We start from the raw sequence: 71,274 nt of genomic DNA on the forward strand, positions 1-71,274 counted from the left end.
GCAGAAGCTCTTATCCAGAGCGACTTACAGTAGTTAGGAAATACATTTTCTTACTTTTTATACTGAGCGGGCAGTATTTAATGGATGAGATTGAGGTCTGAATGCCATTTCAAATTATAGTAATACATTCGACTTATCACTAAAGTAAATATTAGGCTACTTATTCATATAGCATGCATGACTTTTCAAACGCAAACTCTACTAACATAGAGCCTACTAACATAGAGCCTACTAACATAGAACATACTAACATTCAGCCTACTAACATAGAGTCTACTAACATAGAACCTACTAACATAGAACCTACTAACATAAGAGTCTACTAACATAGAGTCTACTAACATAGAGCCTACTAACATAGAGTCTACTAACATAGAGCTTACTAACATTCAGCCTAATAACAAAGTCAACTAACATAGAGACTACTAACATAGAGTCAACTCACATAGAACCTGCTAACATAGAGTCTACTAACATAGAGCCTACTAACATAGAGCTTACTAACATTCAGCCTACTAACATAGAGCTTACTAACATTCAGCCTACTAACATAGAGCAAACAATCATAGAGTTAACTAACATAGAGTCTACTAACATAAAGCTGACTAACACAGAACCGACTAACATAGAGTCTACTGTATTAAATATACTGTATGAAATACCTCAAATTGAAACAACTTACCCTGGAAATATATGGCAAGACGAGCCTTTTCAGTAAAGCTGTTAGGGCCAATAGTAAGATTGGTTTCACACTGATAATCTGTTTTGCTAGTGCCCATCTGATCCTTAGAAGACCACGTATGATCACAAAATCTGTCATCATTACAGTTTTTGGAGTGTTCTGTTTCAAGCCTCTCAAGGTGCGAGAGAAGCATCTCAACGGTGTCATAATCTCCGTGGTAAACGTTTGTCAGTGTGCATTTCACCTTAAAAGGTTGACCAGAGACAGGGTTCTCTGGCACTGTGGACAGGACAGGCACCGGGAAAGCTAGAGGAGTAGAGATCATGATAGATATCAGTTAAGGAGCATAGAGAATAGAGTATTTTAGCAGGTAGAGAAGAGAGTATCTGAGCCGATATGTAATCATTAAGGGGTAGAGAAGCTGACTTTGAAACCCATTGACCGACATAAATGATCCCAGGTCAGTAAACTTACAGGGGTAGAGAAGCTGACTTTGAAACCCATTGACCGACATAAATGATCCCAGGTCAGTAAACTTACAGGGGTAGAGAAGCTGACTTTGAAACCCATTGACCTACATAAATGATCCCAGGTCAGTAAACTTACAGGGGTAGAGAAGCTGACTTTGAAACCCATTGACCGACATAAATGATCCCAGGTCAGTAAACTTACAGGGGTAGAGAAGCTGACTTTGAAACCCATTGACCTACATAAATGATCCCAGGTCAGTAAACTTACAGTAAACTCTGAGCTGGATTGTTTCCTTCTTCTGTTTCCTACATTTTTCTGCTGTGCAGGTATACTTTCCCTCGTGATTCGGGTGTACAGCTGCAATATGGAGATAACTTCTGTTTTTTGTGGTATTCTGAGTGACATCGCTCTCGTCTAGTATCATCCAGTGTGGTTTGCCTTGGGTGCAGGTTGTCTCACAGATCAACGTCACAGCATCTCCCACCTTGACAACGGGGTTGGCTGGGCTAACAGTGATCTCTTTAGCACAGAGTGCAGGATCTAAATAAAAGTTATAACCGGCAACAGTAAATGACATGGTGTTTTGAATATGGAGTTTTTTTTTTTTTTTTACAGTCTTATAGATATCTTTGTTTTACAAAAATCTTAAATTAGTTACTTCAAACTTTTTTCAACTGTCAACAATAAATATTACATTATTGTTAATACATGTATTTAAGAAAAAGTAGAATGGAGGATGGGTACCTCTAAGAGCCAGCAGAAGGTAGCAGAGTAAACAGTGATAGGATTGCAGGTACTCCATTGTCCTCTTCAGTAGTCTCCTGTGACTGTAGTCTGCAAGAGCTCCAGTGGAACTGACGACTGAGATGAGGGGGAATTCACGTCAGTTCATACACTCTACAGCAGGCCAGGCAGTTCTTGGCCCCACTGCAGGGCACTATTCAGCAGACTCCTTCCTGTCTTCCCAGGCCTGCCAACATCCTCACACACAAACCCAGGAACATTGACATTGGGACATGTTTTAATCTGTAGACACACACTGATATAACATACAGAATAACAATGGCTGTGTTTTTGTTAAAATGTTTTGCAATTTTGTAAAAAAAAATAAAGTTAAATGAAAGCTCTTATCTAGAAATTATAATCTTTCAGATGGCACAGATGAGCATATTTCATAATCTAAGTATAAAAATATTGAAATAATATTTAGAATTTGTCTGGCCTAATTTTAATTAACAGGAAAAGGAGTAACGCAAATGATCTGTTTGGCTTGTTTCATGTTCAGACAAAACAACTAAAACACTCTTTTGAGATCTGAGGTAAATTAGTAGATTTAATATATGAGTCTATCATGACATTACTTCCACAACCTAATCAACAGGGAAACAGCCTCACTGAGAAGGAAAGTGATGGGCAGGTTAAAACAAGAGGCTGGAGATCCCCTCTATCAAACCGGATTATTAAAAATATATGTTTATTTAACCTTTATTTAACTAGGCAAGTCAGTTGGGGCGGCAGGGTAGCCTAGTGGTTAGAGCGTTGGACTCGTAACCGGAAGGTTGCAAGTTCAAATCCCCGAGCTGACAAGGTACAAATCTGTCATTCCATCCCCTGAACAGGCCCACTGTTCCTAGGCTGTCATTGAAAATAATAATTTGTTCTTAACTGACTTGTCTAGTTAAATAAATTAAGAACTTTACAATGACAGCCTACCCAGGCCAAACCTAGACACTGCTGGGCCAATTGTGCTCCGCCCTATGGGATACAGCTTGGATTCAAACCAGGGACTGGAGTGAAGCCCTTTGCACTGAGATGCAGACTCATGATGTACGTCCAGCAAGGAAGAGATGGGGGGTAAATATGGCTTTCTATATCCGGTGGGGGTTCTATCAGGGTGTGACTATTCCATAAAAGAGTCTCCTGGGTAGGTAATAATTACTCTATACCAAGGTCGGGAGGAAGTGTTTAACAAAGGAACATTCTACCATAAAGTCATTCCTGTGATAGGCTTGTTGAATAAATAAAGTGTTACCTAATTTTACAGCCCCGCCCCGTTTCATAAACAGTCAATTGTGCGGAAACTCGAACATAACCTCTGACACCTCTCAGTGAAGAACAGATATTTTTGTTTTGTAATAAACTTCTCTTTAAACCAGTGGAGCAGAAATATGAGTTATGATATGAGAAATATGAGAAATATTGTTTTATTAAAATGTCCTTCCTCCTTCAACATCAGCATGTTTCTGTTAATTTTTGTTTTATCAACAGGAAACAGCTATTGTTTTTACTTTCTACTCAACACAGTCAGTTTTTTCCCACTGCTTTTTGTGATATTGTCTCATTGCGGCAACTCTTCAATGGGCTCGGGAGAGGGGAGCGTCAAGTCATGCATCCTCCGAAACATGACCCGCCAAGCCATGCTTCTTAACACCCGCTCGCTTGACTCGGATGCCAGCCGCACCAACGTGTCGGAGGAAACACCTTTCTACTGACAACTGAAGTCAGCCTGCAGGATCCCGGCCCGCCACAAGGAGTCGCTAGAGCGCGTTGAACCAAGGGAAAACTCTCCCTTCACCTGGACGACGCAGGGCCAATTGTGCATCACCCTATGGGACTCCCGGTCACAGCCGGTTCTGACAAAGCCTGGGATTGAACCCCAGACTGTAGTGAGGGCACAACACTGCGATGCAGTGTCTTAGACTGCTGCGCCACTCGGAAGGCCCCACCAAGTTTAGTTTTAACCTCTTATCATTGAAAGCCTCCTGTTCCCAAAGATTGGTTCTGGAGGTAGGGCTGCCATAACCCTACCCACAGGATAACTGCTAGAGAAAGAGTCAACTGGTGGATGAGAATAGGGCTGCCATAACCCTACCCACAGGATAACTGCTAGAGAAAGAGTCAACTGGTGGATGAGAATAGGGCTGCCATAACCCTACCCACAGGATAACTGCTAGAGAAAGAGTCAACTGGTGGATGAGAATAGGGCTGCCATAACCCTACCCACAGGATAACTGCTAGAGAAAGAGTCAACTGGTGGATGAGAATAGGGCTGCCATAACCCTACCCACAGGATAACTGCTAGAGAAAGAGTCAACTGGTGGATGAGAATAGGGCTGCCATAACCCTACCCACAGGATAACTGCTAGAGAAAGAGTCAACTGGTGGATGAGAATAGGGCTGTCACGGTGCGTGACATCACGACATGTACAAGAGTCACAAAGCTAAATGAGGTTACGATAACGTCGCCATAGGATGTCAGTTGAGAAAAAAATCCCTTTCGGTAACTGCCTTGGAAGATGGTCTGTTGTTCTGTTATTCCACAAGATACAGTAGGTTTTATTCAGGGAAAGACAGTTTATTTCCTACCGATGTCATTGTTCAAGTGTTCACATATTTGACTTTCAGCTCTTCCTTTTGACACTCGACCCTCAATGAGCGTTTCTAACAACAAGCCATCATTACCAGCCCATTAGTGAGGGGAACTGGCCACAGATGATATAAAATCAAGAGACTTCCTGCAAAAAGACCATTAGTAACGGTCTTGGAAGTGCTTCCCTGTGGATAACGTGAATAATCGTATCGGGACACTAGAACTTTGTTCCTCAAGCTAGGAAAAACATATCCCCTCAGATTAATAAAGTCAAATAAGCAACTATTAAAAAATATTTTATTATTATAGGAAAACAAAAAAAACAAATCAAAGAGAACATACTTATTCAGGTGAAAGCAATAGAAAATATCTTAGTTACAACAACAGAGCATAAACTAGAAAATATTTCTCAGTGGAAAGAAAATAGTTGGTTCTGGGACAGGTTGTTCAATTACTTGGTTCAAATATTCATCTTCACCACCGAGTAATTTGGTACAACGTATCAAATATAATCTAAATCTCACCAATAAATATTCTATAAAGGCACAATGTCTGACTGGCAATACCAGTTATGTAATATACATTTTTTGATTGACTGTTTCAATCAATTCAGATTATACTGCTAAATTATGCCAACACTTATTCTGGAATAATCTAGAATAGTTTACTTCATTAAGACACACAAGCATTTTGAAAAAAAAAAGCATCATAACAGTAAGAATCTGATAAATTACAGCGATCCCTCTCCTCACAGAATTATTGGAATTTCCGTGTGAAAAATATCATATTCAACATCTCTTCTCTGTAACCCCCCTGTCCAACTTGTCCTATAAAAATAGAACTACCACTTAACAATTATTTCAAAATATTTCCAATATAGTCATCTAATAATATTATTCATTAAGCAAATACTACACTATAACACACACACACACACACACACACACACACACACACACACACACAGAGAGAGAGAGCGAGACAAACCTAACGCAGCATCCCAAATTACGATTATTTCTGTCTTCATGTCTGCCATTCCTCGAGGTGAGCTGGTTGAAAATGTAAAACCAGAGAATTAGTGCAAGACATTTCAGCCAAATATGCAGGGAATGGGGGTATTGAAATAATATTTTTAAAATATGTATACATGAGCATTGAACAGCAGAAAAGGAACTCAGTTTTGTCATTTTACCAATGCATGGATCAGTGGTGAAATCCTGGAATTTAGACTCAGATTCAATTTCATGTAGCAACAAACACTTTAAATTGAATAGCAAAAGGAATTTCTTTTTTTCAAGGTAACGATTTCATTTCATTTTCAAAAAAGAAAAGACAAAACAAGAAAAACGTGAAATAGACACATCACATTATAAAATCAATGTTGTACATCTTCCCTATAAAGCAAATGTTGGGTCTGAAATAAAAACCACCCACAACAAACTGTTGTCCTCAACCCAGACCGTCACTCTGTAATTACTTCCTGATTCCTCAACCCAGACCGTCACTCTGTAATTACAGCAGCTGGCAGTTGTGAAATGATCAGAAATATGACAGAGGACCAGAAAGAGAGGACATCTCAGTTAAAACTAAACAGTGCAGTTGGGCTGAATATTAAATGTTGGTTTGGATCTGTCAGCATAGAAATCTCTATACAGAGCATATGACCTCTGGAAGATATCACCTCTAGGACCTAGAGTTCACCTGTGAAGTCTAAAAACCCCACAGAGCACCTGGGTGTGTCTTCATTACCATCACCCCTCAGCTTCAGAGCCACAGCTTCTCCAGAGCTCCATAAAGACGGAGAGGAGCCCAGCCCAGCGAGCCTGCTCCTACCTAGCCAGACGTCTCCTGTAGCTGCCAGTTCAGTCCATGCATCCTCCCTGCTCTATGCTCTCCTCTACTGCCACAGGCAGGACCAGGTGGGAGATACGGCTCCACAGTCCACTCAGCTTGTCCAGGTCCATCCGATTATAGGAACCAGGCTTGTCTGAGCTGTTACTTTCCACAAAGGTGTCCGTAATATAATCCTGGACCCTCTCCTCCACCTCATTCAGACTGAGCTCCTTCCCTAACTCCTCCTCAGGCAGCAGCACAGTGAAGAGCAGGAACACCTCTTTGTAGGCTGCATTCTCGTGGTCACAGTAGCGGTAGAATATGATCGTGGAACCCGGGGGCAGCTCCTCAAAGCGGTGGATGACGGCTACGGGCTGGTCCCCCTCGAAGGCTTCCCCCAGCTGGGTGTCGATGTCCAGCTTGACCTGGTCGCTGTCCTGGTCAGCCTTGCTGGCCCCGTCGATGTGGATGGAGGAGGCGTTGAGGGCAGAGGAGAAGGCGGAGGCCAGATGCAGGGCAAGGCAGTGCAGCGTCTTCTCCCCCCTGCGGCCTGCTGTCAGCATCAGGCTGACTGGCTCCGTGGGCCGGGCCGTCTGGAGGTGCCTCTCCAGGTGGATCCTGCTCCTCCTCCACAGCTCAGAGCGCTGCCCGGGGAACAGGGACTCCAGAGCAGATAACTGAGAAACAAACTTCCCCTCTCTCACAGGCCAGGCTGGATGATCTCCACCCCCTGAAGGCCTGAAGGGCAGTGAGAAGTGCTGGTAGGCCAGGAGACCCAGAACACCAGAGACAAGCAGCACCAGAGCCTGACACAGTTTCCACATGTACCCTGCAGGGATGAGAAGATGACCATGTTTAATTCCAGAAACAAATGCAAATATAAAGAATATTAAAATGCCTCCTACTTTAGGACAATTCAAGGAGAGATTTTTAACAATATATACATTTTTTTTAACTTACCCCCAAAAGCTTTCCCAGGAATTGCCTTGATAACAGCTGATTTCTTAATATCTTAAAATAGAAAAATATTAATATTGAAATAATACTGAAATAATCTCAAACACTACTTCCTCAATAAAACTGCACCAGTATACATAACGGTACCTTGTTTTCTGAGTTTGGTAGTTTGTTTTCGAGTAGGAATATTGTTCACCCGACAGCTCGATGTGTAGGACTCTTCAGAGGTGGGGTAACCTCTCATGCTATAATGGTTAGCGCTGGGCAATCCTACACAGAGGACAATGTTAAAATACATAACACTTTAGATTGACTAGGAAAACTACATTAGCTCTGTCATCTTACCAGTTTTTTTGTCTTTCCTCTCCATATTCTCCTTGTACTCTGCCATGCTGCTCGTCTTGTAAATCAAAACCTCTGGTCGGTTTTCCAGGGGTCTGAGTTGGGTTGCAGGCTTGGTACCAGACGCAGCTCTTCTTGACATTTCCACTGAAAACAAAACACATGAAAAGCCCTTTAGAGAAAAATCTCAGTTTGATATTCTCAGATCTTTAGAGATCATTAAGATTACAGGTTAAAATTAGGTCCTACTTCTCTTGGTTTTAAACAGATCTGTTTTCAGCTCCTCGGTTGTATGAATGGAACTGCGACTCAGTAGGTACAACCTGGGATCTACAATCTCTTGGGAGCCAACACCGACCGTCTTCGGTACGTTCACATTCATGTGCCCCATCAAAGTTGTATCAAAGGGACCTGTTACAGGATGGGTAAGCCACATGACAACCATCAAGCCTAGAATGCACCATTAAAGCTGCAATATGTCACCTTTTGGGCATACCAACAAAAATCACATAGAAATGTGAGTTATAGATCTGTCTTCCCCAATGAAAGCATTTCTATGCTTCCCGTTATTACGTTTTTGTGTGTGTGTGTGTGTGTCTTTTACTTTGGGGTTTGTACACCAGCTTCAAATAGCTGAATATACAATATTTGTGGTTATTGAAATTATATTTCATAGCAGTTTAGATTATACAATGATTCTCTACACTATAACTGCTTTTTTTGTCACAAACTGAAATTAGGCAAACTAGTTTTTTCAACCAGGAAATGGCGGAGCGTTTTTTGCATACTGCACCTTTAAGTGGGCTAAGGAAAAATAGCATCAAGAATCAGTTATGTTTCCTATTTGTGAATTTGGTCGGGTTGGGGTGAACGGTAATGTGGTCCTCCTAAACTCACGTTTATGCTGTGTGACATTGTGATGGGAGGAGTCTTCCTCGGCACTCATCTCCTGTTCCTCGTTCTGCTCCGAGTCCAGATCTTCATCCCCAGTGGTCTCCTGGACATCCATCTCATCCTCATCACAACTGCCATCCCCTGCCACTCCAATCTCTGACTTATTCTTCTTGCCAGGGGACTCTTGAGTTGGGAAAGAAAAGCAGTAGATAAACAAGTACTACAATCTCAATCATCTGTTAAACCTCCGCAAGCCTTTACGACTAGTAGCCTATTGACTTTTACCATCGTCCTCCATGGAGCCATTGACAGGTGAGGATGGGATCTTGTTCTCTTCCCTCTTCCTCTTCAGCGGACCTCTGGGTGCCAACTCTAAAGTAACTGCTGGCAAGGGCGAGAAAAGGAGTTTAGTGAGTGACAATAACGTCAGCTAAAAGTTGTATCCAAGCTGGATATATCGGACTGCCGACTTCCAAATGATTGACTGGTTAACCATTAACTTAGCTAGTTAACTCATAACTAATTAAATTGGAAAGGCTAAGTTTGTAATGAATGAGTAACGTTAGCTCCGGTTAGGCTATTTAATGAGGACCATGTTCATTATTTTAATGACTGCTAATAAAGAGATAGCTAAGTTAACTAGCTAACTAACATGTCAAAACATCGTGTTAACTAGCAAATGTTTGTTTTCATGCATTTTTACGATATAGCCCATTTTTACTTTGTGGGTGTGTTATCTAGTTTGCGGAAACAGCTAGAGGAAACGGAAGACTGGCTAGCTAGTTCGGTTATGTAGATTGGATTAGGGTAGCAGCCTGGCTGACAAACCTTTCATCGATTGCCTTGTCGACCTCCTCGCTGGTTGAGCAGAGTTGTTTCGTAAAATCTCAGGATCCATGGTTCCACTCTAAATTATACCTTATAGCGCAAATTAAATATTCACCCTATAGCGCAACTTCTCAAACGCATTTCCTAGGATGGGTCGTTTTTTTTTTTTTTTTTTTTTACAAAACAGGAAATAAGTTGTACGTTCAACAGATTTCGTTGGAAACACATAGCTGGCGAATCTATGTTCCGGATATAAGCGGTCATTCTGCCACATTTCTTATTGCTCCTCTGCAACAAGTGGCAAATTCAAAGCTGGTATTTATCTGAGGAATACGATACAGTGGGTATGTTCATAACACTATAGAAATGCAAATAATGCTGGTAAATTACCACTACAGGGTTTATATGAATAACGTTAGGGGACCCCCTTGCCGACTCCACAGTTTGGGAGCCACGGTACTATGTAAACCGGTGTTAAATATATTTTCAATAAGCCAAAAATTGTATCTACAGTTGTTTGAAGCTGTGTACAAAACCGAAATTGTATGGGCTACTTTGGGATTTTGGCAATTAAGTCCTTTATCGACTTCTCAAGAGTCAGATGAACTCATGGATACCATTTTTATGTCTCTGCATCCAGTATGAAGGAAACTAGTCAGCAATTGTGCTAACGCTAGTTAGCAATCTCCTTCAAACTCCAAGAAAAATACATTAAAATGGAATCCACGGGTTCAATTGACTCTGGGGGAAGTCGATAAAGGGCTTCATTGACAAAATCCTGGAAGCATCCCTTTAAGAACAGGAAGCATAGCAATAGCTCACATTGAGTGGCTCAGCAGTCTAAGGCACTGCATCTCAGTGCTAGAGGCGTCACTACAGACCCTGGTTTGATCCCGGGCTGTATCACAACCGGCCGTGATCGGGAGTCTCATAGGGCGGCGCACAATTGGCACAGCATCGTCCGGGTTAGGGGAAGGTTTGGCCAGGGGAAGGTTTGGCCAGGGGAAGGCCATCAATGTAAATAAGAATTTGTTAACTGACTTGCCTCGTTAAATAAAGGTTCAATAAAACACTTAAATGTAATTTAACAGATCTAGAGCTTTTTAGACTTGCTTTCAATTTGTGACAGATCTATAACTCACATTTCTATGTGAATTTGGTCGGGTCACCCAAGAAGTGACATAGTAAAGTTTTAAGGCAGAGTGTAGGGGAGCCTACCGCGTTACTCCTTCGTTCAAGGACCTTGTGTTATATTCAGAGGTAGACTGGCTCTGGTAAAATACAGCCAAATACTCCATCTAAATGTGAATCCATGTTCAATTGTGATACGGTTCTAGAAACATAAAGCCCTTTACTTTAATATCACATCAAAATTATTTCACAAATGCTAAATATTTCACTTACTGTACACAGTTTTAACAGGCTTAAACTAATTAAACAAATCAAATCTAATCGTTATCACAGTTGCCGCCGCCAGTATTTTTCAGTGAAAATACGTTTCAGGCGGCCTTCTTCCATTACACACAGGTGTTCGGAGCATGCTAGATAGCTAATTAGCACAGGTGGTTGCCTTTGTCTTCCGTCCGTCTTCTGTAAAAATTGAGATGTGGTGTACCCCAAGCAATTGTGACAGATCTAGGTACAACCTTCTTATCTAAGGTATCTATTAGGTAACAGATGTATTAGGACCACTCCCTACCACTCACAGACAGATGGTCTTGTGGAGAGGTACAACCAGACGTTGAAATCCACGTTGGGAACGTTTGTGACAGAAAATGGAAAGGACTGGGACCATTGGCTGCCTTACCTGTCGTTTTCATACAGAGAGGTTCCCCAAGCATCCACTGGATACTCACCTTTCGAACTCCTGTATGGAAGACAGGTCAGAGGAGCCCCGAATGTCCTCATAAACACCTGGGACAAGCCAAAGATCCCAGAGCCAGAATGCATTCCTCAACTACGTACTGCAAATGGAGAGAAAAGACAGCCATGGAAACATGGAGACAAAAAGGTTGGTTTGACAAGAAAGATAAAGAAAGGGTCTTTGAGCCAGGACAACAGGTTGTGCTGCTCTTACCTACCTTAGAAATCAATCGGTTAGCCCAATGGCAGTTGCCCTTTAAAGTCCTTTGCAATATGGGTCCGTCCTTCCACCTGTGAAATTTAAATGCCGGCGCGCAGAAAGACAAAAACAGACTTTCCATGTCAATCCACTGAAAGAATGGAGGTAAAGAGATGTTCCTGTCAGTCAGCAACTGTTTGTCGGGGGCAGTGAAGGAAGACGAAGACGAAATTGAACAGCTCTTCCCTTCAAAGTCTAATCAAACAGTTGAAGATCTGGACTTGTCTAATTTGTCTCCATAGCAGAAGGAGTTGGAGGCCATCTCCAACTGGGGCTGCAGGTAGCCCAGTGGTTAGAGCTTTGGACTAGTAACCTGAATGTTGCAAGATCAAAATCTCCTGAGCTGACAAGGTAAAAATCTGTCGTTCTGCCCCTGAACAAGGCAGTTAACCCACTGTTCCTAGGCTGTCGTTGAAAGTAAGAATTTGTTCTTAACTAACTTGCCTAGTTAAATAAAGGTCAAAGGAAAGAGAGAACTGTACTGAACTGTTTTCAGAAAAGACAGCTTACACTACACTGGTGGAGCACAAGATCCACTCAAACACTCCGCTCCAGTTCACCAGATTTGATTTGATTTGAAACACTCCACTCCAGTTCACCAGATTTGATTTGATTTGAAACACTCCACTCCAGTTCACCAGATTTGATTTGATTTGAAACACTCCACTCCAGTTCACCAGATTTGATTTGATTTGAAACACTCCGCTCCAGTTCACCAGATTTGATTTGGATTTGAAACACTCCACTCCAGTTCACCAGATTTGATTTGATTTGAAACACTCCACTCCAGTTCACCAGATTTGATTTGGATTTGAAACACTCCACTCCAGTTCACCAGATTTGATTTGATTTGAAACACTCCACTCAAGTTCACCAGATTTGATTTGATTTGGATTTGAAACACTCCACTCCAGTTCACCAGATTTGATTTGATTTGGATTTGAAACACTCCACTCAAGTTCACCAGAGAATGTACAGTATAACAGAGCGGCTGGTCCCGGTACTCAAGAAAGAGCTTGGTGTGATGAAGTCTCTAGGGGTCGTTGAAAGGTCAAACATTGAGGGGAGTAGCTCTGTTGTTCTTGACCCCAAGAATTCAGTGTGCTCGTATTTAGAATGTTGTGTGGGAACCGCCAAGTTCAAAAGGAAGGCCTAGTGCTGTATCTATTGAATATCATGATAATGAATAATGTATTGAGGGCTATTATTATGCCATTGATGTTGTGTGAAACTGTTTACCAATAGTTATCATGTTTGAAAGCATTTATCTGAACTTCCAGTTGTGTAGCCTACCCTCAATTTAATTGCAGTACTGGTTCAGTGCAAGCTGGGTAGGGCTCCATGTATGTATAGTATATAGCTGGGTAGGACTCCATGTATGTATAGTATATAGCTGGGTAGGGCTCCATGTATGTATAGTATATAGCTGGGTAGGGCTCCATGTATGTATAGTATATAGCTGGGTAGGGCTCCATGTATGTATAGTATATCCATGTATGTATAGTATATAGCTGGGTAGGGCTCCATGTATGTATAGTATATAGCTGGGTAGGGCTCCATGTATGTATAGTATATAGCTGGGTAGGGCTCTCCATGTATGTATAGTATATAGCTGGGTAGGGCTATGTATATAGTATATAGCTGGGTAGGGCTCCATGTATGTATAGTATATAGCTGGGTAGGGCTCCATGTATGTATAGTATATAGCTGGGTAGGGCTCCATGTATGTATAGTATATAGCTGGGTAGGGCTCCATGTATGTATAGTATATAGCTGGTTATGGCTCCATGTATGTATAGTATATAGCTGGGTAGGGCTCCATGTATGTATAGGATATAGCTGGTTATGGCTCCATGTATGTATAGGATATAGCTGGGTAGGGCTCCATGTATGTATAGTATATAGCTGGTTATGGCTCCATGTATGTATAGGATATAGCTGGGTAGGGCTCCATGTATGTATAGTATATAGCTGGGTAGGGCTCCATGTATGTATAGTATATAGCTGGGTAGGGCTCCATGTATGTATAGTATATAGCTGGTTATGGCTCCATGTATGTATAGGATATAGCTGGGTAGGACTCCATGTATGTATAGGATATAGCTGGGTAGGACTCCATGTATGTATAGGATATAGCTGGGTAGGGCTCCATGTATGTATAGGATATAGCTGGGTAGGGCTCCATGTATGTATAGTATATAGCTGGGTAGGGCTCCATGTATGTATAGTATATAGCTGTATACTATATAGCTGGGTAGGGCTCCATGTATGTATAGTATATAGCTGGGTAGGGCTCCATGTATGTATAGTATATAGCTGGGTAGGGCTCCATGTATGTATAGTATATAGCTGGGTAGGACTCCATGTATGTATAGTATATAGCTGGGTAGGGCTCCATGTATGTATAGTATATAGCTGGGTAGGGCTCCATGTATGTATAGTATATAGCTGGGTAGGGCTCCATGTATGTATAGTATATAGCTGGGTAGGGCTCCATGTATGTATAGTATATAGCTGGGTAGGGCTCCATGTATGTATAGTATATAGCTGGGTAGGGCTCCATGTATGTATAGTATATAGCTGGGTAGGGCTCCATGTATGTATAGTATATAGCTGGGTAGGGCTCCATGTATGTATAGTATATAGCTGGGTAGGGCTCCATGTATGTATAGGGTATATAGCTGGGTAGGGCTCCGTATGTATAGTATATAGCTGGGTAGGGCTCCATGTATGTATAGTATATAGCTGGGTAGGACTCCATGTATGTATAGGATATAGCTGGGTAGGGCTCCATGTATGTATAGTATATAGCTGGGTAGGACTCCATGTATGTATAGTATATAGCTGGGTAGGGCTCCATGTATGTATAGGGTATAGCTGGGTAGGGCTCCATGTATGTATAGTATATAGCTGGGTAGGGCTCCATGTATGTATAGTATATAGCTGGGTAGGGCTCCATGTATGTATAGTATATAGCTGGGTAGGGCTCCATGTATGTATAGGATATAGCTGGGTAGGGCTCCATGTATGTATAGGATATAGCTGGGTAGGACTCCATGTATGTATAGGATATAGCTGGGTAGGGCTCCATGTATGTATAGGATATAGCTGGGTAGGACTCCATGTATGTATAGTATATAGCTGGGTAGGGCTCCATGTATGTATAGTATATAGCTGGGTAGGACTCCATGTATAGTATATAGCTGGGTAGGACTCCATGTATGTATAGGATATAGCTGGGTAGGGCTCCATGTATGTATAGTATATAGCTGGGTAGGGCTCCATGTATGTATAGTATATAGCTGGGTAGGGCCCCATGTACGTATAGTATATAGCTGGGTAGGGCCCCATGTATGTATAGTATATAGCTGGGTAGGACTCCATGTATGTATAGTATATAGCTGGGTAGGGCTCCATGTATGTATAGTATATAGCTGGGTAGGGCTCCATGTATGTATAGTATATAGCTGGGTAGGGCTCCATGTATGTGTAGTATATAGCTGGGTAGGGTTCCATGTATGTATAGTATATAGCTGGGTAGGACTCCATGTATGTATAGTATATAGCTGGGTAGGACTCCATGTATGTATAGTATATAGCTGGGTAGGGCTCCATGTATGTATAGTATATAGCTGGGTAGGGCTCCATGTATGTATAGGATATAGCTGGGTAGGGCTCCATGTATGTATAGTATATAGCTGGGTAGGGCTCCATGTATGTATAGTATATAGCTGGGTAGGGCTCCATGTATGTATAGTATATAGCTGGGTAGGGCTCCATGTATGTATAGTATATAGCTGGGTAGGACTCCATGTATGTATAGTATATAGCTGGGTAGGGCTCCATGTATGTATAGTATATAGCTGGGTAGGACTCCATGTATGTATAGTATATAGCTGGGTAGGGCTCCATGTATGTATAGGATATAGCTGGGTAGGGCTCCATGTATGTATAGTATATAGCTGGGTAGGGCTCCATGTATGTATAGTATATAGCTGGGTAGGGCTCCATGTATGTATAGGATATAGCTGGGTAGGGCTCCATGTATGTATAGTATATAGCTGGGTAGGGCTCCATGTATGTATAGTATATAGCTGGGTAGGGCTCCATGTATGTATAGTATATAGCTGGGTAGGGCTCCATGTATGTATAGGATATAGCTGGGTAGGGCTCCATGTATGTATAGTATATGGGTAGTATAGCTGGGTAGGGCTCCATGTATGTATAGTATATAGCTGGGTAGGGCTCCATGTATGTAGATCCAGATAGCAGATCCAGATAGCAGATGTTCTGAAAGAGCTGCAAAACCTGGACCCGTACAAATCAGCTGGGCTTGACAATCTGGACCCGCTATTTCTGAAACTATCTGCCGCCATTGTCGCAACCCCTATTACCAGCCTGTTCAACCTCTCTTTCATATCGTCTGAGATCCCCAAGGATTGAAAGCTGCCGCAGTCATCCCCTCTTCAAAGGAGGAGACACCCTGGACCCAAACTGCTACAGACCTATATAATAATAATAATAATAATAATAATAATATATGCCATTTAGCAGACGCTTTTATCCAAAGCGACTTACAGTCATGTGTGCATACATTCTACGTATGGGTGGTCCCGGGGATCGAACCCACTACCCTGGCGTTACAAGCGCCATGCTCTACCAACTGAGCTATCTAAGGTCTTCGAAAGCCAAGTCAACAAATAGTATAAACAGGTCACTGACCATCTCGAATCCCACCGTACCTTCTCCGCTGTGCAATCTGGTTTCCGAGCCGGTCACGGGTGCACCTCAGCCACACTCAAGGTACTAAATGATATCATAACCGCCATCGATAAAAGACAGTACTGTGCAGCCGTCTTCATCGACCTCGCCAAGGCTTTCGACTCTGTCAATCACCAAATTCTTATCGGCAGACTCAACAGCCTCGGTTTTTCGGATGACTGCCTTGCCTGGTTCACCAATTACTTTGCAGACAGAGTTCAGTGTGTCAAATCAGAGGGCATGCTGTCCGGTCCTCTGGCAGTCTCTATGGGGGTGCCACAGGGTTCAATTCTCGGGCCGACTCTTTTCTCTGTATATATCAATGATGTTGCTCTTGCTGCGGGCGATTCCCTGATCCACCTCTACGCAGACGACACCATTCTATATACTTTCGGCCCGTCATTGGACACTGTGCTATCAAACCTCCAAACGAGCTTCAATGCCATATGCCGCACTCCTTCCGTGGCCTCCAACTGCTCTTAAACGCGAGTAAAACCAAATGCATGCTTTTCAACCGATCGCTGCCTGCACCCGCATGCCCGACTAGCATCACCACCCTGGATGGTTCCAACCTTGAATATGTGGACATCTATAAGTACCTAGGTGTCTGGCTAGACTGCAAACTCTCCTTCCAGACTCACATCAAACATCTCCAATCAAAAATCAAATCCAGAGTCGGCTTTCTATTCCGCAACAAAGCCTCCTTCACTCACGCTGCCAAGCTTACCCTAGTAAAACTGACTATCCTACCGATCCTCGACTTCGGCGATGTCATCTACAAAATGGCTTCCAACACTCTACTCAGCAAACTGGATGCAGTCTATCACAGTGCCATCCGTTTTGTCACTAAAGCACCTTATACCACCCACCACTGCGACTTGTATGCTCTAGTCGGCTGGCCCTCACTACATATTCGTCGCCAGACCCACTGGCTCCAGGTCATTTACAAGTCCATGCTAGGTAAAGCTCCGCCTTATCTCAGTTCACTGGTCACGATGGCAACACCCATCCGTAGCACGCGCTCCAGCAGGTGTATCTCACTGATCATCCCTAAAGCCAACACCTCATTTGGCCGCCTTTCGTTCCAGTACTCTGCTGCCTGTGACTGGAACGAATTGCAAAATCGCTGAAGTTGGAGACTTTTATCTCCCTCACCAACTTCAAACATCAGCTATCCGAGCAGCTAACCGATCGCTGCAGCTGTACATAGTCTATAGGTAAATAGCTCACCCTTTTTCACCTACCTCATTCCCATACTGTTTTTATACTGTTTTTATTTATTTACTTTTCTGCTCTTTTGCACACCAATATCTCTACCTGTACATGCCCATCTGATCATTTATCACTCCAGTGTTAATCTGCAAAATTGTATTATTCGCCTACCTCCGCATGCCTTTTGCACACATTGTATATAGACTGCCCATTTTTTTTCTACTGTGTTATTGACTTGCTAATTGTTTACTCCATGTGTAACTCTGTGTTGTCTGTTCACACTGCTATGCTTTATCTTGGCCAGGTCGCAGTTGCAAATGAGAACTTGTTCTCAACTAGCCTACCTGGTTAAATAAAGGTGAAATAAAAATAAATAAAAAATGTATAGTATATAGCTGGGTAGGGCTCCATGTATGTCAAATTTATTTATATAGCCCTTCGTACATCAGCTGATATCTCAAAGTGCTGTACAGAAACCCAGCCTAAAACCCCAAACAGCAAGCAATGCAGGTGTAGAAGCACGGTGGCTAGGAAAAACTCCCTAGAAAGGCCAAAACCTAGGAAGAAACCTAGAGAGGAACCAGGCTGTGTATAGTATATAGCTGGGTAGGGCTCCATGTATGTATAGTATATAGCTGGGTAGGGCTCCATGTATGTATAGGATATAGCTGGGTATTTGACCTCAGACGGTTGGTTGGTTAACTGCTTGTTCTGAGGCTGTGGAGACTTTTGTACGTTTCTTTGTTCTAATTTATTATGCTTTCTGTTGTCATTCTCATATCCTGGCATCCTTAAGGGGAATTTCACCCTGGGGGAATATGGGCCTGTTTTCATCATGTCTGAGGCATTTCTAGGACAGTGAGATGTGTTTCACACATAATGGCCCAGGAGGAAGGCAGGTCTGGGCTTCGCTCGCTGAATTATACACCCTATGACGGCTTCCGGTGTATTGATGTGGATTTTCCTGCGTGTAGATATGGTTTTCCTTTGTTCGATAGAGCCTTTGGATATCTTTCAGCAATGTTTCTATCAGCGGATTCATTGCTAAATATACAAGCAGACACATTTTGTCCAGTCTCTGAAAGACTACAACTTGAGGTGGGCGATGCTTTGTGCTTTGTGCTCTGGCCCCGTCCCTCTCCCTCTCCCTCTCCCTCTCCCAAGTCAGGCTTTCTTTTAAAAAAGGAGGCGAACACGAACAACACAATCCTTTGGGCAAAACTGAAAAAAACTGACCGGACGCAATGGCTTCAAGTGACGCCTCTCATCAACACTAATTTGACGATGGGGCACTTTTTTTAATGTTCTATTAGCTACTTGGTGACTTTCCAACGGAATATAGCAAAGAGAATTTGAAACAATTTGAGTTGGATTTAGCTAATGTTAGAAGCTCAGCTACAGTCAATGCTGTAGAGGGCAGATGACAAATATGGTGCCTAGCTAAGTAAGTTATTTTTCCTGCAAGCCACCTACCTGCCTAGCTATCTAGCTAACTTTAGTTTATCTACTGAAACCCATATTGTGTATTGCTAACATACTACTGTGTTACAGTGGGGAGAAATCAAATGATTTTTCTGTTTGCTAACTTAGCTATGTAGCTAGCTAGGTAGCTAGCTAAGTTAGCTAAACAACTACCGGTATCCATATCTATGACTAAAAATCTTTAGTATCTCAATTGTAAAACCTCTTCTCTTTTTAGTAGATATGGCTATTAAACAGAGAGCTACAATGTTACAACCAGCCACCAAATGCTATGTTTCCCAGCAAACTAGATGGCTAGCTAGTTAGCCTGGCGCCTGCTAACTTGTTATGCGCCACGACTCACATTTATCACTTGTTAGCAAACGTATAAGATCAGCAACTGTAAATTATTTTTCACGAGCTAACTATGTAGCATAACTGACGAGGGTTGACGTTGGTTATGATTATGATCGTGGATGCATTTCAGTCTCACAAAATTATAGGCATGACGCAAGATAGGATTCCAAACAGATGTAAATAACATGTATATCAAGCTAGCTAGCTAGCTAGCTAGCTACGTTTACTAGCAACCAGTGATAAGAAACAATAATACAACAATTTAGTGTTGTAAATCTCTGAAACTGAAGCTGGTTTTATGACACAAATATTTGCCTAAGCATGCTTAATAGACATGGCTGTAGGTAGATACTGTCTGCCTACCTACATAGGTACATTTGTACAGTCTGGTCACTGTGCAAAGCTTGAGGGTTATGCCACATTTCTTTCTATTAGGCTAAATATTGTTGTAAATGTAATCTCTGTGCCTGTGCACATGTATGCATGTTCATCTAGTCTACTATAATGTTGATGTTATGCTGGCACAGTTCAACTGTCGTTCACAAAGTACAATAGAGTATAAATTATAATCTTCTTTTTGTCTAACAGACAATACAGTGTGGTGCCTGGCTTCATCCTTGATTTCTAGTTGAGTCTAGATACAGAAACAGAATTCCTTTGCCTGCGTGTGTCATTGTAGCGGAATTGTATCCCGTGAACTGTATCTCTCTCTCTCTCTCTCTCTCTCTGTATCTCTCTCTCTCTCTCTGTATCTCTCTCCCTCTCTCTCTGTATCTCTCTCTCTCTCTTTCTCTCGGGATTAGACATTATGCTAGATTTCAAGCAGATGACTCGGGAATGGCAGTTAGATCATGATAACACTCCTTCCACAGCTTTACAAGTATTCCCTGAACTTTACTACACTGATCATACTGTGTTGTCTTACTGTATGTTTCTTTGTGAATGGCAATTTCATCATGACCACCAGTTCTATTAGCTACAGGTTGGTACATCAGATAATGTGATTTAACCAAAGATTTGTGGCATATATTACTGGGAGTTACAGGATATGTACTGCTTGGTGTAGCACATCAAATTTTCGACCAACCTTAGCGATGAGGTCTTCGTCCTCAATTTGGGGAGACCGGACTCTCAAAATGTCAGTGTCCAGTTGCAGGGGTTCAGTTTGAATGTAGAAAATGCTCCGTTCTTAAAATATAGATTTATTTTCTCCGTTAAGGAATCCAACAATGTGTACTCCCGCTGACCAAGAACAGAGCGGAATGTCTTGCTCTTCATTGTAATCAGAGGGCTGATATAAATACTATGCATGCCAGTCTCTCTTGGCTATGAGTTGAGGAGAGACTGACTACATCACTTCTGATGTTTATAAGAAACATTCATGTGTTGAAAGTCCCAAATTATTTGCATAGTCAACATACACACAGCTCTGACACACACACTTACCCCACCAGACATGCACCAGGGGTCTTTTCACAGTCCCCAAATCCAGAACAATTTAAGAAAGCGTACAGTATTATATGGAGCCATTGTTGAATGGAACTCTGTTCCATCTCATATTGATCAAATAAACAGCAAATCTGGTTTCAAAAAACATCTCTCCCCTATTTGACATAGATAGTTTGTATGTATTGTGTATGTATGTATTGTGTGTATGTATTGATATATAGGCTATGTGTGCCTTTAAAAAAGTATGGAACATTTCGGGGATCTTTATTTTCATGAGACAAATACTTTACATGTTGCGTTTATATTTTTGTTCAATATAGATCTGAACCGACTGGGGAAAATCGTTGTGAACGGTCTTCCAACTCGGAAACTCAGGCATCTTTCTAGAGCTCCTCCTGTCAAATTGGCTTTACTCAAAACCACGTAGATGTAGGTCTTTCATTGAGTTTGAAAAGTCATGCATGCTATATGAATAAGTAGCCTAATATTTACTTTAGTGATTAATAGAATGTATTTTATCCCGTTCCGTTTGCTTACGTTGAAGAAAAGTTTTTCAACAGAATCAGCGGAATGAATACACAGTTCACTTTTCAAAACAGCACGATCACTTTGCTCGTTGTATTTATAATTCCTTCTCACAACTTTCTAAGCGCTCTCCACCTATCACCTTTCCCTTCGCTTGTGGACTTCAGTGCACAACACATCAGCTGTCTGTGACCAGGCAAAAAAAAAAAAACACTTTCCAAGCCAAAACCTCATAACGTGACTGCTATAACTGCTACACACAGCCTATATCGTTGTCACATCATAGTCAATATAGCTACTAGAACTATCGCGTTAGTAAATCCGCTACCAATCACACAGCACAGTCAGTATACAGTCAGAAAGCAGTTTAGCAGTTACACCAGTGGGCCCCGGTGGCAATAAATGTATGCAATTCAGTGAGGAGGATGTTCCTCCCCTTTCTCCTCTAAGGAGACTCCACTGACCCAAACATAAACACAATCAGTTGTCTGCTTGTGCTGAACATTGAGAGAATTCTACTGCTGATACTTGAATCCATAGACAAAACATTACAATTGACAGGGATTGACTGATATAACAAACAGAATAACAATGGCTGTGATTTTGTTCAACTTTTTGGCAATTTAGTAAAAAATAAATAATAGTTAACTTTTGTCTACAAATGATAACCTTCCAGATGTCACAGATTATCATTTTTCATATTCTAAGTATGAAAATATGCAAATAATATACATTTTTTTTTATGTCTGGCCTAATTTGAATTAACAGGAAAAGGAGTAATGCAAAAAATATCTGTTTGGCTTGTTTCATGGTCAGACAAAACAACTAAAACACTCTTTTGAGATCTGAGGTAAATGAGTAGATTTAATATATGAGACTATCATGACATTAATTCAACAACCTAATCAACAGGGAAACAGCCTCACTGAGAAGGAAAGCTGGAGATCCCCTCTATCAAGCATATCAAGAGAAGGAAGGAAGAGACAGGAGTTTGTCATACCATATCTGGGAGGGGGGTTATATCAGGGTGTGACTATAAGATAGAAAGTCTCCTGGGTAGTTAATCAACACACTACACAGAGGTTAGGAGGAAGTTCTTAACAAAGAACATTCCAGACTAAAGTCATTTCTGGGAAACGCTTGTTTCCCGTTTTCAATACGGTCTATGGTTCGGACACTGATATAATCTCTGACCCCTTCTCTCAGTGAAGGACAGATATTTATTTTTGTAATAAATATGTGCAGTGGGGAGAACAAGTATTTGATACACTGCCTATTTTGCAGGTTTTCCTACTTCAAATCAAATTTTATTTGTCACATACACATGGTTAGCAGATGTTAACGCGAGTGTAGCGAAATGCTTGTGCTTCTAGTTCCGACAATGCAGTAATAACCAACAAGTAATCTAACTAACAATTACTTACAAAGCATGTAGAGGTCTGTCATTTTTATCATAGGTACACTTCAACTGTGAGAGACGGAATCTAAAACAAAAATCCAGAAAATCACATTGTATGATTTTCAAATAATTAATTTGCATTGTATCTGGAGCATCAGCATTTGTGAGTTCAGTCTCAAAATGGCCAGAAACAAATAACTTTCTTCTGAAACTTGTCAGTCTATTATTGTTCTGAGAAATGAAGGCTATTCCATGTGAGAAATTGCCAAGATACTGAAGATCTCGAACAACCGTGTACTATTCCTTTCACAGAACAGTGCAAACTGGCCCTGACTAGTATAGAAAGAGGAATGAGGCCCCGGTACACAACTGAGCACAAGGACAAGTACATTAGTGTCTAGTTTGAGAAACGGACGCCTCACAAATCCTCAACTGGCAGCTTCATTAAGTAGTACCCGCAAAACACCAGTCTCAACGTCAACAGTGAAGAGGTGACTCCGGGATGCTGGCCTTCTAGGCAGAGTTCCTCTGTCCAGTGTCTGTGTTCTTTTGCCCATCTTAATCTTTTATTTTTATTGGACAGTCTGAGATATGGCTTTTTCTTTGTAACTCTGCTTTGGCCATCGACAGGTGAGGATGGGATCTTGTTCTCTTCCCTCCTCTTCTTCAGCGGATCTGTGGGTGTCAACTTTACAGTAACTGCTGGCGAAGGTGAGAAAAGGAGTTTAGTGAATGACAATAACGCAAGCGAAACATTACATCCAAGATGGATACATATATCTCTATATACAGTATATATCTCTCTATCTATATATATGTATATATCCTTCTCACAAATATATATATATATATTTATATCTCTGACTGCCAACTTCCACATTTTTGACTGGTTAACCATTAACTTAGCTAGCTACTAGCTAACTCATAACAAATTAAATTGAAACACGAAATTCTTAGCTAGGTATGTAGCTTCAACAAGCTAATTAATGAGTAACATTAGCGGCGGGTTAAGCTAATTAATGAGTAACGTTAGCGGCGGGTTAAGCTAATTAATGAGTAATGTTAGCGCCGGGTTAAGCTAATTAATGAGTAATGTTAGCGCCGGGTTAAGCTAATTAATGAGTAACATTAGCGGCGGGTTAAGCTAATTAATGAGTAACATTAGCGCCGGGTTAAGCTAATTAATGAGTAATGTTAGCGGCGGGTTAAGCTAATTAATGAGTAACATTAGCGCCGGGTTAAGCTAATTAATGAGGACCATGTGAATACTTTTAATGACTGCTAATGAAGAGATAGCATATTTTTTTATTTCATGATTTTTTACGTTATATCCAATTTTGATTGCGGGTGTGTATCTAGACAAGTTAGCGGAAACAGTTAGCTCAGGGGATTGCAAAATTTTATTTGGGCCCTCATTCCAGCAATGGAGAACATCCCCCCCCCCCGCGCCACGGCTACATCTATGGGCACACGCACTGTTCATGACACAAACTGTTCACACCCCTATTGTTGGTGGAGAGAATTGTTCATGTTTAAAGCTTATTTCCTGCAATTTGACACATTTTGTCATGGGCTGCAAAGAAAATATTGCAATTTTAAAGCAAATTTTCTTGCAGTTCTATACATGCGTAATGTCTATTCATGTACTATTTGAGTGAGAGAAAAAAAATTACAACAATATCTATGGGCTAAAAAAACTAAATTAACATAAGCTGAAATGGGCTAGTTGATCTGGATATTTCAGGCAAGTTATAAATAGCTCTCTAAGGTGCATGCATTGACTAACAATGAAAGAAGAACTGATGATGCAATACCCGATGCATTCTACTATTACAACTTTCATAAGTAAGTTTAAAGCTGGACTGAGCTCAAAAAATATATACAGTACAAGTCAACAGTTTGGACCCACCTACTCATTCAAGGTTCTTTATTTTTACTATTTTCTACATTGTAGAATAATAGTGAAGACAACAAAACTATGAAATAACACATATGGAATCATATAGTAACCAAAAAAGTGTTAAACAAATCAAAATATATTTTATATTTGAGATTCTTCCATGTAGCCACCCTTTGCCTTGATGAAAGCTTTGCACACTCTTGGCATTCTCTCAACCAGCTTCATGAGGTTGTCACCTGGAATGCATTTCAATTAACAGGTGTGCCTTGTTAAAAGTCAATTTGTGGAATTTCTTTCCTTCTTAATGCGTTTCAGCCAATCAGTTGTGTTGTGACAAGGTAGGGGTGGTATACAGAAGATAGCCCTATTTGGTAAAAGACAAAGTCCATATTATGGCAAGAACAGCTCAAATAAGCAAAGAGAAACAACAGTCCATCATTACTTTAAGACATGGTCAGTCAATCCGGAACATTTCAAGAACTTTGAAAGTTTCTTCAAGTGCAGTTGCAAAAACCATCAAGCGCTATGATGAAACTGGCTCTCATGAGGACCGCCAAAAGAAAAGAAGACCCAGAGTTACCTCTGCTGCAGAGGATAAGTTCATTAGAATTAACTGCACCTCAGATTGCAGCCCAAATAAATGGTTCACATAGTTAATAATAATAATAATAATAATAATATATGCCATTTAGCAGACGCTTTTATCCAAAGCGACTTACAGTCATGTGTGCATACATTGAACATAGTTCAAGTAACAGACGCATCTCAACATCAACTGTTCAGAGGAGACTGCGTGAATCAGGCCTTCATGGTTGAATTTCTGCAAAGAATCCACTACTAAAGGACACCAATAAAAGAAGAGACTTGCTTGGGCCAAGAAACACGAGCAATGGACATTAGACCGGTGGAAATCTGTCCTTTGGTCTGATGAGTCCAAATGTGAGATTTTTGGTTCCAACCACCGTGTTTTTGTGAGATACAGAGTAGGTGAACGGATGATCTCTGCATGTGTGGTTCTCACTGTGAAGCATGGAGAAGGTGTGATGGTGCTTTGCTGGTGACACTGTCTGTGATTTATTTAGAATTCAAGGCACCCTTAACCAGCATGGCTACCACAGAATTCTGCAGCAATATGCCATCCCATCTGCTTTGCGCTTAGTGGGACTATCATTTGTTTTTTAACAGGACAATGACTCATAACACACCTCCAGGCTGTGTAAGGGATATTTGACCAAGGAGAGTGATGGAGTGCTGCGTCAGATGACCTGGCCTCCACAATCATTCGACCTCAACCCAACTAAGATGGTTTGGGATGAGTTGGACCGCAGAGTGAAGGAAAAGCAGCCAAAGGCTCAGCATATGTGGGAACTCCTTCAAGACTGTTGGAAAAGCATTACTCATGAAGCTGGTTGAGAGTATGCCAAGAGTGTGCAAAGCTGTCAAGGCAAAGGGTGGCTGCTTTGAAGAATCTCAAATAACATATTTTGATTTGTTTTACACTTTTTTGGTTACTACATGATTACATATGTGATTTCATAGTTTTGATGTCTTCACTATTAGTCTGCAATGTAGAAAATAGTAAAAAATAAAGAAAAACCCTTGAATGAGTAGGTGTGTCCAAACTTTTGACTGGTACTGTATATATATAATAATAATAAATATATTATTTATTTTGGTGGGGGGGTGGACACACGGACAGATGATGAAACTCTGGGTTTCCACAACCAATTCATTTCTGTACAAAACCGTCTCAGGGAAGCTCATTTGCATGCTCATCGTCCTCACCAGGGTCTTGACCTGACTGCCGATCAGCATCTTATGCAACTTCAGTGGGCAAATGCTCACCTTCCTGGCCTGCTGGACAAGTGTGCTTTTCACTGATGAATCCCAGTTTCAATTGTACTGGGAATATGGCAGACAGTGTGTATGGTGTCGTGTGGTTGAGTAGATTTTCTGATGTCAACGTTGTGAACAGACTGCTCCATGGGGAATGGTGGGGTTATGGTATGGGCAAGCATAACCTACGGACAACAAACACAAATGCATTTTATCGATGGCACAGAGATACCGTGACACGATCCTGAGGCCCATTGTCGTGCAATTCATCCACCGACATCCTCATGTTTCAGCATGATAATGCACAGCCCCATGTCGCAAGGATCTGTACACAATTCCTGGAAGCTTAAAATGTCCCAGTTCTTCCATGCCTTGCATACTCGCCAGACAGTCACGCATTAAACATGTTTGGGATGCTCTGGATCATCGTGTACAACAGTGTGCTACAGTTCCCGCCAATATCCAGCAACTTTGCACATCCATTGAAGAGGAGTGGGACAACATTCCACAGGCAACAATCAACAACCGGATGTGGCGCTGCATGAGGCAAATGTTGGTCACACCAGATACTGACTGGTTTTCTGATATACATCCCTACTTATTTATTTTTTTACTATCAATCTGTGACCAACAGATGCATATCTGTATATCCCCAGTCATTTGAAATCTATAGAATAGGCCCTAATTAATTTATTTCAAGTGACTGATTTACTCATTTGAACTGTAACTCTATAAAATCTTTGAAATTGTTGCATGTTGCGTTTATATTTTTGCTCAGTGTAGATGGAATTATGTAGCTGCCTTTTTGACAAAACATTCGTCAAATGTTTTGTCGACCCAACCTCCTCGCTGGTTGAGGAGGGTTGTTTGGTAAAATCTTAGGATCCATGGTTCCACTACAAATTATACCGTATAGCGCAAATGAAATATTTAGACTAGCTAGCTACATCGTTCTCAAAAGCGATTTCTTGGAGGGCCGTTTCGACAGAACACCGGAAATAAGTCACACGTTCCATAGATTTCGTTGGAAAAAAATAGCTAACGAATCTATGTTCCGGCTATAAGCGGTCATTCTGCGACATTTCCTATTGCTCCTCTGGACCAAGAGGCACATTTAAAGCGGATATTTATCTGAGGAAGGCGATACAGTGGGTAAGTATACTCATAACACTATAGAAATGCAAACAATTATGTTAAATAACCACAAGTGTTTATACTAAGAGCTAGCAACACTAACTTAATATCACTTCAGGTAAACAGAAATCGTTCCGCCATTTTCTGTTTGCTAAAATTCTAACAGTTTGCCTAATTTAAGTTTATGTGACAAAACAAGCACTAAGTGTACAGAATCATCGCACCATCTAAACCGTTGTGAAATATGTATCAAAAAATATTGTATTTTCAGCTTTTTGAAGCTGATGTATAAAACTAAGTAAAAGAGCAAAACAAAAATTAAAGGGACACTTCGGGATTTTGGCCATTTAAGGCCTTTATCTACTTCCCTAATGTCAGATGAATTTATGGTTACCACTTTTGTGTCTGCATCCAGTATGAAGGAAGCTAGTTAACAACTACCTTCAAACAGCATCCATGGTTCATTTTATGAGGAAGTAGATAAAGGGCTTTATTGTCAAAATCCCGAAGAATCTCTAAGAACGGGGAAGCATAGAACAGATATACCGCTTCCTAAACTTGCGTTCAATGACTGACAGATCTATAACACACTTCTCTCTATGTGTATTTTATTGGGTCGTCCAAAAAGTGACATTACATCTTTAAACCAGAGTATAGGCGTGCCTGCTGCGTTACTCCTTGGTCCAAGGACATTGTTATTTTCAGAGGTAGATTAGCTCTGGCAAAATAATATGACTAACTTGAATCGATTCTCAATTGTGATACGGTTCTAGAAACATGAAGCCTTTTACTTTTATATCACATCAAAATAATTTCACAAATGCTAAATATACACTTACTGTACACTGTTTTAACAGGCTTAAATGAATTCAACAAATCAAGTCTAATCTTTAACACAGTTGCAGCTGACAGTTTTTATCACATGTTTCTGGCATCTTTTCATTACACACAGGAGCATTCCAGATAGCTGATGAGCACAGGAGCATTCTAGATAGCTGATGAGCACATGAGCATTCTAGATAGCTGATGAGCACATGAGCATTCCAGATAGCTGATGAGCACATGAGCATTCTAGATAGCTGATTAGCACATGAGCATTCTAGATAGCTGATTAGCACATGAGCATTCCAGATAGCTGATGAGCACATGAGCATTCTAGATAGCTGATTAGCACATGAGCATTCTAGATAGCTGATTAGCACATGAGCATTCTAGATAGCTGATTAGCACAGGAGCATTCTAGATAGCTGATTAGCACAGGAGCATTCTAGATAGCTGATTAGCACAGGAGCATTCTAGATAGCTGATTAGCACAGGAGCATTCTAGATAGCTGATTAGCACAGGAGCATTCTAGATAGCTGATTAGCACAGGAGCATTCTAGATAGCTGATTAGCACAGGAGCATTCTAGATAGCTGATTAGCACAGGAGCATTCTAGATAGCTGATTAGCACAGGAGCATTCTAGATAGCTGATTAGCACAGGAGCATTCTAGATAGCTGATTAGCACAGGAGCATTCTAGATAGCTGATTAGCACAGGAGCATTCTAGATAGCTGATTAGCACAGGAGCATTCTAGATAGCTGATTAGCACAGGAGCATTCTAGATAGCTGATTACAGGAGCATTCTAGATAGCTGATTAGCATTCTAGATAGCTGATTAGCACAGGAGCATTCTAGATAGCTGATTAGCACAGGAGCATTCTAGATAGCTGATTAGCACAGGAGCATTCTAGAAAGCTGATTAGCACAGGAGCATTCTAGAAAGCTGATTAGCACAGGAGCATTCTAGATAGCTGATTAGCACAGGAGCATTCTAGATAGCTGATTAGCACAGGAGCATTCTAGATAGCTGATTAGCACAGGAGCATTCTAGATAGCTGATTAGCACAGGAGCATTCTAGATAGCTGATTAGCACAGGAGCATTCTAGATAGCTGATTAGCACAGGTGCATTCTAGATAGCTGATTAGCACAGGTGGTTGCCTCTGTCTTCTGCCTGTCTTCTGTATACACGCTGTAACATGGAGATATGGTGTAGTAATTTAACCTTTGTTTTAGGAAAAATTATTTATTGCTGATAGGATACACACATCTTTCATATCTATCTATCTATCTATCTATCTATCTATCTATCTATCTATCTATCTATCTATCTATCTATCTATCTATCTATCACTTATGTTTCCAAAACTGTACCTCAAGCAATGCGTGTTAACGTTCAGACCGAGCGTTGGGGCTGTTAACAGAACTCGGGAAGAAGATGCCTTCATCATAGGCACTAAAGGTAGTTAGTTTCTATGAATGGGGTGAACTTTAACTAGGGAAAGTCTGTATGGACACGCCTGGTGCCAATTACCTAACTTAACAACAAGCCTGAGGAGGCTGAAAAGATTTGGCGTGGGCCCTCAGATCCTCAGTTCTACAGCTGCACCATTGAGAGCATCTTGACTGGCTGCATCACCGTTTGGTATAGCAACTGCTCTGCATCCAACCGCAAGGCACTTCCTGCCATCCAGGACCTCTATACCAGGCGGTGTCACAGGAAGGCCTTACAAATGGTCAGACTCCAGCCAGCCAAGTCATAGACCGTTCTCTCTGCTACCACCTGGCAAGTGGTACCCTTACCTTTTTTCTTAAAGGTATCTGTGACCACCTGTTGCGAATCTGTATTCCCAGTCATTTGAAATCCACAGATTAGGCCCTAATGATTTCCACAACCAATTTATTTCAAATTGACTGATTTCCTCACATGAATTGTAACTCAGTCAAATCTTAGAAATTGTTGCATGTTGTGATTTTTTAAAATATTTTTGTTCAGTTCTAAATTGACCCGTTTCTTATCGATCATGATTTCCAAAATCAAATTGTATTGGTCGCATACACATTTAGCAGATGTTATTGTGGGTGTAGCAAAATACTTGTGTTTCTAGCTCCAAAAGTCAACTAATATCTAACAATTCACAACAAACACAATCTAAAAAGTCAAAGAATGTCATTAAGAACGATCAATGTGTGTGTGTGTGTGTGTTTGTGTGTGGGGGGGGGTGGATTTATAGACAGTATGTGGATTGAATATGTAGTAAATCTGGAAAAACACCTAGAATAGTATATGGACAGCAAAAGTTAAGTAGAATGCAGTATATACATATGAAGTGGATAAAACAATATGTAAACATTAAAGTTGACCAGTGTTCCATGTCTGTACATAAGACAGCAGTGTTTAAGGTGCAGGTTTGAGTAACCGGTTGATAGCCGGCTAATGACAGGGACATTTACATTTACATTTACACTCTTATCCAGAGCGACTTGCATTCAATTGGTGCATTCACCTTATGACATCCAGTAGAACAGTCACTTTACAATAGTACATAAGACAGCAGTGTTTAAGGTGCAGGTTTGAGTAACCGGTTGATAGCCGGCTAATGACAGGGACTAAAGTTCAGGGTAAGGTACTGGGCGGACTATTTAACAGTCTGATGGCCTTGAGATAGAAGCTGTTTTTCAGTCTCTCTGTCCCAGCATTGATGCACCTGTACTTACCTTGCCTTCTGTATGGTAGTGGGATGAACAGGCGGTGGCTCGGGTCCTTGATCCTCTTGGCTGTGACACCGGACGCTGTAGTTGTTCTGGAGGGCAGGCAGTGTGCCCCTGGTGACTCGTTGGGCAGGCCGCACCAATGTGTCTGGCTGTATCACTGCCTGGTACGACAACTGCACCTTTCACAACCGCAGGGCTCTCCAGAGGGTGGTGCGACCTGCCCAACGAGTCACCAGGGGCACATCAAATCCCTTTTTAGATGTAATGTTTTGTATACTGTATGTTTCCCTAAGAGTTGTGGGAGGTTGGTAGAATCTTATTCAAAATGATTTACTTCTGCAATGGCTGCCAACGATGCCTCCGCCAAGTTGTGTTCATCCTCTGTGTTTCCTGTAACTCTAGTAAAAAAGGAGACAGGGCCTTCTGCTGCAGTGATGGAACAGCCAGGCCGTGATCCAGAGGAGAACAACACCACTGCCCAAGTGGAGAGCAGTGAGAGCCACTCTACAGAGAAAGATGCTCAGGCAGAGCAGAGAACTGCAGATATAGATACTCCTGCAGAGCAGAGCAACCAGAACCAGGATTCCTCTTTACCCCCAAATACATCAAGTGGTCAGGGGAGCCAGAACTTGGAGGATCTTGATACCGAAGGTGAGAAAAGTGGAATGTTTCTCCCCCAAACAATGGTACCATCTAATTACCTGATTCTGTTTTAATGCAGGTCTTGACATTAACACTTGTCCTCTTTCCAGGACAAGTTTTTAAAATTGTCGGACCCCAAAAAATATAGATTTCAGTTTTCCAAATGGATATGTATAAAAAAATCACTTCACAATCTCAAGGAATTTCTAGGATCAGAATTGGATCAGCGAGGCCAACATTGGAATCATGTTTAAATACAGGTTTAATGTAGCCTACATTTAAAAAATATCCTACATGACAAAGTGTATGTGATGTGCATATTGGCTACGGCCTCATGTCCAAAACCAGTGATGCACAAAACATTAAGAACATCTTCCTAGTATTGATACAGTGACTGAAGTGGATTTAACAGGTGACATCAATAAGGGATCAAAGCCTTCACCTGGTCAGTCTGTCATGGAAAGAGCAGGTGTTCTTAATAGTTTTTTTACACTGTGTGTATCCATAGTTTTTGTCAAATTTGCTCCAGCTCAGTTCAATTGGTTAGGAATCATTGATGGACAGCAATATTGAAACTTGTCTCTGATTTTCAAGCAATTTTAAGTCAGGACTGAGACTGGAACACTTAACCTACTGGAAAGCCATTCTGGTGTGTCCTTGGCAATATATTTAGTTTAATTCTAAGCCTGGGATAGTTTTAGTTTTCAGAAGACTGAGGTGGGTTTTTCTCTTAATGTTTTACTTGGGCTTTGTTCCTTTCATATTTCTTCTGATCCTGACAAACTCCCTAGTCCCTGCTGGTGACAAGCATACCCATAACATGATGCTGCCATCACAATATTTGAACATGCAGAGGGTTTTACTCTGTTGTATTGGATTTGACCCAATCTAGTTTGTAATTTAGGCCAACAAGTAAATGTCTTTTCAGTGTTGTCTTGCAGTATTACTTAACGGCTTTGTTGCAAACAGAATGGATTATTTGGAGTGGATTATGTTTCACTTTGTGAATGTGGAGTAGATCTGTAGGGTAAAACAATCAAATGTAATCCCTTTTTTAGATGTAATGTTTTGTACGCTGAATGTTGCCCTAAGAGTTGTGTGAGGTTGGTAGAATCTTATTCAAAATGATTTACTTCTGTAATGGCTGCCAACGATGCCTCCGCCAAGTATGAATTCTGGGGTATAAAGACAGACACAATCAAGACATCTCCGTCTAAAATCTATCATTTCTTTACCTTTGAAAATGTGGAGTAGGTTGTGTAGATCGGTAGGAAAAACATCTAATTTAATCTATTTTTGTTATTTAAATTGATGGCAGTAAAATGGGAAAGGGGGATACCTAGTCAGTTGTACAACTGACGTGTATCTTCCACATTTAACCCAACCCCTCTGAATCAGAGAGGTGCAAGAGGTGAGTATACTTTCACCAGGCACTGCTTGTTGTGTTCATCCTCTGTGTTTCCTGTAACTCTAGTAAAAAAGGAGACTGGGCCTTCTGCTGCAGTGATGGAACAGCCAGGCCGTGATCCAGAGGAGAACAACACCACTGCCCAAGTGGAGAGCAGTGAGAGCCACTCTACAGAGAAAGATGCTCAGGCAGAGCAGAGAACTGCAGATATAGATACTCCTGCAGAGCAGAGCAACCAGAACCAGGATTCCTCTTTACCCCCAAATACATCAAGTGTGTGCATCTCGAGCCAGAACTTGGAGGATCTTGATACCGAAGGTGAGAAAAGTGGAATGTTTCTCCCCCAAACAATGGTACCATCTAATTACCTGATTCTGTCTTAATGCAGGTCTTGACATTAACACTTGTCCTCTTTCCAGGACAAGTTATTAAAATTGTCGGACCCCAAAAAATATAGATTTCAGTTTTCCAAATGGATATGTAAAAAAGAAATCACTTCACAATCTCAAGGAATTTCTAGGATCAGAATTGGATCAGTGAGGCCAACATTGGAATCATGTTTAAATACAGGTTTAATGTAGCCTACATTTAAAAAATATCCTACATGACAAAGTGTATGTGATGTGCATATTGGCTACGGCCTCATGTCCAAAACCAGTGATGCACAAAACATTAAGAACATCTTCCTAGTATTGATACAGTGACTGAAGTGGATTTAACAGGTGACATCAATAAGGGATCAAAGCCTTCACCTGGTCAGTCTGTCATGGAAAGAGCAGGTGTTCTTAATAGTTTTTTTACACTGTGTGTATCCATAGTTTTTGTCAAATTTGCTCCAGCTCAGTTCAATTGGTTAGGAATCATTGATGGACAGCAATATTGAAACTTGTCTCTGATTTTCAAGCAATTTTAAGTCAGGACTGAGACTGGAACACTCAACCTACTGGAAAGCCATTCTGGTGTGTCCTTGGCAATATATTTAGTTTAATTCTAAGCCTGGGATAGTTTTAGTTTTCAGAAGACTGAGGTGGGTTTTTCTCTTAATGTTTTACTTGGGCTTTGTTCCATTCATATTTCTTCTGATCCTGACAAACTCCCTAGTCCCTGCTGGTGACAAGCATACCCATAACATGATGCTGCCATCACAATACTTGAACATGCAGAGGCACTGCTTGTTGTGTTCATCCTCTGTGTTTCCTGTAACTCTAGTAAAAAAGGAGACGGGGCCTTCTGCTGCAGTGATGGAACAGCCAGGCTGTGATCCAGAGGAGAACAACACCACTGCCCAAGTGGAGAGCAGTGAGAGAGGCTCTGAAGAGGAAGATAAGGATGGAGCTGTAGAGCCCCAGACTCCACTCCTCATCACATACCAGAGGGCTACTAAAGAAGGTGAATATCCATCCCGTAAGACTGCCACTTCCTTTCTGTTTTCATTGGTTAGTACATTTACATTTACATTTAAGTCATTTAGCAGACGCTCTTATCCAGAGCGACTTAGACACTAGGTAGTCTCTGACTGATTTGATGTGGCACTTGCAATTCAAGGAAATAGGCTATAGTGTTTAAAAATATATATATATCTCCCTCATGATGAATTCTAAACCATGGAAATCAGAACCACAAATAACAAGCCTGTTTCTGCTTTTTCTACAGGTTATGGGACAATTTCGATGCTCACTGGGCTTGTGTTGCTGGTGGCTGTGGCTGTGAGCTTCATCCCTAAGTCTTCCCCTGAGAACACAGTGTTCAACCGAACAGAGACCTTCCACAGAGCATTGAAGAAGGTGGAGGTGGCTTTCCCCGGGCAGCGCTCTGAGCTGTGGAGGAGGAGCAGGATCCACCTGGAGAGGCACCTCCAGACGGCCCGGCCCACGGAGCCAGTCAGCCTGATGCTGACAGCAGGACGCAGGGGGGAGAAGACGCTGCACTGCCTTGCCCTGCATCTGGCCTCCGCCTTCTCCTCTGCCCTCAACGCCTCCTCCATCCACATCGACGGGGCCAGCAAGGCTGGCCAGGACAGCGACCTGGTCAAGCTGGACATCGACACCCAGCTGGGGGAAGCCTTCGAGGGAAACCGATCCGTAGCCGTCATCCATCGCTTTGAGGAGCTGCCCCCGGGTTCCACGATCATATTTTACCGCTACTGTGACCACGAGAATGCAGCCTACAAAGAGGCCATGCTCATCTTCACCGTGCTGCTGGGGGGTGAGGAGGAGCTGCCGGCCAGCCTGGGACTGAGTGCCGTGGAGGAGATGGTGGATGACCACCTGCAGGACAAGTTCCTCTCCTCTGACCAGCCGGCCGCCTTTGACTTGATGGACCTGGACAAGTTCAGTGGTCTGTGGAGCCGTATCTCCCACCTGGTCCTGCCAGTGGCAGCAGAGGAGAGCATAGAGCAGAGGGGCTGTGTCACAATTCCATAGGGAGTTGAGCAGGAAGACTGGCACCCAAACTAACCTTCTAATACTACTCCAATCAATCAACTATATGAAACTTCTATCATCATCATCATCAGTTGTGATGTTTTAATGGTCACAGCACACAGGGACGTGAATAGAATAGCAATGGTTGACCACTTGCCACTTTATAAGTTTATAAGTCTTCTTCAAAAGGCAGAGCCAAGAAGGAGAAGAGAAAACCCAGAGACATTGCAGTAATTAGTGATCAGGAAGACACTGCAGGGTGTGTATTGTATGTACAGCATGTATGAGATTGGGTTAATAATGAAGGATGTGATTATTAGGAGTCTGTTTACTCTCATATTTTAATGATCCTATCTATTATATGTCTATCGAAGAGCTCTGTGTGTGTGTGTGTGTGTGTGTGTGTGTTGATGTTGTAATCAGGGGTTTACTTTGTCAGGATTACCCAGATTGCCTCACCTGTCAAGGACAATGTGCCTTAAATGGAAATAATAAAATATGGGGAATGTGTGTATTCTGTTGTTCGTAGAATGAGTGTATATTTCATGGGTTGGCTCGTTCTCCAGAAATAGAGAAATGGTTAAATGACAGGTGCAAAGTACTGTTTTTTGGTCTGCCTCGCGACGTACCACCAGGGGGCACCAAAGACCATATCCGCATGGCTGTAGCTTGGTTCATTCTCTTCTGTCTAGGAAAGTTGCTTCATAAACTATTTTAAAGATAAACTACTCACAAAATGTATGTGGCGGGCATTGTCATGATTCAACCGTTTTTAAATGGACACTCTTATTCGTTCTAATATTTCCAACATGGCCGTCATTTTATGTATTCATTGTGTGCCACTTGGCATTTCCCCTTTGCAGCAGTTAAACTCCTCCTTGCCCCTGGTTCTTTCAGGTCCTCTCCTTTCTCTCGTCCGTCCTAGGACTCCAGCGCACTGAGCCCAGTCCCTCTCATCCCCCGCAGTCACTCCCAGCAGATGCACTTACACACACACACACACACACAGAGGACCATAAAACACTTGTTTTTCACTTACCAAGCAGGAAAAGGCGATTTGCTGATGATATAGAAAGATGCAATTCGTCTGGGATCAAATTAAAATACAATCTCAAATTTAAAGTGAAAGGCAGTTTAAAAAAATATATTTTTTATGCAGATTTTTCCTTCTTCTGGGCCTTAGCCTACATGATGAGTGAAAGGGCTTTCCTGTGCGTAATTTGGTGCGTGTTTTTGGCGTTATGTTCAACTGCCCCAGAGGAGTGCGCGGGCACGGACATACCTGCGGACACTAATCCTGGGATTAACCCCGAACATAAAAAGGACCTTGGAGATGAGAATGACACGCTACAGGAAGAGATGGACACGCATCATAACATTCTGACTCAGGTAGGTCCATGGTGACATCACCTAGCCTATAATCAACAGATCTATTTGCATTAGTCAATATTGATTCAGTATTTTAAAATGGATAATGTATGGTGGCACTGAAAGCATGCCTATACTGAACGCATGCCTATAGTGAAAACATGCCGGTACTGAATGCATGCTTATAGTGAAAACATGCCGGTACTGAATGCATGCTTATAGTGAAAACATGCCGGTACTGAATGCATGCTTATAGTGAAAACATGCCGGTACTGAATGCATGCTTATAGTGAAAACATGCCGGTACTGAATGCATGCCTATACTGAAACATGGCAATTACTGATAGCATGCATTTACAGAATGCATGCCTATACTAAAAACATGCCTATGCTGAAAACGGCAATATTGAAAGCATTCCTATACTGAACATATGGTCAAGATGCATTTGTATCAAGTAAAATGTGTTCTGATTATACGTGGTGGAAAATGCGTCCGTCCTCTTCTCTTTGTAGCTGCTGGGTGATTATGACAAAGTGAAAGCCCTCTCGGAAGGCTCTGACTGTCGCTGTAAATGTGTTGTCAGACCCCTGAGCAGGAGCGCCTGCCGGCGGATAGAAGAGGGCAGCGGTACGGCGCAGGACTACTACACCGTAGAGACTATCACCTCGGGGCCAGAGTGCAAGTGCGCCTGCATCGCTCCTCCCTCGGCGGTCAATCCCTGCGAGGGGGACTTCAGGTTGAAGCAGCTACGGGAATCTGGGAAGGATAACATCAAGGTGATCTCGCCTGGTTCCACTCCATCATATTACAAACGGTGGCTCTGTCTGTGTCCTCAGTGTCACCGCAGCTTCTGTCTTCTGACACCTTTTTTAGGATTCATTTGAGGATTTGGATGTTCAATTTTTGAATTTTATACTCATGGATGGGCTATGGAGTTTTATGGCATGTCTGTGCTGAGAGAGTAATCTCTATGGATGGGCTGTGGGAAATAGTTTGATTGTGGCATGCCTGTGCTGTGCTCAGAATGAGAGCAACCCGTCTGATGGAAATGACTTCATCCGTTCTAGCTCTCCATGATTACTGAATTGCTGGAGGGATCCTTCTATGGCCTGGATCTCCTGAAGCTCCACTCCGTCACCACTAAGCTCCTGGACCGCGTGGAAAACATTGAAAAGGTAAGTCCTGCCGTCACCGAGGAAGACAACCCTATCTCGCCTGTAAAGACTAGACTATATACAGCATGGGCTGACAGGCACATACAGTGAATCTGAGATGTGGTGAGCACAGCAGCACGCCCACACACTGAATGAAAACAGAACTCCATATGAAACAGTAAGTAGACTGGGTGTAAACTGTATGTTGTAGATTAGAACAACCAGACTATCACTTAGAATAGAATGGGTCTCCCAGGAGCCATTACTCTGCTTTATTAGTGGTTCTGATGCATGCCACAGGCGACTGGCCTTTATGGACCTGAAAGTTGTGTCCAACACACTCCATTTAAATGATGGAAATTAGAAATGAGTTATGCCTGAAGCATAACTTTTCTTGATAGAGACTCTTACCTCTCTCACTAGCTTTAAGCACCAGCTGTCAGAGCAGCTCACAGATCACTGCACATATCTCATCTGTAAATAGCCCATCCAACTACCTCATCCCCTTACTGTATTTATTTATTTATTTTGTTCCTTTGCACCCCAGTATCTCAACTTGCACATTCTTCTTCTGCACATCGTGCCATTCCAGTTTTTAATTGCTATATTGTAATTACTTCACCACCATGGTCTATTTATGGCCTTACCTCTCTTATCCTACCTCATTTGCACTTGCTGTATATATATATTTACCTACTGTATTATTGACTGTATGTTTGTTTATTCCATGTGTAACTCTGTGTTGTTGTATGTGTCGAACTGCTTTGCTTTATCTTGGCCAGGTCACAGTTGTAAATGAGAACTTGTTCTCAACTAGCTTACCTGGTTAAATAAAGGTGTTCTCAACTAGCCTACCTGGTTTGGCCAATGTCCCATTTCCCAGAAAACATGCTCACTTATTGAGTGGCTGATATGTATTTAAATGTAGCTGCTTGTGAATGAGATACAGTCTATTATAAAGCGCTGACAAACATTGTCATCATTATTTTACCATAAGAAAATATCCTATATGTGTCCAACTAGAACCAAGCAGTCTCTCAGAACCACAGCCAGGATGAGGCTGGTCCAGGCCAAGAGAGGAGACCCTCTATCCAGCCACAGCAGGTGAAGGAGACACCATCCCCCTCACTACCCCTGAGGCAGGAGAAGAAGAGACTGAGTGATGTGGCTACAGCCTATCAGAATAAAGAGGTGGGTAGGATCTGGGGGTCATCAGGTTTGGTAACACTGCAGCACCAATGATCTCGAGTGGACAACAACCCCTCGAGTGGACAACAACTCCAGGACAACCACCCCTCCTTTTCCTGTAGTCCACGATCAGCTCCTTTTTCTTGCTCATGTTGAGGGAGAGGTTGTTGTCCTGGCACCACATGGCCAGGTCTCTGACCTCCTCCCTATAGGCTGTCTCATCGTTGTCAGTGATCAGGCCTACCACTGTTGTGTCGTCAGCAAACTTAATGATGGTGTTGGAGTCGTGCTTGGCCACACAGTCATGGGTGAACAGGGAGTACAGGAGGGGACTAAGCACGCACCCCTGAGGGGCCCCTGTGTTAAGGATCAGCGTGGCAGATGTGTTGTTGCCTACCCTTACCACTTTGGGGTAGTTCATCAGGAAGTCCAGGATCCAGTTGCAGAGAGAGGTGTTTAGTCCCAGGGTCCTTAGCTTAGTGATGAGCTTTGTGGGAACTATGGTGTTGAACGCTGAGCTGTAGTCAATAAACAGCATTCTCACATTACGTTCCTTCCTTCCAGTGTGGAGTGCGATTGATATTGCATAATCTGTGGATCTTTTGGGGCGGTATGCGAATTGGAGTGGGTCTATGGTTTCCGGGATGATTCTGTTGATGTGAGCCATGGCTACCGACGTGAGTGCTACAGGGTGGTAGTCATTTAGGCAGATTACCTTCGCTTTCCTAGGTACAGGGACTATGGATGTCTGCTTGTCTGTCGGTATTACAGTCTCGGTCAGAGAGAGGTTGAAAATGTTGGTGAAGACACCTGCCAGTTGGTCTGCTCATGCTCTGAGTACATGTCCTGGTAATCCGTCTGGCCTTGTGAATGTTGACCTGTTTCAAGGTCTTGCTCACATCAGCTATGGAGAGCTTGATCACATAGTCGTCCGGAACAGCTGGTGCTCTCATGCATGCTTCAGTGTTGCTTGCCTTGAAGCGAGCATAAAAGGCATTTCACTTGTCATGGCTGGGTTTCCCTTTGTAGTCCGTAATAGTTTGAATGCCCTGTCATATCCGATGAGTGTCAGAGCCGGTGTAGTAGGATTCAATCTCAGTCCTGTATTGACGTTTTGCCTGTTTGATGGTTCGTCTGAGGGCATAGCGGGATTTGTTATAATCATCCGGATTAGTGTCCCGCTCCTTGAAATGTATACTCTTTGAAGAGGTAGGGTTTACAGTGCCTTGCGAAAGTATTCGGCCCCCTTGAACTTTGCGACCTTTTGCCACATTTCAGGCTTCAAACAAAGATATAAAACTGTATTTTTTTGTGAAGAATCAACAACAAGTGGGACACAATCATGAAGTGGAACGACATTTATTGGATATTTCAAACTTTTTTAACAAATCAAAAACTGAAAAATTGGGCGTGCAAAATTATTCAGCCCCTTTACTTTCAGTGCAGCAAACTCTCTCCAGAAGTTCAGTGAGGATCTCTGAATGATCCAATGTTGACCTAAATGACTAATGATGATAAATACAATCCACCTGTGTGTAATCAAGTCTCCGTATAAATGCACCTGCACTGTGATAGTCTCAGAGGTCCGTTAAAAGCGCAGAGAGCATCATGAAGAACAAGGAACACACCAGGCAGGTCCGAGATACGGTTGTGAAGAAGTTTAAAGCCGGATTTGGATACAAAAAGATTTCCCAAGCTTTAAACATCCCAAGGAGCACTGTGCAAGCGATAATATTGAAATTATTATTAGGAGTTATTATTGAAGGAGTATCAGACCACTGCAAATCTACCAAGACCTGACTGTCCCTCTAAAGCTTCAGCTCATACAAGGAGAAGACTGATCAGAGATGCAGCCAAGAGGCCCATGATCACTCTGGATGAACTGCAGAGATCTACAGCTGAGGTGGGAGACTCTGTCCATAGGACAACAATCAGTCGTATATTGCACAAATCTGGCCTTTATGGAAGAGTGGCAAAAAGAAAGCCATTTCTTAAAGATATCCATAAAAAGTGTTGTTTAAAGTTTGCCACAAGCCACCTGGGAGACACACCAAACATGTGGAAGAAGGTGCTCTGGTCAGATGAAACCAAAATTGAACTTTTTGGCAACAATGCAAAACGTTATGTTTGGCGTAAAAGCAACACAGCTCATCACCCTGAACACACCATCTCCACTGTCAAACATGGTGGTGGCAGCATCATGGTTTGGGCCTGCTTTTCTTCAGCAGGGACAGGGAAGATGGTTAAAATTGATGGGAAGATGGATGGAGCCAAATACAGGACCATTCTGGAAGAAAACCTGATGGAGTCTGCAAAAGACCTGAGACTGGGACGGAGATTTGTCTTCCAACAAGACAATGATATAAAGCAAAATCTACAATGGAATGGTTCAAAAATAAACATATCCAGGTGTTAGAATGGCCAAGTCAAAGTGCAGACCTGAATCCAATCGAGAATCTGTGGAAAGAACTGAAAACTGCTGTTCACAAATGCTCTCCATCCAACCTCACTGAGCTCGAGCTGTTTTGCAAGGAGGAATGGGAAAAAATTTCAGTCTCTCGATGTGCAAAACTGATAGACATACCCCAAGTGACTTACAGCTGTAGTCGCAGCAAAAGGTGGCGCTACAAAGTATTAACTTAAGGGGGCTGAATAATTTTGCACGCCCAATTTCAGTTTTTGATTTGTTAAAAAAGTTTTGAAATATCCAATAAATGTCATTCCACTTCATGATTGTGTCACACTTGTTGATTCTTCACAAAAAAATACAGTTTTATATCTTTATGTTTGAATCCTGAAATGTGGCAAAAGGTCGCAAAGTTCAAGGGGGCCGAATACTTTCGCAAAGGCACTGTAGGTGCATTTGTGAGACGGGCAGTGTCCCAGCTTCAGGGAGAAGCTGGTTCCACCATTGGGGTGCCAGGACAGAGAAGAGCTTGGAAAGGGCTGAGCAGGAGCTGCCCTCCCGTAGGGCTGGGAGGCCAAGAGACCTAGAGGTGGCAGAACGGAGTGCTCGGGGTGTAGAGTTTGAGCATAGCCTGAAGGTAGAGAGGGGCAGTTCCTCTTGCTGTTCCGTAGGCAAGCACCAGTGGATGCAAGCTCCGACTGGAAGCCAGTAGAGAGTGCGGAGGAGTGGGATGGGAGAGCTTGGGAAGGTTGAACACCAGACGGGCTGCAGCGTTCTGGATAAGTCGCAGGGGTTTGATGGCACAAGCGGGGAGCCCAGCCAACAGCGAGTTGCAGTAGTCAAGACGGGAGATAAGTCCCTGGATTAGGACCTGTGCCACTTCCTGTGTGAGGTAGGGTCGTACTCTCTGGATGTTGTAGAGCATGATCCTGCAGGAGCCAATCACTGCTTTGATGTTTGTAGAGAACGACAGGGTTTAGTCCAGGGTCACACCAAGGTTCTTTGCACTCTGGGAGGGTGACACTGTTGAGTTATCAATTGTGACGGAGAGGTCTTTGAGCGGGCAGGCATTCCCCGGGAGGAGGAGCAGCTCTGTCTTGTTGAGGTTGAGCTTGAGGTGGTGGGCCAACATCCAAGCTGAGATATCTGCCAGGCACGCAGAGATGCATGTCGCCACCTGGGTGTCAGAAGAGGGAAAGGATAAAAATTGTTGAGTGCCATCCACATAGCAATACTAGGTGTAACCATGTGAGGAGATGATGGAGACGAGTGACTTGGTGTATAGAGAGAAAAAGAGAGGGCCAAGAACCGAGCCCTGGGGGACACTAGTAGTGAGTGTATGTAGTGCAGACACACATCCTCACATCCTCCTCTCTCATCCTCAGGCTCTCAGTGTGCAGAGCCTGAGACGCCCAGCCCTGAGAGGGTGGAGAGGAGGATCTGATAGAGCCTGAGACGACCAGCCCTGAGAGGGTGGAGAGGAGGATCTGATAGAGTCTGAGACGCCCAGCCCTGAGAGGGTGGAGAGGAGGATCAGAGAGATCCAGAGAGAGAGGAGAAGGTGTTAAAGGGTTAGAGGCAGAGAGAGAAAGGAGAAGGTGTTAAAGAGTTAGAGGCAGAGAGAGAGAGGAGAAGGTGTTAAAGGGTTAGAGGCAGAGAGAGAGGAGAAGGTGTTAAAGGGTTAGAGGCAGAAAGAGGCAGGAGAAGGTGTTAAAGGGTTAGAGGCAGAGAGAGAGAGGAGAAGGTGTTAAAGGGTTAGAGGCAGAGAGAGAGAGGAGAAGGTGTTAAAGGGTTAGAGGCAGAGAGAGAGAGGAGAAGGTGTTAAAGGGTTAGAGGCAGAGAGAGAGAGGAGAAGGTGTTAAAGGGTTAGAGGCAGAGAGAGAGAGGAGAAGGTGTTAAAGGGTTAGAGGCAGAGAGAGAGAGGAGAAGGTGTTAAAGGGTTAGAGGCAGAGAGAGAGGAGAAGGTGTTTAGAAGGGTGTTAAAGGGTTAGGGCAGAGAGAGAAAGGAGAAGGTGTTAAAGGGTTAGAGGCAGAGAGAAAGGAGAAGGTGTTAAAGGGTTAGAGGCAGAGAGAGAAAGGAGAAGGTGTTAAAGGGTTAGAGGCAGAGAGAGAGAGAAGAGGAGAAGGTGTTAAAGGGTTTAAAGGGTTAGGGCAGAGAGAGAGAGAAGGAGAAGGTGTTAAAGGGTTAGAGGCAGAGAGAGAAAGGAGAAGGTGTTAAAGGGTTAGAGGCAGAGAGAGAGAGGAGAAGGTGTTAAAGGGTTAAGGCAGAGTGTTAAAGGGTTAGAGGCAGAGAGAGAAAGGAGAAGGTGTTAAAGGGTTAGAGGCAGAGAGAGAGAGGAGAAGGTGTTAAAGGGTTAGAGGCAGAGAGAGAGAGGAGAAGGTGTTAAAGGGTTAGAGGCAGAGAGAGAGGGAGGAGAAGGTGTTAAAGGGTTAGAGGCAGAGAGAGAAAGGAGAAGGTGTTAAAGGGTTAGAGGCAGAGAGAGAGAGGAGAAGGTGTTAAAGGGTTAGAGGCAGAGAGAGAGAGGAGAAGGTGTTAAAGGGTTAGAGGCAGAGAGAGAGAGGAGAAGGTGTTAAAGGGTTAGAGGCAGAGAGAGAGAGAAGAAGGGTTAGAGGCAGAGTGTTAAAGGGTTAGAGGCAGAGAGAGAGAGGAGAAGGTGTTAAAGGGTTAGAGGCAGAGAGAGAGAGGAGAAGGTGTTAAAGGGTTAGAGGCAGAGAGAGAGAGGAGAAGGTGTTAAAGGGTTAGAGGCAGAGAGAGAGAGGAGAAGGAGAGATGGGAGAGAAAAGGAAACAAAATAGTGATCATAGACCTGGGAGGCGCTCCAGTGAGATTAGTAGAACAGCCTCTAGTAAAGATGTCAAGTGACTCGCCTGCTTTGTCAGTGGGAGGGGACTGTGAAAGTGGGACTGTGGAAGTGAGAGGGGACTGTGAAAGTGAGAGGGGACTGTGGAAGTGAGAGGGGACTGTGGAAGTGAGAGGGGACTGTGGAAGTGAGAGGGGACTGTGGAAGTGAGAGGGGACTGTGGAAGTGAGAGGGGACTGTGGAAGTGAGAGGGGACTGTGGAAGTGAGAGGGGACTGTGAAAGTGGGAGGGGACTATGAAAGTGGGAGGGGATTGTGAAAGGGTGAGGTTAAAAGAGGCAAGGAAGGGAACGAGAGAGTTTGAAAGAAATGAATCGAAGACAGACATCGGGAGGTTGAAGTTGCCAAGTATGAAGAGCGGTGAGCCATCGTCAGGAAATTAGCTCATTCAAGGTGTCAAACTCATTGAGGAACTCTTCAAAGGCACCTGGTGGATGATAGATTACAACAATGTCATGCTTGATTGGACAAGTGACAGTGACAGCATGGAATTCAAATGAGGAGCTGGACAGGTGAGAGAAATTAAAATCTCCAGTTTGGAGAAATGAGTAGGGCTGTGCTGCAGCCGTGACGACCAGATGCTCTCAGACGATGAGAGAAAACGTAGTCCGATGTAGAGAGAGCAGCTAGAGTAGCAGTGTTCTCTGAGGTGATCCATGTCTCCGTCAGGGACAAAAAGTCAAAGGGCTGAATGGCAGAATAGGCTGAGAGGAACTCTTGACCGCAGATGGGCAGCTCCAAACGCTGTCAGAGACCAGGAACTCCACATCGGTTGTGCGCTCAGGGTAAACTCAATTAGAAGAGTTGCAGCGTCTGTAAAGCCCACAGGAAGAGGAGAGAACAGGTATAGAAAACACACAAAATAACTAGGTAAGATACTCAAGTGAGAGACTGGAGTCTTCCTCTAGTTCCTTCCTCAAACAACTCGGCATAACCATCCTAATTTTGGCGACAGTCTTACTTCTGCAGACGAGACCGACACTTCTAGCTCCCGCTGAAAAACCAGGGGAGACTGAAGTACTAACACTATTTGACAGTTGCCTAGCAGAGGTGAAGAGCACACCTCCTTGTACTAATTGCTGATTGCCTAGGAGAGGAGAAACCACTCCCCCTCCAATACAGGCACCGATTACCAAAATGACAAGAGTCCCACGTCAACCTGCCCCTTAATCCTGGTTGATGTGTCAACAATCATCTGCAAGTTATAAGCAGTCAGTAGTTCCCACACCAAGTAGGCTGCTGGGAAGACAGTCAGCAGTTCCCACACCAAGTAGGCTGCTGGGAAGACAGTCAGCAGTTCCCACACCAAGTAGGCTGCTGGGAAGACAGTCAGCAGTTCCCACACCAAGTAGGCTGCTGGGAAGACAGTCAGCAGTTCCCACACCAAGTAGGCTGCTGGGAAGACAGTCAGCAGTTCCCACACCAAGTAGGCTGCTGGGAAGACAGTCAGCAGTTCCCACACCAAGTAGGCTGCTGGGAAGACAGTCAGTAGTTCCCACACCAAGTAGGCTGCTGGGAAGACAGTCAGCAGTTCCCACACCAAGTAGGCTGCTGGGAAGACAGTCAGCAGTTCCCACACCAAGTAGGCTTCAGTAGTTCCCACACCAAGTAGGCTGCTGGGAAGACAGTCAGCAGTTCAAACACCAAGTAGGCTGCTGGGAAGACAGTCAGCAGTTCCCACACCAAGTAGGCTGCTGGGAAGACAGTCAGCAGTTCCCACACCAAGTAGGCTGCTGGGAAGACAGTCAGTAGTTCCCACACCAAGTAGGCTGCTGGGAAGACAGGCAGCAGTTCCCACACCAAGTAGGCTGCTGGGAAGACAGTCAGCAGTTCCCACACCAAGTAGGCTGCTGGGAAGACAGGCAGTAGTTCCCACACCAAGTAGGCTGCTGGGAAGACAGTCACAGTTCACACACCAAGTAGGCTGCTGGGAAGATGGGCAAAGTTCCCACACCAAGTAGGCTGCTGGGAAGACAGGAAACAGTTCCCACACCAAGTAGGCTGCTGGGAAGATGGGCAAAAGTTCCCACACCAAGTAGGCTGCTGGGAAGACAGGAAGCAGTTCCACACCAAGTAGGCTGCTGGGAAGACAGGAAACAGTTCACACACCAAGTAGGCTGCTGGGAAGATGGGCAATAGTTCCCACACCAAGTAGGCTGCTGGGAAGACAGGCAGTAGTTCCCACACCAAGTAGGCTGCTGGGAAGACAGGCAGTAGTTCACACACCAAGTAGGCTGCTGGGAAGACAGGCAGCAGTTCACACACCAAGTAGGCTGCTGGGAAGACAGGAAACAGTTCACACACCAAGTAGGCTGCTGGGAAGACAGGCAGTAGTTCCCACACCAAGTAGGCTGCTGGGAAGACGGGCAGTAGTTCCCACACCAAGTAGGCTGCTGGGAAGACAGGCAGTAGTTCCCACACCAAGTAGGCTGCTGGGAAGACAGGAAACAGTTCCCACACCAAGTAGACTGCTGGGAAGACAGGCAGTAGTTCCCACACCAAGTAGGCTGCTGAGAAGACAGGCAGTAGTTCACACACCAAGTAGGCCATGTCACGTTGTTCCTTCAACAAAACGACCAAGAACGGCCATGTTTTTTTCCACACCTTTCTCCCCAATAAACTCAGAGACTTTTATATAACGGCAGATTATATATTTCAGATAATAAACACAGTCATTTGTGGCTTGGCAGGTCCAGTGGATTATTCATCCGGTATAGGAGTGGATGTGGATGTCAGAGGCATCCAGCCAGGTTAGTGGATGTGGATGTTAGAGGCATCCAGCCAGGCTAGTGGATGTGGATGTTAGAGGCATCCAGCCAGGTTAGTGGATGTGGATATGACAGAGGCATCCAGCCAGGTTAGTGGATGTGGATGTTAGAGGCATCCAGCCAGGTTAGTGGATGTGGATATGACAGAGGCATCCAGCCAGGTTAGTGGATGTGGATATGACAGAGGCATCCAGCCAGGTTAGTGGATGTGGATGTTAGAGGCATCCAGCCAGGTTAGTGAATGTGGATGTTAGAGGCATCCAGCCAGGTTAGTGGATGTGGATATGACAGAGGCATCCAGCCAGGTTAGTGGATGTGGATATGACAGAGGCATCCAGCCAGGTTAGTGGATGTGGATGTTAGAGGCATCCAGCCAGGTTAGTGGATGTGGATGTTACAGAGGCATCCAGCCAGGTTAGTGGATGTGGATGTTACAGAGGCATCCAGCCAGGTTAGTGGATGTGGATGTTAGAGGCATCCAGCCAGGTTAGTGGATGTGGATGTTAGAGGCATCCAGCCAGGTTAGTGGATGTGGATGTTAGAGGCATCCAGCCAGGTTAGTGGATGTGGATATGACAGAGGCATCCAGCCAGGTTAGTGGATGTGGATATGACAGAGGCATCCAGCCAGGTTAGTGGATGTGGATGTTAGAGGCATCCAGCCAGGTTAGTGGATGTGGATGTTAGAGGCATCCTGCCAGGTTAGTGGATGTGGATGTTAGAGGCATCCAGCCAGGTTAGTGGATGTGGATGTTAGAGGCATCCTGCCAGGTTAGTGGATGTCATGAGGCATCCAGCCAGGTTAGTGGATGTGGATGTTAGGGGCATCCAGCCAGGTTAGTGGATGTGGATGTTAGAGGCATCCAGCCAGGTTAGTGGATGTCAGAGGCATCCAGCCAGGTTAGTGGATGTGGATGTTTGAGGCATCCAGCCAGGTTAGTGGATGTGGATATGGCAGAGGCATCCAGCCAGGTTAGTGGATGTGGATGTTACAGGCATCCAGCCAGGTTAGTGGATGTGGATGTCAGAGGCATCCAGCCAGGTTAGTGGATGTTTGAGGCATCCAGCCAGGTTAGTGGATGTGGATATGACAGAGGCATCCAGCCAGGTTAGTGGATGTGGATATTACAGAGGCATCCAGCCAGGTTAGTGGATGTGGATATTACAGAGGCATCCAGCCAGGTTAGTGGATGTGGATATGACAGAGGCATCCAGCCAGGTTAGTGGATGTGGATATTACAGAGGCATCCAGCCAGGTTAGTGGATATTACAGAGGCATCCAGCCAGGTTAGTGGATGTGGATATGACAGAGGCATCCAGCCAGGTTAGTGGATGTGGATATGACAGAGGCATCCAGCCAGGTTAGTGGATGTGGATATTACAGAGGCATCCAGCCAGGTTAGTGGATGTGGATGTTAGAGGCATCCAGCCAGGTTAGTGGATGTGGATGTTAGAGGCATCCAGCCAGGTTAGTGGATGTGGATGTTAGAGGCATCCAGCCAGGTTAGTGGATGTGGATGTTAGAGGCATCCAGCCAGGTTAGTGGATGTGGATATGACAGAGGCATCCGGCCAGGTTAGTGGATGTGGATGTTTGAGGCATCCAGCCAGGTTAGTGGATGTGGATGTGACAGAGGCATCCAGCCAGGTTAGTGGATGTGGATATTTGAGGCATCCAGCCAGGTTAGTGGATGTGGATGTTTGAGGCATCCAGCCAGGTTAGTGGATGTGGATGTGACAGAGGCATCCAGCCAGGTTAGTGGATGTGGATGTTTGAGGCATCCAGCCAGGTTAGTGGATGTGGATGTCAGAGGCATCCAGCCAGGTTAGTGGATGTGGATGTGACAGAGGCATCCAGCCAGGTTAGTGGATGTGGATGTTAGAGGCATCCAGCCAGGTTAGTGGATGTGGATGTTAGAGGCATCCAGCCAGGTTAGTGGATGTGGATGTCAGAGGCATCCAGCCAGGTTAGTGGATGTGGATATGACAGAGGCATCCAGCCAGGTTAGTGGATGTGGATATGACAGAGGCATCCAGCCAGGTTAGTGGATGTGGATATGACAGAGGCATCCAGCCAGGTTAGTGGATGTGGATATGACAGAGGCATCCAGCCAGGTTAGTGGATGTGGATATGACAGAGGCATCCAGCCAGGTTAGTGGATGTGGATATGACAGAGGCATCCAGCCAGGTTAGTGGATGTGGATGTTAGAGGCATCCAGCCAGGTTAGTGAATGTGGATGTTAGAGGCATCCAGCCAGGCTAGTGGATGTGGATATGACAGAGGCATCCAGCCAGGTTAGTGGATGTGGATATGACAGAGGCATCCAGCCAGGTTAGTGGATGTGGATGTTAGAGGCATCCAGCCAGGTTAGTGGATGTGGATGTTAGAGGCATCCAGCCAGGTTAGTGGATGTGGATATGACAGAGGCATCCAGCCAGGTTAGTGGATGTGGATATGACAGAGGCATCCAGCCAGGTTAGTGGATGTGGATATGACAGAGGCATCCTGCCAGGTTAGTGGATGTGGATATGACAGAGGCATCCAGCCAGGTTAGTGGATGTGGATGTTAGAGGCATCCAGCCAGGTTAGTGGATGTGGATATGACAGAGGCATCCAGCCAGGTTAGTGGATGTGGATATGACAGAGGCATCCAGCCAGGTTAGTGGATGTGGATATGACAGAGGCATCCAGCCAGGTTAGTGGATGTGGATGTTACAGAGGCATCCAGCCAGGTTAGTGGATGTGGGCATCCAGCCAGGTTAGATATGAAAGCATCCAGCCAGGTTAGTGGATGTGGATGTTAGAGGCATCCAGCCAGGTTAGTGGATGTGGATATGACAGAGGCATCCAGCCAGGTTAGTGGATGTGGATGTTACAGAGGCATCCAGCCAGGTTAGTGGATGTTACAGAGGCATCCAGCCAGGTTAGTGGATGTGGATATGACAGAGGCATCCAGCCAGGTTAGTGGATGTGGATGTTAGAGGCATCCAGCCAGGCTAGTGGATGTGGAAATGACAGAGGCATCCAGCCAGGTTAGTGGATGTGGATGTTACAGAGGCATCCAGCCAGGTTAGTGGATGTGGATATTACAGAGGCATCCAGCCAGGCTAGTGGATGTGGATGTTACAGAGGCATCCAGCCAGGCTAGTGGATGTGGATATGACAGAGGCATCCAGCCAGGCTAGTGGATGTGGATGTTACAGAGGCATCCAGCCAGGTTAGTGGATGTGGATATGACAGAGGCATCCAGCCAGGTTAGTGGATGTGGATATGACAGAGGCATCCAGCCAGGCTAGTGGATGTGGATGTTACAGAGGCATCCAGCCAGGTTAGTGGATGTGGATATGACAGAGGCATCCAGCCAGGTTAGTGGATGTGGATATGACAGAGGCATCCAGCCAGGCTAGTGGATGTGGATATGACAGAGGCATCCAGCCAGGCTAGTGGATGTGGATATGACAGAGGCATCCAGCCAGGCTAGTGGATGTGGATATGACAGAGGCATCCAGCCAGGCTAGTGGATGTGGATATGACAGAGGCATCCAGCCAGGCTAGTGGATGTGGATATGACAGAGGCATCCAGCCAGGCTAGTGGATGTGGATGTGAGAGGCATCCAGCCAGGCTAGTGGATGTGGATATGACAGAGGCATCCAGCCAGGCTAGTGGATGTGGATATGACAGAGGCATCCAGCCAGGCTAGTGGATGTGGATATGACAGAGGCATCCAGCCAGGCTAGTGGATGTGGATATGACAGAGGCATCCAGCCAGGTTAGTGGATGTGGATGTTAGAGGCATCCAGCCAGGCTGGGATGTGGATATGACAGAGGCATCCAGCCAGGCTAGTGGATGTGGATATGACAGAGGCATCCAGCCAGGTTAGTGGATGTGGATGTTAGAGGCATCCAGCCAGGCTAGTGGATGTGGATATGACAGAGGCATCCAGCCAGGCTAGTGGATGTGGATATGACAGAGGCATCCAGCCAGGTTAGTGGATGTGGATATGACAGAGGCATCCAGCCAGGCTAGTGGATGTGGATATGACAGAGGCATCCAGCCAGGCTAGTGGATGTGGATATGACAGAGGCATCCAGCCAGGCTAGTGGATGTGGATATGACAGAGGCATCCAGCCAGGTTAGTGGATGTGGATGTTAGAGGCATCCAGCCAGGCTAGTGGATGTGGATATGACAGAGGCATCCAGCCAGGCTAGTGGATGTGGATATGACAGAGGCATCCAGCCAGGTTAGTGGATGTGGATATGACAGAGGCATCCAGCCAGGTTAGTGGATGTGGATATGACAGAGGCATCCAGCCAGGCTAGTGGATGTGGATATGACAGAGGCATCCAGCCAGGCTAGTGGATGTGGATGTTACAGAGGCATCCAGCCAGGTTAGTGGATGTGGATATGACAGAGGCATCCAGCCAGGTTAGTGGATGTGGATATGACAGAGGCATCCAGCCAGGTTAGTGGATGTGGATGTTAGAGGCATCCAGCCAGGTTAGTGGATGTGGATATTACAGAGGCATCCAGCCAGGCTAGTGGATGTGGATATGACAGAGGCATCCAGCCAGGCTAGTGGATGTGGATATGACAGAGGCATCCAGCCAGGCTAGTGGATGTGGATATGACAGAGGCATCCAGCCAGGTTAGTGGATGTGGATATGACAGAGGCATCCAGCCAGGTTAGTGGATGTGGATGTTAGAGGCATCCAGCCAGGTTAGTGGATGTGGATATGACAGAGGCATCCAGCCAGGCTAGTGGATGTGGATATGACAGAGGCATCCAGCCAGGCTAGTGGATGTGGATATGACAGAGGCATCCAGCCAGGCTAGTGGATGTGGATATGACAGAGGCATCCAGCCAGGCGAACGCTGACCTCTTTATAGGGCACTACTTTTGAAAGTAAGAATTTGTTCTTAACTTACTTGCCTAGTTAAATAAAGGTAAAATAAAATTAGAGCCCTGGTCAAAAGTATTGTTTTTATTTTACTAGGCAAGTAACATTCTTATGTTCAATGACGGCCTAGGAACAGTGGGTTAACTGCCTTGTTCAGGTGCAGAACGACAGATGTTTTTACCTTGTCAGCTCGGAGATTCGATCTTGCAACCTTTCGGTTACTAGTCCAACGCTCTAACCACTAGGCTCCCCTTGCAGCCCCAAAAGTAGTGCTCTATATCAGGAATAGGGTGCCATTTGGGATGCAACCAGGGAAACGGTCCAGCGTGGGATGGGCGGACCTGGACCCTACGATTAAATTATTCAGTGATGCACTATTGTAAAGTGACTGTTCCACTGGATTTCATAAGGTGAATGCACCAATTTGTAAGTCGCTCTGGATAAGAGCGTCTGCTAAATGACTTAAATGTAAATGTAAATGATATGTTGTCTCGAGAATGTGTTCAGTTCTTTTCAAATGTTTCTTGTTTTCACTTATCAAAACATCCTCCGACAATAATGGCACAACTTGAGGGGAATGAGAATAAGAAAACATATCCAGAACAGAACTCAATTTGTAATGTCTGTCTTCTGCCAGGTATTGTGTAATCATTGTGCTTGTTTATTAGGATACTTCTGACAGTTTCTTTGTCAAACTGATAATAATGGGTATGTTTCATCCACTTGACAGGAGAGCCACGAGTCCCCCAGACCCTTAATTAAGACGGATGCTTCAGAACCAGGACCCAGCCCCACCCCTCAGGTGACTGCCCAGGTGATCCCAGAGGTGACCCCCCAGGATGGGGCCAGCCAAGAGAGCCAGAGGGTGTCCCAGGGGGTGAAGACTGGCCCCAAAGGGATGGTGATCAGGGGGATGACCTTCTACAAATTTGACCAAATGGTGGCTGATGACGGGGAGCCAGGGGAGAATTGTGAGTTCTGACTTTTGAGATCTCAGATCTTATAGACCTCATCAGACGGACAACATATCTATCTCTGTCTTTTCCACAAACTGCTATTTAGAATGGCTGGTCCCTGGCTAATGGCTGGTCACTGGCTATGCTGAAACAGCAGCTGTAAAGTCCCACGCAGCCAGGATCATTTCCACAGAGCCTAAGTCCCCAAGCAGCCAGGGTCATTTCCACAGAGCCTCAGTCCCAAGCAGCCAGGGTCATTTCCACAGAGCCTCAGTCCCAAGCAGCCAGGGTCATTTCCACAGAGCCTCAGTCCCAAGCAGCCAGGATCATTTCCACAGAGCCTAAGTCCCCAAGCAGCCAGGGTTATTTCCACAGAGCCTCAGTCCCAAGCAGCCAGGGTCATTTCCACAGAGCCTCAGTCCCAAGCAGCCAGGGTAATTTCCACAGAGCCTCAGTCCCAAGCAGCCAGGGTTATTTCCACAGAGCCTCAGTCCCAAGCAGCCAGGGTCATTTCCACAGAGCCTCAGTCCCAAGCAGCCAGGGTCATTTCCACAGAGCCTCAGTCCCAAGCAGCCAGGGTCATTTGTCCCTTTTAATACTGTTTTTGTATTTCTTGCAAGAGCTGGAATTACTCGTCTTGGTGTCAGTCAGAAGTGCCCACCTTACAGGCCGTCATCTCTCCTGTTTAACATTAAACTGACAATATGTAAACTATTGTTTGTGTTATTTTCTCTGACCAGTCTTTGAGTATGATACGTTCAGTGGTGACGGTCCAGTCAACCACCTCATCGAGGAGCAGCTTATTCAGCACAGACCCCCTCAAAGAGCCAAAGGGAAGGCGGGACCAAGAGCTGCTCGGCCAAAGAGCAGAGACCAAGTGGGAGGGGCCAGGCAGACCAGCCAATCAACACATCCCATCCAAACGCAACCCGACACTGTAGCAACAGTGACTTCTAAGACGACTGCATCGCCTATAGGACATACAGCAGAGGGCCAGACAGTCACCACCACCAGGAACGCTGATATTAACTCAGCCATGGCTGAGACCACTGGTCAGACCACCACTAGAAGAAATGAGAGGCCCATCCCCATGATGGTAAAACCAGCCAGCATCACTCAGACCACAGAGGGACCAGTCACTACAACAACCACTCCGGTATCCAAGGAGACCATGAGGCGGACGACAGTCAGACCGACTGACACACCTGTCATGGCCTTGGAAAGCACTGATTTGGAGTCACTCAGGGCCTTGGAAGTGAAAAACAAAAGACTATCAGAGACCATTGCAAGCACTAGTACAGTCGACAAGCTCAACACTCAAAGACTAACAATAACTACAGAGGCTTCGACCATCAACACAAAGACCACTACAGTTGGCACGACAACTGCTGCCATGACAATAACTCCTAAAACGCCCACAACAACGGTCTTGCTAGCGACTACCGCATCGCCAATGGAAAGCTCTAGGCTGACTTTGTCTCCCACAACACAGAGGCAGACCACCCCCTCCTCCACTAGACCACCAGCCACCACCACCACCTCTACTACCACCACCATCGGCCAGCCTCAGCCTGCCAGACGCAGGTACAGCATCAGTTGGGAGGAGGAGAAGGGGACCCCTGAGGACCCAAAGGAACCAGGACAACAAACATCCACCAGGAAGCTTGGTAGGTTCTTCTTGTCAGTCCCGCGGGATGGCTTTTCGTTCGACATTAAAATACTACTAGGGTAGGTTAATGCCATTCATTAGGGATTTATGATTATTTAGTTTAATCAGGTGCATCAGTACTGTCTGGGTAGCAGTCCTCCAGGAGAGGGCTGTGATTGGACTGTCTAGGTAGTGTTCTCCAGGAGAGGGTTGCGATTGGACTGTCTGGGTAGCGGTCCCCCAGGAGAGGGCTGTGATTGGACTGTCTAGGTAGTGTTCTCCAGGAGAGGGTTGCGATTGGACTGTCTGGGTAGCGGTCCCCCAGGAGAGGGCTGTGATTGGACTGTCTAGGTAGTGTTCTCCAGGAGAGGGTTGCGATTGGACTGTCTGGGTAGCGGTCCCCCAGGAGAGGGCTGTGATTGGACTGTCTAGGTAGTGTTTTCCAGGAGAGGGTTGCGATTGGACTGTCTGGGTAGCGGTCCCCCAGAAGAGGGTTGGGATTGGACTGTCTGGGTAGTGTTCCCAAGGAGAGGGCTGTGATTGGACTGTCTGGGTAGCGGTCCCCAGAAGAGGGTTGGGATTGGACTGTCTGGGTAGTGTTCCCCAGGAGAGGGTTGGGATTGGACTGTCTGGGTAGTGTTCCCCAGGAGAGGGTTGGGATTGGACTGTCTGGGTAGTGTTCCCCAGGAGAGGGTTGGGATTGGACTGTCTGGGTAGTGTTCCCCAGGAGAGGGTTGGGATTGGACTGTCTGGGTAGTGTTCCCCAGGAGAGGGTTGGGATTGGACTGTCTGGGTAGTGTTCCCCAGGATAGGACTGGGATTGGACTGTCTGGGTAGTGTTCCCCAGGATAGGACTGGGATTGGACTGTCTGGGTAGTGTTCCCCAGAAGAGGGTTGGGATTGGACTGTCTGGGTAGTGTTCCCCAGGATAGGACTGTGATTGGACTGTCTGGGTAGTGTTCCCCAGGAGAGGGTTGTGATTGGACTGTCTGGGTAGCGGTCCCCCAGGAGAGGGCTGTGATTGGACTGTTTGGGTAGTGTTTCCCAGAAGAGGGTTGTGATTGGACTGTCTGGGTAGTGTTCCCCAGAAGAGGGTTGTGATTGGACTGTCTGGGTAGTGTTCCCCAGGAGAGGGTTGTGATTGGACTGTCTGGGTAGTGTTCCCCAGGAGAGGGTTGTGATTGGACAGTCTGGGTAGTGTTCCCCAGGAGAGGGTTGTGATTGGACTGTCTGGGTAGCGGCCCCCCAGGAGAGGGCTGTGATTGGACTGTTTGGGTAGTGTTTCCCAGAAGAGGGTTGTGATTGGGTACACTGCTCGAACTGACAATCTGTGTATCCACAGGAGAGTGTAAGGACACACTGTCCACCATCTCTGAGCCGGTCCTCCATAACACCTACGGCCGGAACGAGGGGGCCTGGATGAAGGATCCTCTGGCCAACAACGACAAGATCTACGTCACTAACTACTACTACGGAAACAACCTGCTGGAGTTCCGCAACATGGAGACCTTCAAATCAGGTATTTAGCAACTTTTTTATTAGTTACGAACGCAGCAAAAAATGTCACAATCCTTCATGTTCCTTGCCTCCTCAGAGAGGAACTTGTCATTAGATTTTTATAATAGTGTTATACGGAGGCCAGATTCAGATGTTTTTTGAAATTGTTTTATTTTCAGATTATCTTGATTCTGACTGTGGCCATACCTTATCTTTGTTTTCATTCCCCACAAGGCCGCTTCACCAACTCCTACAAGCTTTCCTACAACTGGATCGGAACGGGCCATGTGGTCTACGACGGAGCCTTCTACTACAACCGAGCCTTCTCCCGTGACGTCATCAAGTTCGACCTGCGTCTGCGCTACGTGGCGGCCTGGACCACGCTGCACGACGCTGTGTTCCACGAGGTCTCCACACCATGGCAATGGCGAGGTCACTCCGACGTCGACTTCGCAGTGGACGAGAGCGGCCTGTGGGTCATCTACCCTGCACTGGACGATGAGGGCTTCCTACAGGAAGTGATCGTCCTGACGCGGCTGAACCCCTCTGACCTCAGCACCCAGAGGGAGACTACCTGGAGGACGGGCCTCAGGAGGAACCGCTATGGGAACTGCTTTATCGTGTGTGGCGTCCTGTACGCCGTCGACAGCTACAACGAGAAGGACGCCAACCTGTCGTACGCCTTCGACACGCACACCAACACCCAGATGGTTCCCAGGATGCCCTTCACCAACAACTACACCTACACCACACAGATCGACTACAACCCCAAGGAGGGAAAGTTGTACGCCTGGGACAACGGACACCAGGTCACGTACAACGTCGTCTTCGCCTACGTTTACCCCTTGTAAGAGGTCGGGAAAAGGTCACTTTGTTTTTTTTTTGTATAAAATAATTACCGGAAGTGAAAAGAGATTCTATGAGTTGAAGTGGATTGTAGACCAGTCCTCCTGGCCACTCATATCAGCCTTTTATAAAGATTGCTGTTCTGTCACCGTGTTTTGATTGGTTTTTATTGACCTGACAATTTGTTTAAACAGTAGAGAAGCTACAATATGCAAAACTGTTGCCGTAGTCTAGGGAACATATGTTGTATATATACTGTAATATAAACCATTGTGAGAGAAATTAATGTACTGTAGAGGAATGCAACATTGCACTCAAGACTTGGGCTATAGATGAAGACATTACTTCACCAAAAAACAGTTAGTTCCCAACCATGACAACAGCAGTGTGGGTTAAAATGTCACTAGATATTTTGTTTTATACTCATTTGTATACCTTCAGTGCCTCCAGAAAGTATTCAGACCCCTGGATTTATTCCACATGTTGTTGTATTACAGCCTGAATTCAACATGGATTAAATACATTTTGGTTTCTTACCCATCTACACAAAATACCTGATATTGACAAAATAAAAACGTGTTTTTAGAAATGTTTGTAGATTTATTGAAAATGAAATACAGAATTACATAAGTATTGACACTGTTGAATCAATACTGTCACGCTGGTATAAAGGATTAGGAGACCGGCACAGGAATACACAATAGTTTAAAAAGAAATACACCCATACAAAAAGAGCGAGGGTAAACCTCATTGAATGCCATGGGCCGATACCCGTAATACACTATATATATATATAGCATGCAGCATAACAGCTGCACCAACACATAGGTACTCACCCCACCAACGCATAGGTACTCACCCCACCAACACATAGGTACTCACCCCACCAACACATAGGTACTCACCCCACCAACACATAGGTACTCACCCCACCAACACATAGGTACTCACCCCACCAACACATAGGTACAAACCCCACCAACACATAGGTACTCACCCCACCAACACATAGGTACTCACCCCACCAACACATAGGTACTCACCCCACCAACACATAGGTACTCACCCCACCAACACATAGGTACTCACCCCACCAACACATAGGTACTCACACCACCAACACATAGGTACTCACCCCACCAACACATAGGTACTCACCCCACCAACACATAGGTACTCACCCCACCAACACATAGGTACTCACCCCACCAACACATAGGTACTCACCCCACCAACACATAGGTACTCACCCCACCAACACATAGGTACTCACCACCACCAACACATAGGTACTCACCCCACCAACACATAGGTACTCACACCACCAACACATAGGTACAAACCCCACCAACACATAGGTACTCACCCCACCAACACATAGGTACTCACCCCACCAACACATAGGTACTCACCCCACCAACACATAGGTACTCACCCCACCAACACATAGGTACTCACCCCACCAACACATAGGTACTCACACCACCAACACATAGGTACTCACCCCACCAACACATAGGTACTCACCCCACCAACACATAGGTACTCACCCCACCAACACATAGGTACTCACCCCACCAACACATAGGTACTCACACCCCACCAACACATAGGTACTCACCCCACCAACACATAGGTACTCACCCCACCAACACATAGGTACTCACCCCACCAACACATAGGTACTCACCCCACCAACACATAGGTACTCACCCCACCAACACATAGGTACTCACCCCACCAACACATAGGTACTCACCCCACCAACACATAGGTACTCACACCACCAACACATAGGTACTCACACCACCAACACATAGGTACTCACCCCACCAACACATAGGTACTCACCCCACCAACACATAGGTACTCACCCCACCAACACATAGGTACTCACCCCACCAACACATAGGTACTCACCCCACCAACACATAGGTACTCACCCCACCAACGCATAGGTACTCACCCCACCAACACATAGGTACTCACACCACCAACACATAGGTACTCACACCACCAACACATAGGTACTCACCCCACCAACACATAGGTACTCACCCCACCAACACATAGGTACTCACACCACCAACACATAGGTACTCACCCCACCAACACATAGGTACTCACACCACCAACACATAGGTACTCACACCACCAACACATAGGTACTCACCCCACCAACACATAGGTACTCACCCCACCAACACATAGGTACTCACCCCACCAACACATAGGTACTCACCCCACCAATGCATAGGTACTCACCCCACCAACACATAGGTACTCACACCACCAACGCATAGGTACTCACCCACCAACACATAGGTACTCACCCCACCAACACATAGGTACTCACCACCAACACATAGGTACTCACACCACCAACGCATAGGTACTCACCCCACCAACACATAGGTACTCACCCCACCAACGCATATGTACTCACACCCCACCACACACATAGGTACTCACACCACCAACGCATAGGTACTCACCCCACTGACGCATATGTACTCACACCACCAACGCATAGGTACTCACACCACCAACGCATAAGTACTCACACCACCAACGCATATGTACTCACACCACCAATGCATATGTACTCACAGCACCAACGCATATGTACTCACACCACCAACGCATAGGTACTCACACCACCAACGCATAGGTACTCACACCACCAATGCATATGTACTCACACCACCAACACATATGTACTCACCCCACCAACACATAGGTACTCACCCACCAACGCATAGGTACTCACCCACCAACGCATAGGTACTCACACCACCAACGCATAGGTACTCACACACCAACACATAGGTACTCACACCACCAACACATAGGTACTCACACCACCAACACATAGGTACTCACACCACCAACGCATAGGTACTCACACCACCAACGCATATGTACTCACATCACCAACACATAGGTACTCACACCACCAACACATAGGTACTCACACCACCAACGCATATGTACTCACATCACCAACACATAGGTACTCACACCACCACACATAGGTACTCACACCACCAACACATATGTACTCACACCACCAACACATAGGTACTCACATCACCAACACATAGGTACTCACACCACCAACGCATAGGTACTCACACCACCAACGCATAGGTACTCACACCACCAACGCATAGGTACTCACACCACCAACACATATGTACTCACACCACCAACACATAGGTACTCACCCCACCAACGGACATGGAAACAATAACCACAAAAGACAGAGGGAACAGAGAGCACATGTATAACATACTAATCAGGGGCACTATATAACATACAATCAGGGGAAATGGGAACCAGGAGGCACTCATATATAACATACTAATCAGGGGCACATATATAACATACTAATCAGGGGAAATGGGAACCAGGAGGCACATATATAACATACTAATCAGGGGAAATGTACTCAACCAGGAGGCACATATATAACATACTAATCAGGGTAATGGGAACCAGGAGGCACATATATAACATACTAATCAGGGGTACACATATAAACATACTAACCACCAAATGGGAACCAGGAGGCACATATATAACATACTAATCAGGGGTAATGGTAACCAGGAGGCACATATATAACATACTAATCAGGGGAAATGGGAACCAGGAGCACATATATAACATACTAATCAGGGGGCACATATATAACATACTAATCAGGGGAAATGGGAACCGGGGGCACATATATAACATACTAATCAGGGCACATATATAACATACTAATCAGGGGAAATGGGAACCAGGAGGCACATATATAACATACTAATCAGGGGAAATGGGAACCAGGAGGCACATATATAACTACTAATCAGGGGAAATGGGAACCAGGACCACATATATAACATACTAATCAGGGGGCATATATAACATACTAATCAGGGAAATGTACTCAACCAGGAGGCACATATATAACATACTAATCAGGGGCACATATATAACATACTAATCAGGGGAAATGGGAACCAGGAGGCACATATATAACATACTAATCAGGGGAAATGGGAACCAGGAGGCACATATATAACATACTAATCAGGGGGCACATATATACATACTAATCAGGGGAAATGGGAACCACCCCACCAACATATATAACATACTAATCAGGGGGCACATATATAACATACTAATCAGGGGAAATGGGAACCAGGAGGCACATATATAACATACTAATCAGGGGAAATGGGAACCAGGAGGCACATATATAACATACTAATCAGGGGAAATGGGAACCAGGAGGCACATATATAACATACTAATCAGGGGGCACATATATAACATACTAATCAGGGGAAATGGGAACCAGGAGGCACATATATAACATACTAATCAGGGGAAATGGGAACCAGGGAGGCACATATATAACATACTAATCAGGGGGCACATATATAACATACTAATCAGAGGCACATATATAACATACTAATCAGGGGAAATGGGAACCAGGGGGCACATATATAACATACTAATCAGGGGCACATATATAACATACTAATCAGGGGCACATATATAACATACTAATCAGGGGAAATGGGAACCAGGGGGCACATATATAACATACTAATCAGGGGGCACATATATAACATACTAATCAGGGGGAACACATATATAACATACTAATCAGGGGAAATGGGAACCAGGAGGCACATATATAACATACTAATCAGGGGAAATGGGAACCAGGAGGCACATATATAACATACTAATCAGGGGAAATGGGAACCAGGGGCACATATATAACATACTAATCAGGGGGCACATATATAACATACTAATCAGGGGAAATGGGAAACCGGAAGGCACATATATAACATACTAATCAGGGGCACATATATAACATACTAATCAGGGGAAATGGGAACCAGGAGGCACATATATAACATACTAATCAGGGGAAATGGGAACCAGGGGCACATATATAACATACTAATCAGGGGGCACATATATAACATACTAATCAGGGGAAATGGGAACCGGGGCACATATATAACATACTAATCAGGGGGCACATATATAACATACTAATCAGGGGAAATGGGAACCAGGAGGCACATATATAACATACTAATCAGGGGAAATGGGAACCAGGGGGCACATATATAACATACTAATCAGGGGGCACATATATAACATACTAATCAGGGGAAATGGGAACCAGGGGCACATATATAACATACTAATCAGGGGAAATGGGAACCAGGAGGCACATATATAACATACTAATCAGGGGGCACATATATAACATACTAATCAGGGGAAATGGGAACCAGGGGCACATATATAACATACTAATCAGGGGGCACATATATAACATACTAATCAGGGGAAATGGGAACCAGGGGGCACATATATAACATACTAATCAGGGGGCACATATATAACATACTAATCAGGGGAAATGGGAACCAGGGGGCACATATATAACATACTAATCAGGGGGCACATATATAACATACTAATCAGGGGAAATGGGAACCAGGGGGCACATATATAACATACTAATCAGGGGGCACATATATAACATACTAATCAGGGGAAATGGGAACCAGGGGCACATATATAACATACTAATCAGGGGAAATGGGAACCAGGGGGCACATATATAACATACTAATCAGGGGAAATGGGAACCAGGAGGCACATATATAACATACTAATCAGGGGAAATGGGAACCAGGGGGCACATATATAACATACTAATCAGGGGGCACATATATAACATACTAATCAGGGGGCACATATATAACATACTAATCAGGGGAAATGGGAACCAGGGGGCACATATATAACATACTAATCAGGGGAAATGGGAACCAGGGGGCACATATATAACATACTAATCAGGGGCACATATATAACATACTAATCAGGGAAATGGGAACCAGGGGGCACATATATAACATACTAAACAGGGGGCACATATATAACATACTAATCAGGGGGGAACCAGGGGGCACATATATAACATACTAATCAGGGGGCACATATATAACATACTAATCAGGGGAAATGGGAACCAGGGGGCACATATATAACATACTAATCAGGGGAAATGGGAACCAGGGGGCACATATATAACATACTAATCAGGGGAAATGGGAACCAGGGGGCACATATATAACATACTAATCAGGGGAAATGGGAACCAGGGGGCACATATATAACATACTAATCAGGGGAAATGGGAACCAGGGGGCACATATATAACATACTAATCAGGGGAAATGGGAACCAGGGGTGTCTAATCAGACAAGACAGTCCAGGGTTGATGATAATGAATCCCGTTCAGTGAAGCCTAGAAACCCGGTGACGTAGACCTCCGGAACTGGTAAACAGAATGAGCAGCAGTACCGGGGGGGATCCGTGACAAATACTTTGTAGAAGCACCTGGATGGTGCAACATTTGCCCATTTTTCTTTTCAAAATTCTTCAAGCTCTGTTAAATTGGCTGTTGATTATTGCTAGACAACCATTTTCAGATCTTGCCATAGATTTTCAAGCAGATTTAAGTTAAAACTATGACTCGGCCACTCAGGAACATTCAATGCCATTTTGATTAGTAACTCCAGTGTAGATTTGGCCTTGTGTTTTAGGTTATTGTCCTGCTGAAAGGTGAATTAATCTCCCAGTGTCTGTTGGGAAGCAGAATGAACCAGGTTTTCCTCTAGGATATTGCCTGTGCTTAGCTCCATTCAGTTTATTTTTTATCCTGATAAACTCCCCAGTCCTTAACGATTACAAGCATACCTATAACATGATGCAGCCACCACTATGCTTGAAAATATGTAGGTTGGTACTCCGTAATGATTTTGGATTTAGCCCAAACACTCTATATTCAGGACAAAAAGTAAATTGCTTTGCCAATTTTTTGCAATATTACTCTAGTGCTTTGTTGCAAACAGGATACATGTTTTGGAATATTTTGTATTCTGTACAGACTTCCTTTTTTTCACTGTCAATTAGGTTAGTATTGTGGAGTAAGTACAATGTTGTTCCATCCTCAGTTCTCCTACCACAGCCATTAATCTCTATAACTGTTGTAAAGTCATCCTTGGCCTCATGGTAAAATCTCTGAGCAGTTTCCTTCCTCTCCGGCAACTGAGTTAGGAAGGACGCCTGTATCTTTGTAGTGACTGGGTGTATTGATACACCATCTAAAGTGTTATTAATAACTTCACCATGTTCCAAAGGATATTCAATGTCTGCTTTTAATTGTTTTATCCATCTACTAACAGGTGTTCTTCTTTGCGAGGAATTGGAAAACCGCCCTGGTCTTTGTGATTGAAATCGGTGTTTGAAATTTACTGCTCGACTGAGGGACCTTACAGAAAATTGTATGTGTGGGCTGAGATGAGGTAGTCATTCAAAAATGATTGTACACAGAGTGAGTCCATGCAATTTATGTGATTTGTTAAAGCAAACGTTTACTCCTAAACTTATATAGGCTTGCCATAACAAAGGGCCAGAATACTTGACTTATTGACATTAAAGCTTTTCATTTTTAATACATTTGTACAAATCTGAAAAAACACAACAAAATGTGGAAAAAGTCAGTGTGAACACTTTTTGAAGGCACTGAGTGTACAACACATTAAGAACACCTTCCTAATCTTGAGTTTCACCCCCCTTTAGCCCTCAGAACAGCCTTAATTCCTCAGGCATGGACTCTACAAGGTGTTGAAAGCGTTCCACAAGGATGCTGGCCCATGTTGACTCCAATTCTTCCCATAGTTGTGTCAAGTTGGCTGGATGTCCTTTGGGTGGTGGACCATTCTTGATACACACGGGAAACTGTTGAGTGTGAAAAAACCCAGCAGCATTGCAGTTCTTGACACACTCAAACCGGTGTGCCTGGCACCTACTACCATACCCCGTCTAAAGTCATTTCAATATTTTGTCTTGCCCATTCACCCTCAATGGCACACATACACAATCCATGTCTCAATTGTCTCAAGACTTTGAAAAGGTTTTTTAAAAACCTGTATCCTACCTTTCATCTACACGGATTGAATTGGATTTAACAGGCGACATCAATAAAGGATAATATCTTTCACCTGGATGCATCCATGTCAAGGAAAGAGCAGGTGTTCTTAATATTTTGTTCACTCAATGTATATCTCCAGTACCTTTGAATCTCTGTACGTATACTTTACATAGCAGTTTCCCTTAGTCTTGTGGAATGCACGTATTCTTTTCCTATCGGATTGAACTGTTTGTAGAGAATAAAGCAGTGAAACGACACAAAAAAGTCTCCACTGTAGGCGTTAATTTATGGTTGAAGTCCAAGTGGCCATAATTAGGTCATGTAAAGCAGCAATCTAACCTGAACTGTCAGGATGGAAAACGACCAGCTAAAAACAGAAACACACCAGACAAGACTCAGAGACCCACAAGTCTACAAAGTGCAGAAGGAAGGAGCATTTCGCTAATCTCCCTGGTCTCTGATTTAAATCCATGGAGTTACTGTAACACACAGAGGTCAATCTGGAGATACCCCATTTTAAACCCTTATTTCTCAGAAAGTACATTTTTGGAGTGACTTGAAAAGTAAATAGATGTCGTGACTTTACTTTCATTCATCTGATGACTGTCATTTCATCGACTATGTTTAATTGTTACCCGATTAAATGAATCATGTAACAGTTAACTCATTAAGATTTGGGGTACCACGGAAGTGGATGTTTAAAGAGTTGCTCCTGAATTAAACTCTATAAGGTGTATATCTATTTCATCAATAAACAGTCATCTGATTAATCATGACCTCTTATATTATCATTCTGAACAGTCATCTTATGACAAGAGGTAATGATTCATCAGATGACTGGTCAGAATGATGATAAGAGGTAATGATTAATATCATCATTCTGAACAGTTGTAACCTTATTGGATATGCAAAAAAACCCAGCCTTGCTCATTATTCAGTACTACACCAATTAGTTTAATTATTTATTTACTAACTAACCAAATAATAAGACAGAATACATACACTTACTACATGGAACAAAGGTCTCTAGCGGACTGACACATTATCGCATGTTTTCCCAGAGAAAGAGAAAAAGAGCGAGAGAAAGAGACTTATCGTAGACACATTCGATAGCTATTCTCACAATCATATAGTTTGCACACGAACCTCCCCACGTTTGGAATAAGAAATCATGAAAAGTATTGGGTGCCCTTGTCCGTCATGTTGTCCTGAACAGAACTACAGAGTTCACTCTTCCATTCGCTCCTGAAGTCGCTTATTTGAAGATAAGCCAGCCAGATGGTTCCAGTGGGGTGATGAGCGTAGCGTACGGTGACTTGAGACTCGTAGGATCAGATGGTTAAGAGTTTGAGATATTTGACTCAGGACAGCTAATCAGCTGTACCAGTGATTGTTTAAGAGAAGGTGCGTTTATTTCTTCACCTCGTGTTGAGGTTAAAAGTTTCAACCATTACGAACATTTAGCTAACGCCTCATGTTTCCTGGTCTACAGGTTGATTTCTCTTCCAAGCTTTTATGCACTCTTGGTCAAAAGGGTGTTCGGTCATGCTGAAAAGCTCTCTGACCTCACTCGCGGCATGGCTAGTTACTGTGCAAAGTATTCTAAAACAATTATCTGATTAGAAAACTAAAATCACATCCCTATATCTTAACAAAAATACTTTACATTTACATTTACATTACATTTAAGTCATTTAGCAGACGCTCTTATCCAGAGCGACTTACAAATTGGTGCATACACCTTAGGACATCCAGTGGAACAGCCACTTTACAATAGTTAAATATGCACAACTGTTTCATATTATATGCACAGTCCAGGAACAGCCACTTACAATCCTTTTATCCCTAGGTATATTGGATGAAAACTTGACAGATAAAGAGGATATACTTTTCAAGTTAAAATATTTACGTTATACAATTTTTAACGACATCACAAAATGAAAACCAATATTACATTTGTTTTCCATAGTTCCCCACTGACCATTCCCCACATGATGTTAGAAATATTCTTCCGGTATTCACTTTTTGAATGTTAAGAGTTTTGGGGGGGGCAAAAGTCTCTGGAGACAAAATTACATTCCTTTGGCCAATACTGGATAGAGAGTCCTCTCCTGCTTAATTTACGACCGGGTGTGTAGGTGTCAAAACCCCCACACCAGTTCCCTCATCCCCTCTGCGGGTGAGAGAAGGTCTGGTTATTGTCAGCGATTGCCAAGCTGATCCGAACCATTGTGATCCTCACCATGACAACACACACACACACATATCCAAAGTTTCATCCAGTGTTTTATTTATTTGCATTTAGCAATATTATACAAAAATCTTCATCAGGTGGAAACTGTCATAATTTTCCTCTCAGCTCCCTGAATAATCATGGCTACATAGTCAAAATGACATTACTCTGAATAAAACATGTTTTTCAAGCAAATAAATGCACAATATAACTGCTGGTGTCATACACACACAGACATGAGTGGATAGAGGGTCACATTTAAAAGGTTGAAATGCTGTTACGCTAATCAGAACACTCGTTCAAACAAAACGCTTATAAACGACAATATTTTGGGGAGAAAAGTCATCCTATTGCTTTCTGAAATGAAACAACAATCGTACAAAGGATATTATAATCAGGACTCCCAGCCAGAGAACAGACACCATGGATACACCATGGACACACCATGGACACACCATGGATACACCATGGATACACCATGGATGGACACACCATGGATACACCATGGACACACCATGGACATGGACACACCATGGATACACCATGGACACACCATGGATACACCATGGATACACCATGGACACACCATGGACACACCATGGATACACCATGGACACACCATGGACACACCATGGATACACCATGGATACACCATGGATACACCATGGATACACCATGGATACACCAAACTGAACAAGTCACAATAGTATTACAAATAAAAACTACTTTAACGTTATCAAATGCAGTTGGGAAGTGAGTGAATCAAGATCTAGACGTTTGAGACAAGCAGGTTGCCTAGCAATGGTGCAAAACTATTTAATGTTTAAAACAAAACGTATTATTTCACAAAGCGTTCCCGTGGCAACTAATTTTTTTATATATATATTTTTAAACACTCTTGTCAGTAAGCTAAATATTATAATACACATACGCTTTTATCCAAACGACTTAGTCACACGTGCATCCATATTCTGAGCACAGGGATCCTCCATATTCTGAGCACAGGGATCCTCCATATTCTGAGCACAGGGATCCTCCATATTCTGAGCACAGGGATCCTCCATATTCTGAGCACAGGGATCCTCCATATTCTGAGCACAGGGATCCTCCATATTCTGAGCACAGGGATCCTCCATATTCTGAGCACAGGGATCCTCCATATTCTGAGCACAGGGATCCTCCATATTCTGAGCACAGGGATCCTCCATATTCTGAGCACAGGGATCCTCCATATTCTGAGCACAGGGATCCTCCATATTCTGAGCACAGGGATCCTCCATATTCTGAGCACAGGGATCCTCCATATTCTGAGCACAGGGATCCTCCATATTCTGAGCACAGGATCCTCCATATTCTGAGCACAGGGATCCTCCATATTCTGAGCACAGGGATCCTCCATATTCTGAGCACAGGGATCCTCCATATTCTGAGCACAGGGATCCTCCATATTCTGAGCACAGGGATCCTCCATATTCTGAGCACAGGGATCCTCCATATTCTGGGATCCTCCATATTCTGCACAGGGATCCTCCATATTCTGAGCACAGGGATCCTCCATATTCTGAGCACAGGGATCCTCCATATTCTGAGCACAGGGATCCTCCATATTCTGAGCACAGGGATCCTCCATATTCTGAGCACAGGGATCCTCCATATTCTGAGCACAGGGATCCTCCATATTCTGAGCACAGGGATCCTCCATATTCTGAGCACAGGGATCCTCCATATTCTGAGCACCTCCAGGGATCCTCCATATTCTGAGCACAGGGATCCTCCATATTCTGAGCACAGGGATCATCCATATTCTGAGCACAGGGATCCTCCATATTCTGAGCACAGGGATCCTCCATATTCTGAGCACCTCCAGGGATCCTCCATATTCTGAGCACAGGGATCCTCCATATTCTGAGCACAGGGATCCTCCATATTCTGAGCACAGGGATCATCCATATTCTGAGCACAGGGATCCTCCATATTCTGAGCACAGGGATCCTCCATATTCTGAGCACAGGGATCCTCCATATTCTGAGCACAGGGATCCTCCATATTCTGAGCACAGGGATCCTCCATATTCTGAGCACAGGGATCCTCCATATTCTGAGCACAGGGATCCTCCATATTCTGAGCACAGGGATCCTCCATATTCTGAGCACAGGGATCCTCCATATTCTGAGCACAGGGATCCTCCATATTCTGAGCACAGGGATCCTCCATATTCTGAGCACAGGGATCCTCCATATTCTGAGCACAGGGATCCTCCATATTCTGAGCACAGGGATCCTCCATATTCTGAGCACAGGGATCCTCCATATTCTGAGCACAGGGATCCTCCATATTCTGAGCACAGGGATCCTCGGCCATCAGAACATATTTATGTTTGTTAAAGTGCACTTCGAGAAAAGTGCAATCAGGCCAAGTGGACAGACGGGTTCGGGTTAACATCTCGGGTCACTATGACAACTGACATGGGTCAACATGAACTCACTAGGATTAGGTCTGACAAATGTTGCTGCTCCTTGCCAACCCGTTGAATCTCAATGACTTAAAAAACAACAAAAAAAAACGGTTGGATTTTTCAAAGACGAGCGTCTAAGACTGTGACACATTGATATTTCATAGAGATAATGTCTCATCTTGTATCTGATATTTCAGCTGCTAACCGTCCATTCATCAATGTGTAAGTATGTTTCCTATGTGTCCATGGAAATTGAAAGTCCTGGGGCTTATATAAAAAACAATGACCTTCAAATAGCCAACACCATACTATCCACACTTCTACCCACTCCCCACACTTCTACCCACTCCCCACACTTCTACCCACTCTCTCCACTACCCACACTACAATCCCTTCTCTCTGTCCACTACCCACACTACAATCCCTTCTCTCTGTCCACTACCCACACTACAATCCTTCTCTCTCCACTACCCACACTACAATCCCTTCTCTCTCCACTACCCACACTACAATCCTTCTCTCTCCACTACCCACACTACAATCCCTTCTCTCTCCACTACCCACACTACAATCCCTTCTCTCTGTCCACTACCCACACTACAATCCTTCTCTCTCCACTACCCACACTACAATCCTTCTCTCTCCACTACCCACACTACAATCCCTTCTCTCTCCACTACCCACACTACAATCCCTTCTCTCTCCACTACCCACACTACAATCCCTTCTCTCTCCACTACCCACACTACAATCCACTCTCTCCAAACAAAACCTCTACAATAACATAGTCAACACTATACAATATGATTTATCCCCAAATGGAACATATTTGGGGAATATTAACTTTTCAGATCAATGAAAGATACAGAATGTAAATGATATACTTTCATAGGTATGACAACATTTCAGTACAGAGGATAGCACTTCAACAAATAACATTTTCTGTAAGAGTATAACACTCCCCAAAGTATATTAGCACAGTGCAAACAGAAGTAAAAACAAAACAAACATCCAATAGGAATTCTTCATCGTAGCTACACTATATTGAAAACAAAACCTAAAAACAGAGAAACAGCAACATACTTTTAGTGGTTGGACTGCTTCAGCTTTAACACGTTGCAATTACTTCCTGAGTGTTATTGCCACTATTGCTGTGATCATTTCAATGGTATCACAGACGAGGGGTGATAAAAGCTTCAATCATCGTGAAATACTTCTATATAAAGCCTCAAGAAAACAAAAGAGATGTGAGGGATGGAGACTGAAGAAGAGAAAAGGGAGAGAACAACATGGCAGCCATGGGGTGAAAGTATTTGTGTTATGTTGGGGTGACTCAGGGTTCAATGCTCGGCCCCCTGCTGTTGCTCAGCAATTACCCTGGTAAGAGGAGTGTAGGGCCACAGTCAATCCGTCCA

General features: G+C 44.1%; 5 protein-coding genes and 2 long non-coding RNA genes across 45 annotated transcripts in view; 4 read left to right on the plus strand and 3 right to left on the minus strand.

The window, feature by feature from the left end:
• The window catches only part of LOC118374433 (uncharacterized), an 8,699-nt gene extending 6,630 nt beyond the window's left edge, over positions 1-2,069 (minus strand). For 8 of the 16 annotated variants that reach the window (XM_052465498.1, XM_052465500.1, XM_052465502.1 and 5 more), the window contains exons 1-3: positions 1,898-2,065; positions 1,421-1,693; positions 683-988 (exon numbers count right to left, since the gene is read on the minus strand). In XM_052465498.1, coding sequence (XP_052321458.1) covers positions 683-988; positions 1,421-1,693; positions 1,898-1,955 — 637 coding nt within the window. In that variant the 5' untranslated portion in view covers positions 1,956-2,065. Of the gene's footprint in view, positions 1-682; positions 989-1,420; positions 1,694-1,897 lie in introns of all 16 variants that reach the window. The other 8 variants (XM_052465528.1, XM_052465534.1, XM_052465531.1 and 5 more) reach the window with 4 other exon arrangements.
• A 2,734-nt stretch (positions 2,070-4,803) lies between these two features.
• On the minus strand, positions 4,804-9,595 carry LOC118374427 (torsin-1A-interacting protein 2-like). Of its 2 annotated transcripts, none has more exons than XM_035760843.2 (8): positions 9,378-9,595; positions 8,835-8,930; positions 8,553-8,732; positions 7,905-8,066; positions 7,659-7,802; positions 7,461-7,583; positions 7,317-7,367; positions 4,804-7,185 (listed from the first exon to the last, which is right to left on the minus strand). In XM_035760843.2, exons 1-8 carry the CDS (start codon positions 9,445-9,447, stop codon positions 6,386-6,388), a joined length of 1,626 nt encoding a protein of 541 aa, XP_035616736.1. In that variant the 5' UTR covers positions 9,448-9,595; the 3' UTR covers positions 4,804-6,385. The 2 variants fall into 2 exon arrangements, with proteins under 2 accessions (XP_035616736.1, XP_035616735.1); XM_035760842.2 differs by having other exon boundaries at positions 8,835-8,933; positions 9,378-9,594.
• Positions 9,596-9,659: 64 nt separating this feature from the next.
• LOC118374432 (torsin-1A-interacting protein 2-like) lies at positions 9,660-36,059 on the plus strand. Its single transcript, XM_052465550.1, has 6 exons — positions 9,660-9,721; positions 23,294-23,374; positions 31,475-31,723; positions 33,189-33,440; positions 34,332-34,526; positions 34,776-36,059. The coding sequence occupies exons 3-6, from the start codon at positions 31,507-31,509 to the stop codon at positions 35,543-35,545; spliced, it is 1,434 nt and encodes a 477-aa protein (XP_052321510.1). The 5' UTR covers positions 9,660-9,721; positions 23,294-23,374; positions 31,475-31,506; the 3' UTR covers positions 35,546-36,059.
• A 396-nt stretch (positions 36,060-36,455) lies between these two features.
• Positions 36,456-59,136, plus strand: olfml2ba (olfactomedin-like 2Ba). Its single transcript, XM_052524737.1, has 9 exons — positions 36,456-36,934; positions 37,427-37,690; positions 37,982-38,089; positions 39,092-39,289; positions 52,923-53,163; positions 53,889-54,815; positions 56,139-56,315; positions 56,528-57,990; positions 58,914-59,136. Exons 1-8 carry the CDS (start codon positions 36,734-36,736, stop codon positions 57,142-57,144), a joined length of 2,733 nt encoding a protein of 910 aa, XP_052380697.1. The 5' UTR covers positions 36,456-36,733; the 3' UTR covers positions 57,145-57,990; positions 58,914-59,136.
• On the plus strand, positions 42,903-46,092 carry LOC127908215 (uncharacterized). 23 transcript variants are annotated; one of them, XR_008066374.1, is made up of 6 exons: positions 42,903-43,261; positions 43,371-43,627; positions 43,838-43,911; positions 43,970-44,043; positions 44,120-44,230; positions 44,318-46,092. It is a non-coding gene; the product is annotated as an uncharacterized LOC127908215 (long non-coding RNA). The 23 variants fall into 23 exon arrangements; XR_008066385.1 differs by having other exon boundaries at positions 43,408-43,627; XR_008066386.1 differs by having other exon boundaries at positions 43,445-43,627.
• A 677-nt stretch (positions 59,137-59,813) lies between the features above and the next one.
• LOC127915924 (uncharacterized) lies at positions 59,814-60,369 on the plus strand. Its single transcript, XR_008093075.1, has 3 exons — positions 59,814-59,856; positions 60,084-60,129; positions 60,267-60,369. It is a non-coding gene; the product is annotated as an uncharacterized LOC127915924 (long non-coding RNA).
• Positions 60,370-68,339: 7,970 nt separating this feature from the next.
• The window catches only part of LOC127931619 (uncharacterized), a 3,476-nt gene continuing 541 nt past the window's right edge, over positions 68,340-71,274 (minus strand). Inside the window, exons 2-4 of the mRNA XM_052524811.1 lie at positions 69,294-71,274; positions 68,744-69,141; positions 68,340-68,687 (exon numbers count right to left, since the gene is read on the minus strand). The exon at positions 69,294-71,274 is cut by the window's right edge and continues 366 nt beyond it. Coding sequence (XP_052380771.1) covers positions 68,340-68,687; positions 68,744-69,141; positions 69,294-69,846 — 1,299 coding nt within the window. The 5' untranslated portion in view covers positions 69,847-71,274. The remainder of the gene's footprint in view (positions 68,688-68,743; positions 69,142-69,293) is intronic.

Source organism: Oncorhynchus keta, chromosome 1 (assembly GCF_023373465.1).
Source record: "Oncorhynchus keta strain PuntledgeMale-10-30-2019 chromosome 1, Oket_V2, whole genome shotgun sequence".
In the NCBI taxonomy this organism is placed as follows: domain Eukaryota; kingdom Metazoa; phylum Chordata; class Actinopteri; order Salmoniformes; family Salmonidae; genus Oncorhynchus; species Oncorhynchus keta.

Bases quoted from the DNA above. Each gene is read 5' to 3' on its own strand.
- LOC118374427 (XM_035760842.2), bottom strand. From the start codon at position 9,447: ATGGATCCTGAGATTTTACGAAACAACTCTGCTCAACCAGCGAGGAGG. The intron at 8,934-9,377 runs GTTTGTCAGCCA...CGCCCTTGCCAG, and splicing joins GACAAGGCAATCGATGAAAG to CAGTTACTTTAGAGTTGGCA. The intron at 8,733-8,834 runs GTAAAAGTCAAT...TCCCAACTCAAG, and splicing joins TGGCTCCATGGAGGACGATG to AGTCCCCTGGCAAGAAGAAT.
- LOC118374432 (XM_052465550.1), top strand. From the start codon at position 31,507: ATGGAACAGCCAGGCCGTGATCCAGAGGAGAACAACACCACTGCCCAA. The intron at 31,724-33,188 runs GTGAGAAAAGTG...CTGTAACTCTAG, and splicing joins GGAGGATCTTGATACCGAAG to TAAAAAAGGAGACTGGGCCT. The intron at 34,527-34,775 runs GTAAGACTGCCA...CTTTTTCTACAG, and splicing joins AGAAGGTGAATATCCATCCC to GTTATGGGACAATTTCGATG.
- olfml2ba (XM_052524737.1), top strand. From the start codon at position 36,734: ATGATGAGTGAAAGGGCTTTCCTGTGCGTAATTTGGTGCGTGTTTTTG. The intron at 36,935-37,426 runs GTAGGTCCATGG...TTCTCTTTGTAG, and splicing joins ATCATAACATTCTGACTCAG to CTGCTGGGTGATTATGACAA. The intron at 53,164-53,888 runs GTGAGTTCTGAC...TTCTCTGACCAG, and splicing joins CGGGGAGCCAGGGGAGAATT to TCTTTGAGTATGATACGTTC.